At 33.9% G+C, this 72089-nt stretch overlaps 1 pseudogene; it reads left to right on the top strand.

Moving 5' to 3' along the window:
* Nucleotides 1–47719: 47719 nt before the first annotated feature.
* On the top strand, nucleotides 47720–47820 carry LOC114581148 (annotated as a pseudogene).
* Nucleotides 47821–72089: the final 24269 nt, after the last annotated feature.

The raw sequence follows: 72089 nt of genomic DNA, 5'->3' as shown, positions 1-72089 counted from the left end.
ATGAAATATCAGAAATCAGACTCCCGAACTGGTTGTCCAACTATGATTAGGTTTAAAGTAGATGAAGCTACATATTAGAAGGTCAAAAAATTTATTAAAAACCACAATCATGATTGTCCAAGGGCAGAAACCGGCATCTACTTTGATCATGTAGGAATGTGTGCGATGAAAAAGCTTCAGTTCTTAAATTAATGATAGAAGCCGAGATAAGAACTATTGATGCATTTTACTTCCTTGTTGATGAAGTTGGAGGTGTCAAGAATATTAGATTCTCTAAGAGGGATGAGTATAACATTATTCAAAAAATAAAAAGAACAAATATTGAATTTGAGCAAACTAATACTTTGATTTAGTTATTTAAAAAACATCAAGTTGATGATAACATGTTCGTTTGTGATGTCCAAATTGATGAATTTGATAGATTGTTAATTTTTTTTTGCTGATGGAATTGGTAGGATAGATTATAACTACTTTGGTGATGTGGTGATTTATAATACTAGTTATAAGCTTAATAAGTATAATTTGGTATGTGCACCTTTTGTCAGGATCAATAATTATTGGCAAAACATTTTGTTTGGAGTGATCTTCTTGTCAAAAGAGATGATTGAATCATTTACGTGGCTGTTTATAACTTTTATGTGAATAATATGTGATAAACAATCCAAAAATAATATTTATGGATCAAGACCAAGTAATGGTTAGGGCCATAGAAGTTGTATTACCTCACAGTCGCTATAAACTTTTCCAATGGCATATCCATAAAAAGGCTCCATCAAAAGTATCATGCTTCAATAGCAACAACAAAGTAAAAGGTCTCTTCCATAAGTGTTTGAGCAACTGTAACTCTGAGGATGAGTTTGAGAATACATGGGATGAAATGACCATAGAAGTGAACCTTCACGATCATGGTTAGCTGGAGGATCTTTATAGAATAAGTAATAAGTGGTCAACAACATTCAATAAGGATTATTTTAACAAAGGCATTCTATCCATAATATATTGAGTCTACTAATAATGTGAGTCGTGACATTTCATTATTTTCTAGGTTTAGAAAAGGTGATGAGGAATTGACATCAGAATGGATATGATGAGGATTACAAATGCAGCCAATCCAAAATAAAACCTGTAATAAAAGGTAGCATAATATTAAAGCAAGCTATTTAATTTTATTCAAGAAAATTATATTCATGTTTTGAAGAAGAATTTTTACAGGGTATGGGTGGATTGAGTATAGAGTTTGTTACCTATGATTCTTCAAAGTTTTTTGCTTGTTGCAAAGATAAAAAGGATCATTCTAATACTTATGTTATTAGTTTTGATGCACATAATAGAATCATTCAATGCACCTGCAAGAAGTTTGAAATGATAGATTTATGTGTTCTCACTATATGAGAATTTTGAGGAAGATGGATATTGTGAAAATGCCCAAGAAGTACCTACTATTGTAATGGTGAGCAAGAGCTTGAAAATATATATATATATATTCATGCCAAAATTTAAAACTCTTCTAAGAATAATTATGAAACTAACAGTGGATTTATATTCATAAATTATATCAGCAGATTTACATATCAAATTAGCACACGAGAACAACTAAATGAGGAGGTCTAATAATATATGTTAGCTGAGATGAAGGATATGTCTGAAAATACTAATTTGATTCTTTATGGGAAGAGCAAGAAACACAAGTTTACACAGGGTGACATTACAAAATTAAAAGATCCTCAAAAGCGTAGTATGAAATATATATCAAATACAAGGCTGAAAGCCACTGGAAAAAAAAAAAAGTGGAAGAGTATGATTTTACTTTCAAACTAATTATTTAATGTATATTATGACATATTATTACTTAATTTTCTTGATATTTTGTTTTTTTAAATAGGAAAATCACCCGTGAAGAAAAACACAACACAAATATCTACACCTTTAAAACAATGTAATTTTACAAGCATGTCTTAATGTTTAAGTGAGAAATTTATAAATGACGTACACTCCAGTCACCCATTAGCTAAGTAGTGTAATTTCACGATGAAGAATTTTTTTATACCTTAATGCAAAAATGAATTAAATTCATAAAAAAAAAGATAAATCAACATTTTCACCCACATAGTTATTCGTAAGAAAAATAAATATGAAAATAATAAAAGGAAAGAACACATTAGATTAATAGTGGTTCGGTCCATCCTGATCTATGTCCACTCCCCGTAGGTACCTATTGATCTCGATTTTTGCTCGAATACTCTCGAGCACCTTCGATCGGCTTATTTAGTCCTTGTCGAGTCCAATTCGAACTCGAATCAATCTAAATTGATTTTAATTAGACTCGACCCAATTCATTCAAGCCCGAACAATTTTTTTTGACTGTGATGAGCTCGATTTGATCCAAATCAATTTCAATTTGAGTTTAGTTCTATTTAATCAAATCAATTGAGCCCAGCCCAATTCTAAATCAAGAAAATATGAACTAAATTCATATCCAAACCCAACTCAATTTTATCATAGTTATGGTCTAATAAACCCAATATTATATTAATCAAACTCCATTTGACTTTCTAATGATTTTTGAATTTGTTCCCAAATCAGGGAATAATTTTGACAGTTTCAATCTCTCCAAAATTTGAATTCTTTCATAGCCCAGGCCTCTCAGTCGCATGAACCCTCGAATGAGAAGTTGAGTAGAGCGACTTTACAGAAAATAGAGTGTCATAGGGCCTTTTTCGGAGTTTTGAGCGAAGCATAATATCGAGAGACATTTAGAAGGCTTGGAGAAAGCCTTTGGCTCCCTCAGTCTCATGGGTTCCCTCTCTCTCTCTCTCAATCTCTCATTCGCACTCTCTCCCTCTTGCTCTCAGTCGCTGCCTCTCGGTTCCAAAGCTGAAGCTCGATCTCCCCCTCTCATGATTCAAAAATCCCAAGAAGAATCCGACCGAGATCCCCCTCCTGCTCCACATCTAGGTCTCTCAGTGTGGTCGCGAGTTCCAGGAGAAACTGAAGCTTAGCTCCAGTCCAAAGCCGCCTGGATTGCCGACTTCCCTGCTCCCGACGCTGGGACCGGTCCAAACTTTCCCTCGTTGCAAGGTGAGTATTATCCCATTCTATTTACTTCTTCTCCTTCTTCTTCTTCTTCTTCTTCTTCTTCTTCTTCTTTACTTCCTTTTTTCTCCTTTCTCTTGCTCTTCTTCCTCTCAATCATCTTCTTCCTTTTCCTTGGCTTTATTTGTACCTCATTCCCATCTAAAATCTTTTGGCTGATTTAGTTGGAAGAGGACCGTGTTAATGCAAGTTTCATGCTACTTAGTCAAAGGCTTTTTAACATAAAATATAAATGATGTTTTATGGTGTATATGTCATTACACCTCTTGCTCCATAGATTTCTAAGTGAATGCATTCATTCATTGAGCTAAATCCTTTAATGGCTTGTGATGATAGTAGTTGATTTCATCATAATTTGTTATTTTACACTTCTATCCAACTTGTTGATTTACTTTGTTTTGAAGTGGATAATTAGCATGTGAGCCTACATTTGTTTTATGCCACATGGTTTAGAGATTTTAAGTGTGAATGGTGGCAAAGTTTGAGAAGCCATGCTCTTTCTTCACTAAAACATACATATAGGGTGTTTGGTGAAATGCTTTAAAGAAATACTTTTGATATTTGGTTAGTAACTCATGAAGGTTGGGTTTGCATAGGAAGCTACTTAACTAAGTGTTGTGTGACCGTATTTAGATATAAAGGTTTCACATGTTTTCTTCTATGAGTTTGGGTATATTTATGTTAATGAAGTTCCTCCCAAATCTCCTAATTGAAGTGTCTAATGCTCTTTTGATTACAAATGTTGGTAATAAGTTTTTGATAAGTTTCAAATAACCCTTTTCAAATATCTATCTAAAGCTTTCATGAGGATATGCGATTGTGGAGGTTTTAGCTTCTATGGTAATTTGCCCCAAGTGATTTCATAAGTTTTCATATGGTTGACACTTTGCTAATGGTGAATTTTGGTGACCTTTGAGCATATTCTTTGGCGATGTTTCCAACCAAATGTATGTTTAGAGAATGGTGAGGCTTTGTTTTAAGATAAAACTTTGCATTAACTAAAACTCATGAATCTTATGATTGGAATTTTTTTTATGATGAATGTTGGTGAATCTTAAGCAAGGTTTTGTTGATGTGTTTCAATTAAATGTGCATATGAACTTTTCATAAATGAATGTAGATGCAAAGTACTAATTACTATGTTCACTCCAATGTTAGCACCTTTGTGAAGCCCTTCATTGCGTTCATGCCCTATGATGGCCATTGTTCATCTTGCCATAATATATGTTGGCTTGGCTTATTTTGAAATGGATAGTTGATGTATGAGCTTTACTTTTGAATCATGTTTTTGGCTTAGCAGTTTAAGTGTGGCATGGTAATACATCAAAAAGAGATTGTTCTACATCATCTCTTTGACCCTGCATGCTAGCTATTTGATTAATGCCTTAGAGAGATTGCTTTCTTCTATTACCTCTTCTATGTGGATGTCATTCATGAAAATTTCAATGCCAAATAGTTATCGGTACATATACATATACACACTCAAATGGTTATTATTTTAGTATCATGATGATTTGGTTAGCTCTTGTTTTATGCATGTGAAGGATCATGGAAACTTTGACATTTCTTCACAAAAAGAGGTGGGGACATACACTTGGAGTGTCTGTGCTAATGTTTATGAATATAATAATATAGATCCAAATTAAAGGGGGAAACCATTGGAAGTTGTATTCATGCATTTTTTCATCTACCTTTGCGAAGGAGAAAGTGGAACAAAATGAAATATTTTCTTTATACACTCATACATCTTATGAAATACAAAACTTGGATATGAATTTATAGCCTTTCTATCATGTTTCATGATCTTGCATATGTATACACATATAGAGCATTACATTGAGCTTTAATTCCAAAAATTTTACATGAATAGTATTTAAGGATCATGTAGAGTTTCATCAACAAATGCTTTTGGGATTGTTAGGATTAATACACGTGAGAATTTGTTTGAAGCAAAATTTACTTTATAAAAGTGATTGTTTAAACCATGACATCTTTTTTAAAAAAAAAAAAAACCTTTACATTATTGTTGCTTATGAGAAGGGTTTATGTTTCGTAGTTGCTAGACAATGGCATAAATGCAATATTGCTAAAATTTTCTTTTAAAATTATGGAGAATAAGCTTAGAGTTCTTTGCAAATAATGTGTTGAAATTCATTTCATTTCCAAGTAGTCTTTCGTTAATGACAAAGCATGTATATGAGCATATGGGTTCTTATGTTCAAGATCTTCATTATAGCATATTTTCTGGATTTGATATTGATCACATTTCATTTCCTTTAAGAGTTGGAGGCTTCTTTCTCTATTTGATTAAATGGTGTCAATCTGAAAGAGATTTTCTTTTGGTTGTTGAAGGGAAATTTGAAAGCTTCTATTAAATTTGTCATCTACATTAGTAGCCTACTGTGATGAAAATAAGTATAAAATGCTTTTCAATGTTTCATGTGGTAATTAGAAAAGGAGAGTTGCACTATCACTCTTATGTGTGGTATGAAATACTTCTCTCGAACTATTGGTGGGAGATGAGATGTTTTCCATGCTTTCTTAAATCTTCATTTCTCTCTATTTTCTCTCTACTTGTTTAAATTCTACATGAAAGTCAGGACATCAGGTGCATTAGAGGTACCATAAGTGTCTTTGTGCTGAGGTGTTCGCAATTTTATTTATAAAACATTTTTGAGAGGTTGCATGCTTTACACGAAAGTTTTATGAATTTGTTTAATGAGAGAGTTTTGTGGGAAGCCTTATGTTAAAAAAGTCTTGATTTGCTTATGTTTAGATGATTTATCATTGGTTTTAGATTTATATTGTATTAGAAGGCTTTTATGCTAAGTCTCATGAATGCTTTACAATGAGAGATTTTATAAAACTTTCTTGTTGGAAAGCTTTATGGATTTACCCCATACCAAATAAAATAAAAAGCACTTGGTTGATTTTGTGTCAAAGAGAGTTTTGATGTTTTGGCTTTCTTTTCGATAAGAGTTTTATGTGTAGTTTTATTTGAAATTTTTGTAAGTCTTTTTTGGGATTTATGGTCTTATTATTGGCTTTGGGTTGAAAGACTCTTTGATGTCTTTGTTTTAGAATGAATGATCTTTTTTATGTGGGTGATCTTTCTTATTTGAATTGATTTTTTTTACTAGTGTTTGCTTTAAATGTAGAATTTTAGATATATTTAAAAAAAAAAAGAGGACTTGTTTTGAGTTTAGTTTTTTTTTTTTTGGAGCTTGTTCCTTTTCGTCGCTTTGAGCTTTGTTTAGATAATAGTTTGGTCAATCATTTTAAATGTGTCAAGTGCTTTATTTGGAATGTGGGGACAGAAAAGGGCACTGAAAATACCATCTTCCTTATTCATATCATTTCGAATTAGGGAGAATGTTGTTTTAGAGGTACACTTGGCTTCAAAGAAGTGTGCCCAATAATAACAATGCCTACATTCCTCTACAGGAAAATCACTTATTACCGGTGGAATTTTCCGGCGGCTTTCCGGCGGTCAATTTTCCGACGGCTTTCCGGCGGCTTTCTGGCGGTTTTTGACGGCTAATTTCCAACAAAATTTTCCGGTGGCTTTCCGACGGCTTTCCGACGGTTTTCCGACGGCTAATTTCCCCGCAAAATTTTGCGACGGCTAATTTCCAGCAAAATTTTCCCGCGGATTTTTTCGGCGGCTTTCTGGCTGCTTTCCGACGGTTAATTTCCCCGCAAAATTTTGCGCCTTCTAATTTCCCGCAAAATTATCCGCGGAATTTTCCGGCGGCTTTCCGACGGATTACCGGCGGCTTTACTTAACTAATTTATTTTAATTATCAGTTAAAATAAAAATTTTAAATTAATAATGTTTAATTATAATATTCAGACTTTTTTAATATAAATAAAAAAATACTTAGTTTTAACTATTTTGCAGAAACGGCGCAGTGGTCAGGGAGCGGGGCAGCGGGTGAGGAGGTCCACGGTTCGAAACTCAGCGAAGGCAGCGCGGGAGCGGGCTCGTTGGCGCACTCGGGCTCGCCTGGCTCACGCGAGCCCGTTCCGACGTGACGCGGTCTGGTCCGGCGCGATCCAAGGCCTGGTGCGACCGCCCGCCGGAGCGGGTTGCTTGCGTGCCGCCAGAGCCGCCGGGGAGCGGTTTCAGCGGGAGCGGGTTCTTTTTTTTTTTATTTCAACCGACGGTTTTTGACCGCCGTCAAACCGCCGGATTTATTTGCCGCCGGAAAAAGCAGCCGGAAATTATTTTCCTACGCCGTTTTTTCCGGAGGCACGAAAGCCGCCGGAAAACCGCCGGAAAATTAAAAAATAGCCGGAAATTGGTCAAATTCCACCGAAAAAAGCCGCCGGAGGTGGGTGATTTTCCTGTAGTGTTCCTTTTATGTTTGATTTTCATTCTTTTCTTTCTACTCCATTCATTCGTCTTTCTCACTACTTCTCGTCTTTTTACTACTTTTCTACTTATTATTGTACTTTTATGTATAAATCCTTAAGCTTATTGATACATGTATGAAAGTCCTAAGGGTTAGAAAACAAAACTTCTTTTAATCCTACAACTTTAGTGCACCTAAGGACAAAAATTAAAGGATGAGTCTTAGATAATATAGACTTAGGGTACATGCTCCCTATAGATAAAGATATCAAAACAAAAACTTAGTGTTACATTTTCCTAGATTTTATTTTTTCTTTAATCTACTAATAATAAACTAATTAATCATAACCTAACTCTTAAAATGTATTAAAAAAAATACTTAGTTCTTAATCAAATTATAATTAACATTTATAATCATTAAATCGCAAACCTAAAACATAAAATCTAAATCAAATCTAACTAATCTAATAATTAACTTCTAACCCATTTAAAGTTTAAAAGAAGTTAGATTTAATTAGGAGATCAAAACATAAGCTAAAATTCATTAGGATAGAAGATTCCTAAATATCAAACTTTAGAATAATTTTTAAAATCAACCAACAAACTTAATTAATAAACTGCCGAAGTTACTTTTATTTTTCTAATTTATAACCAACTAATTTAATTTAACAAAGTTGATTATCACTGGGTAACCCAGGCCTACAAAGGTATTAAGTTAACCCCAAGGAGGGTGAAATAAGCCTCACGGCCTCGGTGTGAAACAAAGGTGGTAATCAATAAAATCCTAAAAAAATAAAAAATTCTAAAATCGTTATTAAAATACTAATATTTAAACTTCAATTAAAATCTCCCTTTTTCCCTTTAACAAATCAAAATACAAGCAACTTCAATTAAATTATCCTACATAAGATATACCCAAAACCACACAGCCTATCACATACACCTATATTTATTTGTTAGGACATGACTTCTAGCTCTAGATTATGCCAGTGCTTTATCTTGTTAGTTAATGTTTACTATACATGCCTGTTTCATAAATGCTAATCCTAAATTTCACGTTAGCCACATTTTTTTTATTTACCTGCATTTCTTTTTTGAATGGCATCTACTCTTATTTGTATAATTTTCTTTTATTTTATCTTGTGAGGTACATTGGGTCATGAAAATCAGTTAATAATTTTCTTGCTTGAATCTCTTAAGTGGCTGTGCCACAGGTCTTGCGTGATAAAAAATTAGTTGATAATTTGTTTGCCTGGAGCTTTTATGTGGCAGCGTCACAGTTAGGTATAATTTTTACAACTAGTATACTCTAAATTATATATCCAAATACTATATATCACGCACATCTTGTTAATAGGTATTCTTGCATGTTTAGGTAGCCGGCTTTAGATTAGTTCACTAACAAAGCTTTGGCCCTATAGGTCAAAGCTTACCCCCTTTCTGTGAGCCCTAGAGACCCTTATGGTCGCCTTAGGCCTTATTGTAGGCCCGCCCATATGTGTGTTATATGCATCGTTATTTTTTCACACAAAGTGGACACCGCTAGGATGTTCCATTTTCTCTTAGTTTTGGGTATGGCACCCCCCACCTTTTGTGAGCCTTAGAGACCATTAGGGTCATTTAGGCCTGTAGAGTAGGCCACCTATTTGTGCAAGGTCATCATCATTTTCCCACATGAAGTGGGCATCATTGTTTTCCCACACGATGTGGGCACCGTTAAGATATTTTTTTTCAATTGTGATGTCATGCGGGTACCTTGCTTGGAGGGTGCTCGTGGTTTTTTTTTTGTACTCTTGATGTCATGCATGCATTTTTATATACTTTTCTTCACAATGCATCTTACTTATATGCATGCATTATATTAATAGACCTAGGGATATTTTATATCTATTTCATGCATCATATACAACACTAGGTATATTCTTCGCATATTATAGAGTCCTTGATTTAAGCCTTTTGAACCACAAATCCTTAATTCATTAAGATAGAGCATTCCTATCTTGCATATATATAGGACGATTGCTTGTGTTTAGGATGTTAGCTGACTTTCTTTTTTAGGCAAGGTATAAGTCTAGATTATATTAGTTTGGTCATAGATGTTAATATCGTATGTACGATATTACATCTCTTATAGATTTAGAATCTAAGGCTAGTGGTATGAGTGTACCACTGTATGTCTTATCGGTGAGTAAGCTTTCTTTATTTTTAAAGGCTATAAATCTTACCCATTTGCATCACATTGATGATGCCACCTCCGTCTTTCCCTCATGCATGTTTGAGGTGCAGTATCTCTTCTTTTTCTCCAATTTCCTCTGCTTCAGAACGGCTGAATGATGATTGAACCACGTATAGATGATTAAGCCAAATTTAGCCTATCTTTCCCTTTGATTAGGAAAGCCTAGAAAATCCTTTGTGCTAAACCAATTTGAGAAGATTATCTAACATCCATAATCGAGAGTTTTCTTAGATCGAGGTCTAAATTATAATTAACTATAGGATCTTACGCCCATTGGAAGCTGATCCCCACATCAAATAAATCCCATTTGAGCTAATGTATTAAATAGGGGAAATCTAGTAAAATTTTGGGTTATATATATTATTATCTATCGAGGTGTGTAGGTGAAAGCCGCTATCCTTTATGGCTAATCATATATATAACTCGATCTGTTCTTCTATCGGCCTGCTTATGCGAGTGTAAAGGCCTACGATCATTTTGTCCTACGGGATAGTGCAATCGTACCATTTGCAATTGAATCCAAGGAGTGGCATCCTTTTGGAGACCAACAAATTTCTGGCGAACACGGTGGGACAGGTTTCTCTCTTCATCTTTGGATATTATATTATCCTCTCTTGTGTGCACTCTGGGTTTGGTACTCCTTAGATTAGGTTCATTCTACTCTTAGATAGGGTCCTTTTCTCAATTAGGTTCCTTTCTTAGTTAGGGTTTCCCCTAGCTTTGGTCCCTTTCCTTTCGACCTTTTAGGCTATTTCATACCTTATCAAAATTCTCTTCTTCTCGTCAGATTTTTGTGTTCGCTCGGCTCTCTCACCCTAAATTAGTTGTTGATAGTAGTTTAGATGAGGAAGGAGACTTTCCACATCAGATTACTAGCAAGCAACTTATTCTCCCAGATGTGTGGAACGAGAGTCGAGGATTCCCATAAAAAATCTTCTAATACTCCTTCCACTAGTGTTGGTTGTTCGCTACAGACTAGCAAACCTTCCTACCTCATATAAATATCCTTTTGTATTCATATTCCTTGAAAGGATCCTTTTTTACTTTTTGGCAGTCTGTGTGGCCACGACGATTTATCCTCTACCACACGATATTCACTTAGAAGAGTATAAGGCTATCTTTAAAGGGGATATGCTAAGTTGTTGTAGGGATACTTATCCTTATATTTGTGCACTCCAATCATATTGGTGCTAGCACATAAAACATTTTGATTTGTTCCCCCATTTCTTATGAGGGATTGTTCTACCCAATTTTGCTTGTTACCCCAAGCGTAGTCTGGGATACCAAAACTAATAACTCAAACTCCCTTTTAAGAGGTGATACTGGGTCCATAACCACCTAGTTTAATCAGGTGTGGTGATGTTGATCTAATATCTCTAATTCAAACCAATGTTTTGGAGGTAATACTGGGTCCATACTCATATAGATTAGTCAGATGTGGCGAGGTTGATTCAATATCCCTAATTCCAACCCACTTTTTTATAGGTGATACTAGGTCCATGCCTACATGTGTTAGTCAGGTATGGCGATGTTTTTCTAATGTCCCTATGTTTATTTAATCATTATATTGGTCGTGATATGTAGTTGTTCTTCCCCGACCACTTGTACATATCCCTCTATATAGATATAACTCCAAAGGATTTCTTCTACTTTTTAGCAGTCCATGGCCATGACGATTTGTCCTCTACCATGTGATGTTCATCATGCAAAGTATGAGATTATCCTTAGTAGTTATATGTAAATATGTCGTAGGGCTGTTTGTACTTGCACTCATGCCCACCAATTGCCCCGATGTTATAGCATAAAATCTCCTTTTCAGTCCCCTTTTCCCCAATTTCACTTGTCACATTCAAGTGTGGTCTAGGATACCAAAACTACTAACTCAAGTATCTGTGGAATGTGATTCTGGGTCCATCATGTGGAATGTGATATTGGGTCCATCATTGATTTATATTAGTCTAATATAGTGATGTTGCCTATTGTCATTATATGAATTTTTCTACAAATTTTGTTGTGATATTTGTGCTCCCCAGTTCATTTATATGAGTTGAATGTGACCTAGGTTACCAAAGCTAATGTCTCATTCCTTTGCAAATCTTGTATATAATTTCTTTCTCTCCCCAGTTTTATTCATGTGGCGAGTATAGCCTTGGTTATCAAAGTCAACAATTTTTTCCTTTTTATGTTCCAGTCATTAGAGGATATTTCATACTATGAGTTCTTTTTTATGATTGCTTAGGAGATGACCTGATATTCAATTCTCTTACTATAACTATTCCCTTAGAGAGGGAGTGGTGTTTTCCCTTACCATTGATGTGGTATATCTTACTCTAAGTGTTAACATCATTTCTTAGTGGATTTTGATCTTCTAGTAGAAAGTCAATCCTTTACCTCTTTTAGTGACTTAGTTTCCCATTGAGAGCTTGCTCTTAGCTAAAAGGGTTGCTCTTGGGATGCATAGATATTGCTTATACCTCTCACAGGGTCCCATCAGTAAGAATGGGTGTTACCACAATGGTTCTTTAGCAATTGTTGATCCTTAATATAGTTGTTGGTCCATAGTGGTAAGTGCGTCCTTTCGCCACATTTATTATCCCTTCTTTAGTATGAAATGGTTCATTCCACTTGGCTGTTTGTATGTTCCTCCTTGTTTAGAGAGATATACATCAGTCAATTATTTTTTTTCGTACATAATTTTATTTTACCTAAGGAAATTCTACTTATATTTGGGTTACTCATGGCCACGATAATTTGTCCTCTACCATATGGTAAATAAGATAGAAGCTTGAGATTTCTTAGATGATGAATTACTTACCTCTTTATTTTTCATACAGCACCACGCACATGTGTGTTAGGGGTTTGTTGAGCTTCTTGTCCTCTTATTATCACCTCGGCAACCGCGCTAGGCAATAGTAGAGTATTTTTTGTCCTTTCTTATCGCCTTGATAGATGCGCCAGATGATAGTAAAGTGTTTCTTATCCTCTTATTAGCCTCGGCAGATGCGCCAGGTGATAATAGAGTATTTCTTTTCCTCATCTTATCGCCTCGGCAGCTGCGCAAGGTGATAGTAGAGTGTTTCTTGTCCTCTTATTATTGCCTCAGCAGCTGTGCTAGGCGATAATAAAGTGTTTCTTGTCCTCTTCTTATCGCCTCGATAGATGCGCTAGGTGATAGTATAGTATTTCTTATCCTCTTCTTATACCTCGGCAGATGTGCCAGGTGATAGTAGAGTGTTTTTAATCCTCTTCTTATCGCCTCGGCAGTTACGCCATATGATAGTAGAGTGTTTCTTATCCTCTTCTTATCATCTCGGTAGCTATGCTGGGCGATGTAGAGTATTTCTTGTCCTCTTCTTATCGCCTCGGCAGATGCACCAGGTGAAAGTAGAGTGTTTCTTATCCTCTTCTTATCGCCTCGACAACTGTGCCAGGTGATAGTATAGTATTTCTTATCCTCTTTTTATTTCCTTGACAGCTATGCTGGGTGATAATAGAGTGTTTCTTGTCATCTTCTTTTCGCCTTGATAAATGTGCTAGTGATAGTAAAATGTTTCTTATCCTCTTCTTATCGCCTCAGTAGATATGCCAGGTGATAGAAGAGTATTTCTTATCCTCTTCTTATTGCATCGGTAGGTATGCTATGTGATAGTAGAGTATTTTTTGTCCTCTTCTTATCACCTCGGCAGATTTACTGGGCGATAGTAGAGTGTTTCTTGTCCTCTTCATATCACCTTGGCAGATGCGCCAAGTTATAGTAGAGGGTTTATTGTCCTCTTTTTATCACCTCAGCAGCTGTGCTAGGTGATAGTAGAGTATTTTTTATTCTCTTCTTATAGCCTTGGCAGCTGCTCTAGGCGATAGTAGAGTGTTTCTTGTCCTGTTCTTATTGCCTCAGCAGTTTTGCCAGGTGATAGCAGAGTATTTATTATCCTCTGTTTATCACCTCGGCAACTACACTGAATGATAGTAGAGTGTTTATTGTCTTCTTCTTATTGCCTGGACTGCTGCGCTAAGTGATAGTAGACTATTTCTTATCCACTTCTTATCGCCTCGATAGCTATGTTGGGTGATAGTAGAGTGTTTCTTGTCCTCTTCTTATCACATCGGCAGATGTACCAGGTGATAGTAGAGTGTGTTTGTTGTCCTCTTCTTATCAACTCGACAGTTATACCAGGTCATAATAGAGTGTTTCTTATCATCTTCTTATTACCTCGGCAGCTACGATGGGCGATAGTAGAGTGTTTCTTGTCTTCTTCTTATCACCTTGGTAGATGCGCTAGGTGATAATATAGTATTTCTTATCCTCTTCTTATCACCTCGATAGCTGCACTGTGTGATAGTATAATGTTTCTTATCCTCTTCATATCACCTCAGTAGATGCGCCAGTTGATAGTAGAGTGTTTCTTGTCCTCTTCTTATCACCTCGACAGCTGCGCTGTGAGATAGTAGAGTATTTTTTGTCCTCTTCTTATCACCTCGACAGATGCGCTAGGTGATAGTAGAGTGTTTCTTATCATCTTCTTATCGCCTCAGCAGCTCCGCTAGGTGATAGTATAGTGTTTCTTATCCTCTTCTTATTGCCTCGGTAGCTATACTAGGCGATACTAGAGTGTTTCTTGTCCTCTTCATATCGCCTCGGCAAATGCGATAGGTGATAGTAGAGTGTTTCTTATCCTCTTATTATCACCTCGGAGCTATGCCAGGTTATAGTAGAGTATTTCTTATCCTCTTTTTATTACCTCGAGAGTTACGTTGGGTGATAGTAGAGTGTTTCTTATCCTCTTCTTATCACCTCGACAGATGCGCCAAATAATAATAGAGTATTTCTTGTCCTCTTCTTATCGCCTCAGCAGCAGCGTTGGGTGATAGTAAAGTGTTTCTTATCCTCTTCTTATCACCTCAACAGATGCGCTAGGTGATAGTTGAATGTTTCTTGCCCTCTTCTTATTGCCTCAGCAGCTGTGCTGGGAGATAGTAGAGTATTTCTTGTCCTCTTCTTATAACCTTGGTAGATGTGCCAGGTGATAGTAGAGTGTTTCTTATCCTCTTCTTATCACCTCGGTAGATGCGCCCGGTGATAATAGAGTGTTTCTTATCCTTTTCTTATCGCCTCGATGAGTATACTAGGTGGTAGTTGAATGTTTCTTATTCTCCTTAAATCTTTATGGACTTCTTCTATAGTGTACTATTATGTTTGCCTTAAGTTCTTCGTGATATCATCTTGATTTCTTCTCGTGTTAGCATATAACCCCTTCTTTTATTTTTGTTGTTGCGATGTGGTCAAGCAGATAGATTAACTCCTTACTTTTGATTATTATTATTTCTTATGATTTTTACTTGCTATTTGATGTGATTTTCATGTCATTATTGAATTCCTTTCTCACATCATCTTAGACTTATGTTATAGATGACCGTCGAATTTCTTTTAGCTCTTTGTGATTTCATTTCGATTCTGCTCTTGTGAGCCTCAAACTTTTTTCTCCTATTCTGCCACTTTGAGTTAGCAGATAGTTGACCTACTCTCTTTGTTGGTCTAGTTCCATTGATTGACCCTAAGGTTGCTTCTTCCTAGACATGGGGAGGTCAACACCAACATATACAGTTCACTTGTTGTTCTTTGCATATGTTGGGGGTTCGTTTGTTGACCTCGATTTTTGCTTGAGTACTCTCGAGCACCTTCGATCGGCTTAGTTAGTCCTCATCGAGCCCAATTCAAACTTGAATCGATCCGAATTAATTTTAATTAGACTCAACCTAATTTATTCAAGCCCGAACAATTTGTTTTGACCGCGATGAGCTCAATTTGATCCAAATCGATTTCAATTTCAGTTTAGTTCTAATAAATCAAATCGATTGAACCCAGCCCAACTCTACATCAAACTAATTTGAATTAAATTCATATCCAAACCCAACTCAATTTGATCATAATTCTAGTTTAATAAACCCAATATGATATTAATCAAACTCCATTCAACTTTTTAATAATTTTTGAATTTGTTCCCAAATTAGGGAATAATTTAAATGGTTTCGAGCTCTCTAAAATTCTAATTCTTTCATAGCCCAGGCCTCTCAGTCGTGTGAACCCTAGAACGAGAAGTCTAGTAGAGCGACTTTATAGAAAATAGTGCCTCATGGCCTTTTTCGATGTTTCAAGCGAAGTAGAAAATTGAGAGACATTTAAAAGGCTTGGAGAAAGCCTTCAGTTCCCTCAGTCTCATCGGCCCCCTCTCTCACTCAATCTCTCATTTGTACTCTCTCCCTCTAGCTCTCGATCGCTCCCTCTCAGTTCCAAGGCCGAAGCCCGATCTCCCCCTCTCATGATTTGCTTCCCCTTTCTCTCTCTCAGAGATATGAAAATCCCAGGAAGAATTCGACTGAGTTCCCCCTCCCGCTCCATCTCTAGGTCTCTCAGTGTGGTCGCGAGTTCCAGGAGAAGCTGAAGCTTAGCTCCTGTCCGAAGCCGCCTAGATCGCCGACTTCCATGCTCCCGATACCTGGATCAGTCCAAACTATTTTCTCTCTATTTTCCATGCTTTCTTAAATCTTCATTTCTCTCTATTTTCTCTCTACTTGTTTAAATTCTATATGAAAGTCAGGACAGCATGTGCATTAGAGGTATCATAAGTGGCTTTGAGCTGAGGTGTTCGCAATTTTCTTTATAAAACATTTTGGAGAGGTTACATGCTTTACATTAAAGTTTTATGAATTTGTTTAATGTGAGAGTTTTGTGGGTGGCCTTATGTTAAAAAAATCTTGATTTGCTTATGTTGAGATGATTTATCATTGGTTTTAGATTTTGTTTTGTATTAGAAGGCTTTATGCTAAGTCTCATGAATGCTTTACAATGAGAGATCTTATAAAACTTTCTTATTGGAAAGCTTTATGGATTTACCCCATACCAAATAAAATAAAAAGCACTTGGTTGATTTTGTGTCAAAGAGAGTTTTGATGTTTTGGCTTTCTCTTTGATAAGAGTTTTATGTGTAGTTTCATTTGAAGGTTTTATAAGTCTTTTTTGTGATTTATGGTCTTATGATTGGCTTTGGGTTGCAAGACGCTTTGATGTATTTGTTTTAGAACGAATGATCTTGTTTATGTGGGGTGATCTTTCTTATTTGAATTGACTTTCTTTTACTAGTGTTTGTTTTAAAAGTGGGGTTTTGGTTAAATATAAAAAAAAGAGGACTTATTTTGAGTTTTTTTTTTTTTTTGGAGCTTGGTCCTTTTTGCTGCTTTTAGCTTTGTTTAGATAATAGTTTGGTTAGCCGTTTTAAATGTGTCAAGTGCATTATTTGAAATGTAGGGACAACAAAGGGCATTAAAAATATCTTCTTCCTTATTCATATCATATCGAATTAGGGAGAAGGTTAATTTAGAGGCACACGTGGCTTCAAAGAAGTTTGCCCAATAACAATAATGCCTACATTCCTATTTATGTTTGATTTTCTTTCTTTTCTTTCTTTTACATTCAGTCGTCTTTCTCTTTACTTCTCGTCTTTTTACTGCTTTTCTACTTATTATCGTACTTTTATGCATAAATCTTTAAGCTTATTGATACATATATGAAAGTCCTAATGGTTAGAAAACAAAACTTCTTTTAATCCTACAAACTTTAGTGACACCTAAGGACAAAAATTAAGGGCTGAGTTTTAGATAACATAGACTTAGGGTGCATGCTCCCTATAGGATGAGGACATCGAAACAAAAACTTAGTGAAACTTTTTTCTATATTTATTCTTTTTTCATTTGCTAATAATAAACCAATTAATCATATCCTAAGTCTTAAATTGTATTAAAAAATACTTAACTTTTAATCAAATTATAATTAACATTTATAATCATTAAATTGCAAACATAAAACATAATCCTACATCAAATCTAACTAATCTAATAATTAACTTCTAACTCATTTAAAGTTTAAAAGAAGTAGTTTTAATTAGGAGATTAAATCATAAGCTAAAATTCATTAGGATAAAAGACTCATAAATATCAAATTTTAGAATAATCTTTAAAATCAACCAATAAACTTGATTACTAAACTGCCGAAGTCACTTTTCTTTTTTTAATTTATAACCATCTAATTTAATTTAACAAAGTTGATTATCACTGGGTAACCCAAGCCTACGAGGTTATTAAGTTAGCCCGAAGGAGGGTGAAATAAACCTCTCGGTCTCGGTGTGAAACAAAGGTGGTAATCAATCAAATCTTAAAAATAAAAAAATTCCAAAATTGATCATAAAATATTAATGTTTAAACTTCAATTAAAATATCCCTTTTGCCCTTTAACAAATCAAAATACAAGCAACTTCAATTAAATCATCCTACATAAGATATACCCAAAATCATACAGCCTATCACATACACCTAGATTTGTTTGTTAGGACACGACTTCTAGCTCTAGGTTAGGCCAGTGTTTTGTCTTGTTATTTAATGTTTACTACACATACATGTTTTGTAAATGCTAATCCTAAATTTCACGTTAGTCATATTTTTTTATTTACCTGCATTTCTTTTCTGAATGGCATCTACTCTCATTTATATATTTTTCTTTTATTTTGTCTTACGAGGTGCATTGGGTCACGGAAATTTGTTGACAATTTACTTGCTTGAAACTCTTAAGTGGCTGCGACACAGGTCTTGCGTGATAAAAAATTAGTTGATAATTTGCTTGCATAGAGCTTTTAATTGGCAGTGCCACAGTTAGGTATAATTTTTACAGCTAGTAAATTCCAAATTATATATCGAACTACTACACATCACACACATCTTGTTAATAGGTATTCAAACATGTTTAGGAAGCTGGCATTATGTTAATTCACGAACAAATCATTGGCCCTATAGGTCAAAGCTTACCCCCTTTCTGTGAGCCCTAGAGACCTTTATGGTTGCCTTAGGCCTATAGTGTAGGCCTGCCCATTTGTGTTATATGCATCATTATTTTTCCCATACAGTGCTAGGTATATTCTTTCTCATATTATAAAGTCCTTGATTTAAGCCTTTTAAACTACAAATCCTTGATTCATTAAGATAGAGAATTCCTATCTTGCATACGTATAAGATGATTTCTTGTGTTTAAGATGTTAGTTGGCTTCCTTTTTTAGGTAAGGTATAAGTCCAGATTGCATTAGTTAGGTCATAGATGCTAATGTCATATGTACAATATTACATCTCTTATAGAATTTGGATCTAAGGCTAGTGGTACGAGTGTACCATTGTATGTCTTATTGGTGGGTAAGTTTTCTCTACTTTTGAATGCTATAAATCCTACCCATCTGAGTCATATAGATGACGCCACCTCCCTCTTGCCATCATGCATGTTTTAGGTGCAGCGTCTCTTCTTTTTCTCTAGTTTCCTTTGCTTCAGACTGGCCGAATGATGATTGAACCATGTATGGATGATTAAACCAAATTGTGCCTATCTTCCCCTTTGATTAGAAAAGCCTAGAAATTCTTTTGTGTTAAACCCATTTGAGAAGATAATCTACATCCTTAATTGATAGTTTTCTTAGACCGAGGTCTTAATTGTAATTAATAATGGGGCTTATGCCCGTAGGAAGTCGATCCCCACATCAAATAAACCCCATTCGAGCTGATGTATCAAATGGGGGAAATCTCATGAAATTTTGGGTTATATATATTATTATCCATCGAAGTGTATAGGTGAAAGCCACTATCCTCCATGGCTAATCATATATATAACTCAATCTGCTCTTCCATCAGTCTGCTTATATCGAGTGCAAAGGTCTACGATCATTTTGTCCTACGGGATAGTGTGATCGTACCCTTTGCATTTGAATCCCATGAGCGGCATCCTTTCGGAGACACACAGTACCTTCGGAGTATTGCACTAAAACTTCTTAGTGTGTCTCCTTTTGTCCCAACAGCAAGGCGGAGAATCCTTACAAAATCTTTCCACCAACCCGGTGCGATAGAGTTGTCGGGTCCTTTGAAACCAAAGAGATATTTTTCTTCTCAAAACTTCTCTCAAGACAAACCTTTAATTCGATGGTATTAAGGTGCAATCTTGCTAAAGAAACCGTATAAAATCCCCTTCATAGCTCCACTCTCCCTTGAAATTCCCTTTAAGGATCTTCTCCCTCTCAAACTCCATCCTATCCTACGAATTCTATATCAATTTTTGGCATCTTTTTTAAGCCAATATTTTCGGTGGATATTGCGTCGGTAAGTTATTCATTTGGTTTTTGACGTATTTAGCGATGTTCGTTCTGCCGGAATTATCCACAAATTTTTACATTGATAATTCTAGCGTATGTAACGCTAGAATAAGAAAAAATAAAGCAATGTAACTTGCACCCAATTTTTAGTCGGTTCAGCATCGAAAAGATTTCTAGTGTATTATTTATGTCAAAAAAATTTATAACATGTAAATTAATATCGTAGAAAAATACGCAAGAAATTCAACAGAAACATGCTCTTTCCATCAATTTTTTTTTGGTTACCAGCGTATTCTGTTTGCCGGTAATAGCAGGTTTTCCTGTAGTGTTGTGGTTGGAGGGGCCGTAGTTGGCGGGTGATGCTGATTAGTGAGATCGTTGACAACAAGTAATAATGGTCAAAGGGATCATGGTCAATGAGGGATGATTATTAGCAGGACCATAGTTAGTAGGTGTCATTGATCATTGAGAGCATAATCGACGAGTGACAGTTGTCAAATGGTGTTCAACGGACCAGTGGAGGTTTGATGCTAATTAGCGGATGGGCGATTTCCTATTAATGGTCGGCATATGGGTGGTGATTGTTTGATAGTTAGTATAAAGGTAGTGGTTTTACTAGGTCGAAGGACAAGTGGAGGTTTGAGGATGGTCAGCAGCCAGGCAATGGTCTTGCAATAGTCGGCTAGGCGATGGTCTAGTAATAGTCAACGAAAGTTCAACGGTAGTGGTTCCTGGGTAGAACTCTAAGATGCTTGAAACCTCAAAGCTCTTTCCAATCTCCAGCTAAAAGGTCACACTCACAAAGAGAGTTATGTTCTATTCATAATTTTTTTTAAGAGCACACCATGTAAATATAAAAGAATCAAGGCATATTTGAAGTGCTCCATCGGATGACCATATTGATTCTCTCGATCATAAATCATTCATTCAATATTTAATTTCCTTAATGATGTCCAAATTAATTGATATTAGGATTGTAAGATTCACCTCATCGAGTTGGTCAATTGGAATATAAGTATGTCATATTTGAATACCATTTCATCATCTAATTAATGCTTTGAACCTTTCATATATGCTTCTTAAAGTTAGCTTGGTTTGCTTCTTTATCTGCCGGCCTATTTATAGCAGTGGAAAGCATTTGATTGATACTATTGAATCTATTATATAACTAAAAATCAAAAGAATTGTTGAGATTAAAACACAGTAAACAAACAATAATAAGCTGAAATTGTTGGCAACACCATCCAAAATGCTGCGCAATATCTATTTTGGGAGAGATTATTACGTACGGTGTCCGGATAATTTGGATGCATATTTGAATGCATCATATCACCCAAATACAACGAGCCCGACTGATGTGACTTGTCTAAATTCATGAATCTGGACAGCTCACGTAATAATTTTCCCTACTTTGGGAGAAATTATTCTGTGCGGAATCCGGCTATAGAGCTGTGTTTGGATGCCAGTAAAATCATTACACGTGGCGTGCTTATTTGGAAAGTTAGGATATTAATTTGACTTCTTACCCGACCCGTTTGTCTTTTCAGACTTATTGCAGACGAAGAGAAATCCGCAACAAATAAGCAGTAATTAAGCAGAAAATGTGCAACAAATTCTCAATAAATACACAACAAATATGCAATAAAATACTCAATCAATACGCACATTTTACTCAACGAATACATAATAAATACTCAATCAATACGCAAGTCAAATAAATATCGTGGACTTTTAACTTTCCACGTAAGCATCCGAATACAGCTCTATAACCGGATTCCACACAGAATAATTTCTCCTGTTTGGAGATTCGAATGCATTTGGAGATGAATTCGGATGTGCCACATCATCAGATGCACTGGACCCCGGAGTGTATTTGATGATGTGGCATTCACTGAATGGAATCCGAATACGCACACAATAATCTCTCAGTGCTTTGGATCCGAAAATCCACACGAAATAACACATGCCACATGAAATTTCATGGGCCGGAACAGTACGGATGCAATGCGTGAAACAGTTCCACATATCTAATAATAGATGTAGCTCATACTTTTCCTTGTGCGAAAAATTCTTCCACGACCGTTCACTTCTTTATACAATTCTAGTTTCCAAGCCACGGTCAACTCCCATTTCATCATCCCTTTCAATGGAATATCCATTGTTCTTCTTCCTCCTCCTCCTCCTCCTCCTCCTTCATCGCAGTAGCAGGTCATCCCCACAACAACATAACCTTAAGTTCCTACCTCACCACCGCCATCGCCGGAGTCACAGACCTTGGAACCCCGGTGCTCCGGAAGCCGCCTATGCCGCCATGCTCGATACTAGCGACTTTATTCTTGCAGCTTCTAACGGCTCTGTTCTCTGGAATTGCTTTTCCGATCCGACGGACACAATTCTCCCCACTCAAACCCTAAGCCCCGGTACTGAAATTGTGGCGAAGCTGAGCAAGGTGATTAATGTAATTTGATTATTATTTTAGATCATGTGATCTAAATTCATATAAATCATGGCCTGTAAATGAAACATTTTCTCTTTTTTTCATCTTCTCAGTGTGGCCGGCTTGTGGGAACTATTCTGATTATTGAGTACCTTTCTTCAAATTCGAGAAATGTGAAAGAAATTAAATAAAATAAAAGAAAAATACTTTAATTCAACTGTTATATTTTGAACATTCAATAACAAGTAAATGTTCTTCTGTCTAAAGTGCTAATGTTTTGAGATATTTTACTTTCCCACTAATTTGTTTGATTTCTTTGAGATATTCAATATTTTGGCCATTAAAATTTACTTGATAAATTTTATTTCAAATTTATTATAATTACTTACCCTTCTTATACGGACAATGATGGAGCTAAATAATTTTTTAGATGAGAGTTCAAATTGGTTTTTTTCAAATATGTGCTCTCTTTATTGTTTTTAATGGAGTTTGAGATCGAAAACATTATTCTGTGTGGACATATAATGTCATTCAAAGACCAATAAAAATGCAGAAGAAAAAGAGAAGCTCTCTTTTTTATTATTACAAGCAAAAAGAAGCTCTTTTTTATTATTAAAACCCACAAAGAAAAAAAAAACAAAATAGCCAAAAAACTGTAATAGAACTCCATAAAATAAAGAAAATAAACCAGTAGCTATTTACAAAACTATTATAACCCAATACTGACAATGACAATCAGTAAAAAGATTAATCAAGATCACACAAATATATTTAAAATACAACTATATGTCATCTGACTTTTGCTGATTTCATATCTGCACTTGAGATGATATTTTTATTTTCCTTACGACAAAATTTCATATCATGAAACATACATTGATGATGCCAATTCTGCTTAAGTAGCCCCCCTTCCTACAATTGGAGTGTATGTCATTATTGATTGAAATTATCCATACATGCTTGCAGCAATCTACCTTACTCATAGGATTGAACTTTTCATAATCCTCTTCCCATAAGTCTAGATTCTCCACTCTTCCCATCTAAAACCCATCACACAGTAGTCCCGTGACACAACTAGACACGATGAAGGTGGGCTTGCATCGCTTCTAGGTTATATTTTTGTCGAGCCATGGATAACCCAATTTTCATTAACATGTAACATCTGCAACCACCAGTGACTTGAAAGGTTGAATTGATGTTTGAGGCAACAATATTACCAGATTGATCAATATAATCATATTCTATATTAAACTAACAATCTCTCACTTGGAAACAGATTGCAATCAATCCTTCTGCCAATTTGTAACACCAATCATAGTACGTGCAGTGTGGCTCACTCCTGCTCTAATCTTTCATTAAGACAAACTAAAGTTATGCATAGCTTCAGTTTATCAACTATCTATATCTTCGTCAGCATGTCTGCAAGATTTTTGGCCGTGTAAATCTTCTTCAAAAATAAATGGTTAACTTCCAAAAGCGATATGATTAAATGATATTGCAGCTAGATGTGATTCATCATGGCATGGAATACGACATTTTTTGCTAGATGAATAGCACTCATGTTATCACTATACAACTTTCCATTCCCTTACCCTTTCTCAAGGTTTGCCAAGAAACCTTGCAACTATATCAACTCCTTGTTAGCATCAATGATAACAAGTACTTAGCTTATATAGTTGAACTTCTATAACTTAAAAATCTAACTCATTATAGTGTTTTCCAAAGTGAAGATATAACCATTTCTTCTTCCCCTACCATAAAGATCTCAAATAATATTAGAATCTTCATACCCTTATAGATCAATGCCTACATCTTCAAAGCAAAGAGCTTAAACAACTGATCTTCTCAAGTACCTATGAATCCACTTATCCATATCCCAATAAAGTTTTCCTAGGTTACTTAGAAATCGACTAACTTCTCCCACTACATATGTTGTATCTAGTCTCATACAGATCATAGCATACATCAAACTTCTAACTGCTAAAGCATATGGGTACTTCTCCATTTGTTCTTGCTTTACTTCAAATTTTGGTGATTGTTTCTTACATAACTAAAAAAAGAATATCTAAGGGAGTGCAAAGTAGCTTTACCTCACTTATGTTGAATCTTTGAAACACCTTTTCAACATACTAAGCTTGAGACAACTTCAATATATATGCACTTATATTCCTATTAATTCTCATACTGAGAATTTTCATTATTGAACTCAAAATTTTCATTTCAAACTCATTTAATAACCATTATTTTAGATATCTTATATTTTTCATATTTGATCATGCAATTAACATGTCTTTCACAAATAAAAGTAGAATGATATATAATAATTATTAAAATATTTGAAAAAATAGTTGTGATCTACATGGCACTTTGTGTACCAATTATATTTCATAAACTTATAAAATCTCTTATACCACTATCTTGGTATCTACTTCTTCCCATATAAATTATTTTTAGCCTACACACTAGATCTTCTTTACCTATGACCACACATCCCTAAGATTACACCATGTATAACTCTTATTCATGGTCACAAGAGAGATCCATTTGCTCTAGATGTAAATTCTACCTTGTTGTCATGCTCAATAAAACTCTAATTGTAGTCATATATACCAATAGAGAGAAGATTTTAGTGAGTCCACTCCTTCCTTTTGCTGAAAATTTTTAACTGCAAACCTAGTAGTATAGTGTTTGCTACAATCACTTTCTTCTTTCATCCTATAAACTCATTTATTCTACAATACATTTTTTCCATCTAGTAGTTCTGTCAACTTCCAAGTCTAATTCAACTTAAATAAATACATGTTATCATCCATAACTTACTCCCACTTTTTTGAAACATCAAATTGAATGACCTCATCATAACACTCTGGTTCACCACCATTTATCAACAATAAATAGTATAAGAAAGGAGAATATACTTATGCTAGTTTTGACATTATGTTGGTTCTCTTAATTTTAATAGCAAGTGTTAGAGGAACTCTTTATACTTTATTAGCTTGAGCACACCTTCTGTCTTTATCTTATTAATCATCATCATCATCTATCAAAAGATATTTAGAAATATCTCCATGAATGTCATTTCTATTCTTGTGCATTTTATTTTCATTGAATGCAACATATATGCTCCTAATAATTATTTATATTCCAATCATCTCAAAATATATAACCAAATTCATTTGAGTCATATCTAATGAATGCACACTTGATAGATTTTGGATCAAGCTTTCTCTTAGCTCCTACATCAACATAAACATAAGAAGAACAACCAATTACTTTGAGGTTAGATAAACTTACCTCCTTGTCACTCTAAACTTCCTCATGTTTCACCTCATTCAAAGGAATTAATGGTCTATAGTTGATCAGATAAAAAACAATATCCACTACCTCTTCCTAGAACTGTTTGGGTAGAACAACATATAGCCCCATGCTCCTAGCACACTTAATGGTAGTTCTATTTAGAACTTTGCAACACTATTATGCTATGGTATTCTTAGAGTATTGAGTTCATGTCTGATCTCATTCAAAGTATAATATTCCTTAAACTTTTAATCACGATACTCACCACTATTATCTGATCTGAGATACTTAAACTTTGAATTTGTCTTAATCTCAATCACAGCTTTCCATATCAAGAAAACATCAAACACATTTGACTTATATTTTAAGAAGTACACATATACCTTTCTACTTTGATCATAAATAAAGTGACAAAATATAAATACCCTCATACAAAATAAACTTGAGTAGGATCTCATACATCAATACGTACTAATTCCAACTTATTTGACTTCACCTTTGAACCAGTCCTTGAGAAACTGATGGGGATGGTGGAGTAACCTAAAGAATTGTGAAAATAATTTTTTGCTCTATTAATCCCTAAACAATACTTTAGTTTTCTTTAATAATAAAAATTACAAAAACATTACTTAATAAATGCAAATATATGTGTCGATCAAGTAATATAGTGATAGAGTTCAGTACCGATCTCACGAGGAAGATTGTTTACTTGTAAATACTAGTATTGTCTATTATAATTATAATAATTATCCTATTCAATAAAAAAATTTTGATATATATTCAATCACTTAGTTTAAAATTAATAAAAAATTTAAATAAAACAGTATCTGGATAAAATATTTTGGATTGATAGAATTGAAATATAATATATATTTTTAATGATTCTCTTTTATATTGATGTTATTTAAAGCATATATATCATTGAAAGCTTAGTCAAGCATAAAGAGATAAAGGATAAATTAAATCCTTCCAACCTCAATACCACTCCAAACTCATATAGTCTGCTATCACATGAAAATTGTAGAATGGTAAATAAAGAATGTACTGTTAAAACACCCTAATTATAATTCATCTATATAAATTTGGTATATATCAAGAACTATGTCTGTCTTTGCATCATACTAATCCAATATACTTGGTTGTGCTTAATTTCCTATTCTTAGGCTCCATATTTCACCTAATATTAATTACACATATGACCACTATATATATTAAATGAAGATCTGAAACATTGAAAACATCATTAAATTATTTATGAATAGAATTTATTAGTACTCTACATTATATTTACACCATCAATTCAAAACTAAAGAATTTGGCCATTTATGAAGAATAAGTGAAGCAAACTAATTTTCACTAATTAAATAAAAGAAAGAAAGTATAGAAGAAATATATCACCGGATGGGTTCAATGATCTCTTTTACACTCCTTTAAATACATAAATGCTTCCATAAACATTGACCAAATAATCTTTTGAAGTGGATCAAGTGCTTGCTGAATTAGTTCTCACTCCTAAGAAAATTATAAAGAAGCACTGTGAATACTGAAATTAAACATTATAAATGGACTATTTATAAAAGAAAATATAAAATGGATTCTTGCATCTTGGCATTCAAGACACTTGCATCACAGATCCCATAAAAAGAATTAACATGACAGCACTGAAAAATTTCCTCCATGGCGGTGCTTGACAATGTGGACCACTGTTTAATAAATAGACATGTTACATTATCTGCTTATCATGTCCTAAACTATTATAACTATAATATTGTGATGCTTCTTTAAGTTTAGCACTACGACATCCATATAACACTACCCTTGGATTGGCGGTGCTGGAAATTGGCACTATAGTGCTATGTAGACAGAGACTAGACTTTATAGCACTGAGTCCTCTGATGTCGCGATGCTATCAAACAGAGACTTGGCACCACCATGTCCATACTGGGGGCTCTGGCTTCATTTATGGCGTCATGATGGTGTTCGATGCCATGGCGTTGTACCATACTAAAAAAATTTGCATATTTCCTGCATTTTCTTGCACAAATACAACTAAAATAAAATGGTTTCACTAGCAATTTAACATATATAATATAACATTATTTACACTCATCAAATCCTTCCTAGTTTAAACTCTTGCTTGTCCTCAAGAAAATAAAGCTTTTATAATTATGAATAAATGATTAACCAAAATAAAAAATGGCATTTTAATATTACTAAAATATAATCATCACTATCTATAATTAGTAAAAATGAATAAGGGTATATTTCTAGTTTGAAAAAATACTAATAGTTAAACTAATTAAGCATTCTTGTTACAACCCAATTTGAAATTATAATTTATAATTTAATCATTAACTTTAATTTTTGAAGAGAATAATTGAGTTTTAATAATTAGATATGATAATAGTAAAATTATACTTTTACTAAGTGTTCACTATCCCTTATATTAGCTCTCCCATCTTATCCTTTTTAGTTTATATATAAGATTATATTTTCAATCTTAAAATTTCATTGATACAAATTTTTAATATACTCATCTTTTAAGTTTGATTCTTTTCTTTTTATTTTTCTTTTCTTTTGAAAACAATTTTATAAAGTTTTTTCTTTTTCTTTTGTATAGTATATAATTAATGATTTTGAATATCAGCTTTTGCTTTAAACCTTCATACAATTATAATAATTTTAATGTAAGAAGTTGATGAGATTACTAATTTTATTTTTTAGGAAAGCTATAATTTTAAATTTTAATTTACTCATATCTAAATTTAAATACTAATTATTCATCTTTTAATTTTAAAAGATAATTTCATAAAGGTATAACTTATAAATTCAAATCATGATAATAACTTAAATGATTGAATAAGTTAAATATTAGTTTTTCTAACTTATGAAATATAAATAAAGTTCATTCAAACAAGGATAAAGGATTTTATTATTATTCTAATTTTATATAATTTTTTATTATCATTTTTATAAGGCTTAATTAAAAAATCAGAATATAAAAGTAAATGAAGGACAATAACAATTTAATCATGAAGAGAATTTGTTAATATATAAATAAACATATAAATAAATAATATAAATATATGCTTTCATAAGAATGATAAAATGTGCATAAAATATATTTTAAACATAAAATAATATATTATAAAATGTTAAACATAACACATAGAAGATAACCTGTGCCCAAGGCAACCAAAGTTCAACAATGGCTCTAACAACCAAAATTTTCAATTAAGTACAAAATACAAGCCAATATCTCCCATCACTTTCTTCTCTTCTATAAACAAAACACACATTCACATCTTTAAGAATTCTTCACTCCTCTAAATCACATGGTTTCAATCTATATGCATTGACTTTTATGGTTTGTAAAGTTTTCTTATCATGTATTGTGATGGCACTGTTAAGAAAAATTATAGTTATGGTATAAGGGCCATTCCATCCAAATTTTATTTTTTTCATGGCTATACTTCTCCCTATAATCAAATAGCATGACATCTTTCTCAAGAAAGAAATCATATAAGAAAACTCTACCATTATGTATCTTCCTCCCTTCTACTAAATATTTCTTCTTATCTTCATGCAACCCCTCTTTGAATTCGTTCAACTTAATAATAATAATAATAATAAAGATTTACATGTGGAGAAGTGAAAAAGAATCCTCCTTCTTGGTATGATCTTCATTTTAGCTCTTTGAAGAAGAGGGTTTATGTGTGATCCTTCCCATCACTTAGAATTTAATTTCTAATAGAAGAAAGTAAGCTTCTTATTAAAGGGTAAGTAAGGACTGAGAAGTGAACTTCCTCCTAATAGGTTTTATAGATTTCAGCGGTAGAGAAGTTTAAAATTTTCAAATTTTCAATAATTATGGCTCGTCGAGGCACTGCGGCGTTAGAAAACATGGCACCGTGTCACTCCCTTGTTCTCTCTCAAAGATTTTATTAAGCAAATTAAGCAAAACCTAATCTAGAGGATAAGGTTATCTCTCTAAAAGCGCTAAGTTTATAGTCTTCAACCATATTGCATAACTAACTAGAACTAAGGTTGGATAGCCTCCCAAGAAGCACTAAGTTTATGGTCTTCAGCTAGACTTGCCTAGATTTTCCATTTGGCTAAGATGGATGATTGCTACTCTTCAATTGGGTCCCATTGGTATCTCTTTCCTTCTCATTAGGATTAACTTTAGTGTTATTAGGTAAATATCCTATGGGCCTATTACTCAGAAATTGTAAGCTAACTTAATTGAGTTTCTAAGTGGTTAACTGAATAAGCTTGATTTATAATTCTGTTCCCAATTGCATGACTTCATCTTTTAATGGTGTATTTCTAGTTCCATGCTAATTTCTATGTTTAAATCCAAGAAGATAAGCTTCTCTTGGATTGTTATTAGCTGGATTTTGATTATTCTAATTTGATCATTAGTTATTTTGATTATAATTTTGTGGGTCTCCGAAAGGATACTACTCATGGGGTTCGAATGTAAAGAGTACGATCGCATTAACCCGTAGGACAAAATGATTGTAGGCCTTTACAATCGGCACAAGCAGGACAATGGAAGAGTAGATGGAGTTATACATACAATTAGCCATGAAAGATAGCGGCTTTTGCCTATGGACATCAATGGATAATAATATATATAACCCAAAATTTTACGAGATTTCCCCCAATCAATACATCGGCTCGAATGGGATTTATTTGATTATGGGGATCCATTTTCTATGGGTGTAAGCCCCCATAGTTAATTATGTCTTAGACCTCAGTCTAAGAAAACTCTCGATTAAGGATGATATTTTATTCTCTCCTTAATTTGGTGCACAGAGAAAATTCCTAACTTCTATTCCAAGAGGATAAACTCTTCTCTTTATCCTTAGTGATGATCAAATATTTTTTAAATGAATGAAGATATGATTAAAATTTTGAGTTTAAAAGATCAGAGATCAGATTACTATTCTAGGAGGAATGACATATTGAGAATTCTTAAGAAGTTGACACCATGAGGGGACTTATAGCTTAAATCCCACAAGGGATCTATGTAGCCCCATCTTGGATTTACCACCCTGCTCGGAAAGGGGTACCAGCTAAACTCCACCTAGCGTATCAAATTCATGTTGTCTAATCTTATGCAAAAAAGAAAATGGGTATCAAACCCGACTATGAATGGTACTATGCAATGCAAAGTTAACTATCCCTCTATATTGCAAAAGAAAAATCTATATGCTAACTCGAGGCTATGCATGTGAGGGTAGGGCCAATTAGGATTGGTCAATAGTCACTGTGAAGTGAGCAAGGCTTAATTATTATAATTTTAAAAAGTGCCCCTTAGAAGGAGTCATGCATTAATTTTTTAGAAAAGTTGTTTGATTTTTTTAGTCCTATATTCACTTTTATCTTGCTTAAATAAATTTTAACTTTATAAAAAATTTAACATCCTAAAGAGCCTAACGTTGACTCCGTCTGAGCCACACCCAAACAAAGCAATTTAAGAAACCTAGGAAAAAGCATGCAGTTCTAATGCTCAAATAAAGTAAATAAATATCATAATAAATCACAGAAAAGTATCCAAAGTCCATGGCAACTGCCATATAATATTACATCACAGAGTACAAAAAATATAGTGGAGGCCAAGCTCCACTGACAAAAACCTAGGAACGACGCAAATCTTAAAACAAGGCATTTTTATATCTTGCTCTTCACCTTCACTTCATTGATTCTTCTATGGATCATCTTCATTCCTTTGGGCTCCTCGTAATGAATCCTCCAAAAGGATGTCCAAGTGGAAAAGGAAACTCCTTGTAGGGGGTTTTGTTTTCCCTTTGGAACCCTTTACATTTAAAATGTCTTATTTCAGATTTTTTTTACAACTCTTACCATCAAATACAATAAATCAGTAAAAATGAAAATCTATACTCTCCTGCAGGGGTTACCCTAAGCAGTTATAATCAAAATCATCCAAGCAGCTATATATATTAAATGAAATTAATCAACATCAATCACACTTAGCCGTTATTGCATTTGATTTGTTAAAGGGCAAAAGAGATATTTTAATTCAAGTTTAAATATTAGTATTTTAAAATTGATTTTAAAGATTTTTTTTTTAATTTTAGTATTTGATTGATTATCACCTTTGTTTCACACCAAGGCCGTGAGGTTTATTTTAGTCTCCTTGGGGCTACCTTAATAGCTTCGTAGGCTTGGGTTACCCAGTGGCAACCAATTTTGTTGAATTATTTTTAATTGGATATGAAAATAAAAAGAAAAGGTGAATTAAACAGTTTATTAATCAAGTTTGTTAGTTAAAAAATTAGTTATGATTTAATTAAGAATTAAGAATTTTTAATACATTTTAAAAATTAGATTATGATCGATTGGTTGATTATTAATGGATTAAGGGAAACTAAACCTAGGAAAACATATCACTAAGTTTTTTTTTTTTTTTTCATGTTTCTATCCTATAAGAAGCGTGCACCCTAAGTCTATGTTATCTAAGACTTGATCCTTAATTTTTTTCCTTAGATGTCACTAAAGTTTTGGGACTAAAAGAAATTTTGTTTTCTAACCTTTAGGACGTTCGTACGTATGTCAATAGGTTAAGGGATCTAAAATAAAAGAAAAGCAATCTAATTATAAAATGAAGTTTCTACAGGGTCCTAAAGGATAGGGAGCGTACAATCATTGTGGCCCCTAAAGGTTTTCTAATTTTAAGAGAACTTACTACACCAGGAGCTACGACCTAGTGGTTCCGCCCGTTGCACCCCCACCAAAATGAATGAGGGCGACTGATTTGTTTATGTAGGCTCCTTCATCTAATACACCAAAGATCATTCTCCTTTTCTTTCCCAAAAGTACCTCACAAAATAATAGCAAGAGAGCAAACATGGAATCGGAGTAGGCACAATTCAAAGAGAAACACTACTAAGAAATAATTAATTCAAAATAATTGAGATTTACAATTTTAGGATGCATATCAAGTACATGAAAAGAAAGCATAAGAATGACACGTGTAAACAAGAGATGTGCATGATCAATTATGAACAATCATTAAAGTAAATATATACATTATAAAATTCAAGATTAAAAAAAAATGCAATCATCATATAGCTTTAAATTGGATATCCCTATACTTGTGATTAAGCATGAAACTAAAACTATCACATAGCCTAGTTATAAATATTCGCACTTACACGACATCAAATGTATATATATGTGTTATTGCAATGTACTTAACCCATTCATGAATTATGCTTGCAAGATATATGTTGTAGTTAAAACATTACACAACTTTAGCCTGACTAAATGTTTGAGTTAAATACATTAACCTTACTAATGTCTACGAATGAATATACATCGCACATAATCATGTTGTCCATCAAGATTAAACCTACGCATAATTTGGAGCTTGAATACATAAAGTTAAACTACACATCGGCATGAGTAACTTGGAGCATAGAAAGATATATCTACTAAATCAATTGGTGAAGGAGCTACTACAAGCATCATTAATTATAATATCATTCATATCATTGTGGCTTTTCACGCATAAAAGTTCCAGTTATTTCACGACATAGAGAAATACATACAAGGTAAGTGACGAAAAAATTGTGCAAGGTAAGCGACGAAAGAATTTAAGAGGGAATCTCTATTCCAATTCTATGAAGTTGTCAACCTTTACCATTCTTATTGAGATTCATTATACATATGATGCTTGATATTCATGGACTAATCTTTTGAAATATATAATCATGGTCAAAATGTAGAGGATCCATCAAAGAACTTTTTGCTTAGTTTGGAAACACATGACATCAACTAATTTAGAAGCAAGAGTACCTACTATAAAAGTACCGCTATATTCCTCTACAATTAAAGTTTAGATGAGCTAACCATAATTCAATTATATGTTTTCCTCCATTTCTTTGAATATGAATAAAATTTACATCATGGTTAATCCTTGAGTTTGGATACAAAGAATTTCTTACAAACATAGAATGATTAAGCTTGACTGAATATTAACAATGGCAATTAAACGTTCACAGAATATTGAGCACAAGTAAATGAAATAAGAGCAGATTTCAAGAATTAGTATTATGATCATGTTTACATCTTCAAATAAATTATGAAAAATTATCTAAGTTCTATCTCGATATTAATAAAATTGTTTTTGATAATATCTCTCTTATAAATTACATAAGTTCCATCTTAATCGGCAGCAACATACTTTATAAATTTGTGGTGTCTCTCTCCAACGATCTATTAATTTCTTTCAAATTTTTTAACATTATCTTAAAAATAAATAAATAAATAAATAAATAATTTTTTTCAAAGTATTTGCTTCAAGAAAACTCACATCATTTCTTAACAAACAATAACACAAAACACCTTGCTTACACATTTCTTTTTTTTTTTTTTTTTTAATAACACAAACACCTTGCTTACCCATTCCTTTTCTTTTTTTTTTTTAAGATAAAGAACACCATGACTCCTTATTTCCCACAACCTGTACATAAAACCTTGAGTCTCATGACATGAATCATAGACAAATGGGTACAATAATTATTCATTTCCAAAAATTCTATATTAACACATAAATCACTTATACAAGAATCGTTTATTTTGTTTACACATGAATCAACCACTTGAAGAAACACACATTGTTGATATAGCTTCTTATACCATGAAGAAGAAATAAGAAAAAAGAAAAAAAAAAAAGAATGGAGTTGATGGAAAGAAGAAAAAGAAAAAGAAGAGAAGTAAGAACGAGAAAGTGAAATAAAGAAGAAGAAGAAATTACATTGCCAAAGGGGAAGGGGTCGTCGGCTGGAGCTGGATGACCACTACAGGAAAAATGCCAAAATCCGGCGGTTTTTTCCAGCGGTTACTATAGATTAACCGGTTGTTTTATGTATTACCGGCGGCTTTGCGGCGGTATTCAAGCCGTCGGAAAAAATCGTGTAGGAAACATGTACCGGCGGTTTTGTACCGGCGGTTTTGTACAGGCGGTTTATGTTGGCGGCGGTTTTCCGGCGGCTCATACTGCCAGTTAGAACCACCGGTAATTGGCATTTTTCCTGTAGTGGACGTCCGATGTTCTCCACATGAGATAAGTGCAGTTCGACTCCTCTTGCTTGCTCGAACAGAAGAGGCGACGAAGAGAGGGTAGACGAGCTGCCTAGTCTCTTGAGAACCAAAGAGAGGGAACTCGGGATAGAGCTTCGGCCTGGCCTCATACGAATAGAGAAGAGAAGGATAGAGGGGGACTTCCGCCCCTCTTGCTTGTGCAGACCAAGAACTGGGGAGAGAAGGCGGCATCAGCTTCCTGGCTTGGTCTGAAAAGAGGAGAGGCGGAGGAAGAATGGGCGTCTTCGGGTCCCTTGAGAACCGAGAGAAAAAAAAAATAGAGAGTGAACCGGAGCCCTGGAGTTGTACGAATGGGAGAGACGGAGAGAAGAAAAACCGTTGCTGCCCGAATCCCTTTTTTTTTTGTTCGTTTTTGAGAGATATCTCTCATGGAGAGAGTTGCTTTCATGTCCAAGGCTTGCGGCTGAGATTTTGTCTGAGGTTTGAACCGGCCACTTGAATCAAAATCTGTCAAAAAGAAACATCCATATGAAGCACTGGTTCAAATCAAATGGCACATATCAAATGCCATCTTTGATTTTTAATCTAAACCATTAAATGAGATAACCCTTTATTCGAGAATGTATAAAAAGATAGATCTAAATTAGTTGCATTTAAACTTAATTAGAATAAATTATATTTTTTTTATTTTAATATATCTAAACATATATGTGTATTTTAATTTAGCTAATGATATATCTATTTAACAAACTTTGAATTAATCAAATGCACATATATTTAATTTATATTTTGAATTTAAATATATATAATATATAATATTTCATCATTTTTATTTAAATAATAATAATAAATAACAGTATTTATCTCACTTTCTCTCATCTTGACACACGTCAAACAATGCCCGACTTGAGTGTGAATGGGCTTGTTCGGAAGATCTCGATGATCTAGACGCACCCATGCAATCCATTTCACAAAATGAGGTCTCAATAAAAAAACATTATGTACGAAACAAACATGCGTGATAAAGGACCAAATGTGTGAAATCACATCAAATTATTATCGACCCGACCACATGTATTTTGAAACATGATGAGAGGACAACATGTGATCAAAAGGACTAAATCCTAAGGTCGACGACGAGCCGACATAGCATACGCAAGGTGACCCTTCATCAACACAACTGTGCAACATATGGGAAGGTGGATCAATCTATAAAATGCAAGATAAGACAATGTAAGTGACCGATGCCAAAAAGGAGATCAACAAACACAACCCGAACATGTGCGGCGAATGATAAGTGAACCGTATGTGTTGGTGTTGACCTCCCTAACTCTAGGAAGATACAACCCAACAACCAACGAGTGAGACTAACCAAGAAGATGCAATCCTACGATCAACTACTAAGAATCAAGAAACATACAATCATTCAACAATCATGCAATAAGTGTCCCGCCATGCTATTCTCACACAATCATATAATGGCCATCCAAGCATGCAATCATGCAATTGTATAATAACAATCAAATCAATAAATAATTATATAATTATATAATTTTTGAATACTCATGACATAACCAACAATCCACATAAAATCATATAATCAAACAATACTCATATATCATGTAACAATCATCCAAAACATGCAATAATCGACCAATTTTACGGTGATCACCCAAAAATGTAGACTTCACCAATAATGCACATATAATGATGCAATAATCATTCAACCACGCAATGTTCATGCAATAAATGCAGTAATTGTTCAATTATATAATGAGTAATCCAACATGCAATGGTCATCTCATAATCACACAATCACATAAGCATATAACAATCAATTAATTATATAGTGATCACACAATAATGATATAATCGCACAAGCATATAAGAAATCAATCAATCATGCAATGATCACACAATGCTCATATAATTACATAAGCATACAAAACTCAATTAGTCATATAGTGATCACACAATAAAGATATAATCAAACATGCATACAAAATTCAATCAATTATGCACTGATCACACCACCAAGCATACAAAAAAAATCAATTATGCAGTGATCACACCACAATTATATACTAATGCCATAACCACACACTTATACAATAACCAATCAACATGTAATGATCACTCGATGATATGCTTACACAATCATGCAAAATTCATCAAATCATGCAATGATCATTCAACAATCATTCAATCATACCGTGCTCACTCAATCATGCAAAAATGGTGGGACAAAAGAGAGAAATAAACACAATATTTGCCTGACCAAATTGAAACAGCGAATGAAGGAGACTCAATACTCACTTGACTAAACCAGAAAAGTGAGAGAGACCTAAGAAGCTCACTATCTGCCTACTAATAGCATAATAGAATAAGGAAGGGATTCTATGCTTGCATGAGCAAAATCAAAATAATGACATACAGAACTAAAGTACACTCAACGATCACCTGGAGCTCATGTCAATGGTGATGCGAGGAGAAAGGAATTCAACCATCACTTGAAAGTCACAGCATATAGCCAGGAGTAACAATTAAAGGGAAGTAATGAGGAAGAATAATCAAAGAAAAGGAAATCATCTATCTGCCTGATCACATTACAACAGCAAAAAAGAGAAAGGAAAAAGGGTCCCACATTCAGTTGACTATATCGAAATAGTGAATGGAGAAAACTCGAGGCTCATTTGACCATATTCAAAACAACAAGTAAAGAGCTAAAGGAGACTCAACAACCAGTAGAAAAAGTCAACTGCCACTAGGGAGGTGAACAACCACTCAAAAAGTCAACAATCACTCGACTGGAGGTTGAGGGTGAGAAAAGACAAGGGACACTCGATGATCACTCAGCGCATATACCGAGGTGATATAAAGAGCATAAGGAAACACTTGATGATCACCCGATGCATCTATTGAGGTGATATGACGAGGACAAGAAAACACTCAATGATCACCCTGCGCATCTGTCGAGGTGATACGAAGAGAACAAAGAAATACTCAATAATCACCTAACGCATTTGTCGAGGTGATACGAAGAGGACAAGGAAACACTCAATGATCATTGGCACATATACCGACGTGATATGAAGAGGATAAGGAAACACTCAACAACCGCCTGATGCATCCACCGAGGTGATACGGAGAGGATAAGGAAACACTCAACGATCACTTGACGCACATGCCGAGGTGTACGAAGAGGACAAGGAAACACTCAATAACCACCTAATGCATCCATCGAGGTGATATGAAGAGGATATGAAAACACTTAACAATCACCCGGCACAACTCCCGAAGTGATACGAAGAGGAAAAAGAAATACTTGACGATCATCGGCGTATCTGTCGAGGTGATACGAAGAGGATTAAGAAACACTCAACGATCACCCGGCACACTTGCCGATGTGATACGAAGAGAATAAGGAAACACTCAACGATCACCAGGCACATCTATCGAGGTGATACGAAGAGGAAAAAAATACTCAAGGATCACCCGGCGCATCTATCGAGGTGATACAAAGAGGACAAGGAAACACTCAATGATCACCTAGCACATCTGCCAATATGATACTAAGAGGAAAAGGAAACACTCGACGATCACCCGGCGCATCTGTCGATGTGATATGAAGAGGACAAGAAAATACTTGATGATCACCTGGCGCATCAGTAGAGGTGATATGAAGAGGAAAAAGAAACACTCAACGATCACCCGGTGTATTTGTCGAGGTAATACGAAGAGGACAAGGAAATACTTAACGATCACCTGGCACATCTGCCAATGTCATACGAAGAGGACAAGGAATACTCAACTAACACCCGACGCATATGTCGAGGTGATGAGGTAAGGGCAGGAACACTCAACTATCACCCAACACATATGTCACAGTGATAAGAAGAGGACAAGAACACTCAACTATCACCCAACATATATGCCAAAGTGATGAGGTGAGGACAGGAACACTTAACTATCACCTGACGAATATGCTGAGATGATGAGGTGAGAACAAGAAACTCAACAACCCCCTAACAGGAAAAAGAAATCAAGGGGAATAAAGAGGTGGTGAAGTATGCCTCCCAGGGACTCTATCGGGCACCCAACCAGAAAAGGGAAAGTCAACATTCACCTTACCATATTCGCAATGGAAAATGAGAACAACTCAATACTTGCCTGACCATATTCATAACAGGGAGTAAAAAGCTTCCCAAAGTCTAGTGTCTGTCAGACCATATTCGCAACAATGGGACAAAAGAAGAAATGACACTCAACAATCACCCAATGTATATGCCGAGATGATATGAAAAGGACAAAGAACACTCAATGACCACCTAATATATAAGCATAAGGTGATCAGAAGAGGACAAGAAATACTCAATGAAAACCTAATGTATAAGCACGAGGTGATCAGAAGAGGACAAGGAACACTCAATGACCACCTAATGTATAAGCACAAAGTGATCATAAGAGGATAGTAGAACACTTAACTTTCACCCGACGCATATGCCGAAGTGATAAGAAGAGGACAGGAACACTCAATGACCACCTAGTACATAAGCACGAGGTGATCAGAAGAGGAGAAAAGACACTCAACGACTACTCGACTGTGGGTCTAAAGGTGGTATGAAGAGGAAAGGGAGTGGTGAAAAGGAACTCTTGAATATGGGAATCCACAAGTAACACCAAAGGGAAACTTCTCCCCCGGGTCTATCTGTGGAGGAGCAACGACATGGAAGGAACATAAATACTATCATACCAAAATCAAGGTAAAGATATCATGACATCAATATGAGAAGGAACATGATAGAACAATCACACATAGAAAGATCCAAGGGAAGGGACCTAACAGGGAAATGGAATAAGAACTTGATTGGAAGAGTGACTTCAAAAATAAGTGAGAAAAATCAACTAGAACAGGATAGTGGCTCTCAAAAAAGTGAACAAAAACCATAACTTGAATGGGATAGTGGCTCCCAAACAAGTGAACAAAATATACCACTTGAATGGGAGAGTGGCTCCCAAACAAGTGAGCAAAACAACAAATTGAATGAGAGAATGACTTCCAAATAAGTGATGACAGCATAAAGATATCAAGATGAAAAATGCACACCAAATGATTATTTCTAAGTAAAACAACCATAACTCAAAATAACTAGGATTCAAAAGACAAAGAGTGTAATCAAAGAAAAGATCACATCAGTCCTTAAGAATAAGATATAATCAAATGTTGGGGTCCAAAAATTTCCATGCATGAAGTTTTCAAAAGAACAAGGTGAGTATTTAAACAAACTCAAAAGTGGAGATACTAAGAGATGCTAAACAATCATCAATTAATTGAGATAAGTTTGATTCACATAATTTTTTCAAAGAGTGGAATTTTTATCAAAGAGTAAGAGGATTATTTTTAAGGATGAAAGATTTACCTCTTGATTATTTTGACCCGGTCAAAATAACATATGGGACAAAATTTGAAAAATCAGTAAGAAGTGGGTTTGACTCCATCTAAACCCAAAAAGGTTAGGAATTTAAAATTTGTTAACCCAGTCAAGCTCCCTACAAGCTAAACTGGGCTCTCCCCCTTAGATATGTATTTTTTAAAAAATTAAAATCTAATTAAAAAAGATTTAAATTAGGTAAAGAAATTAAGCCTTCTCTATCTTCTTACATGAAGAAAACTTTTATATCTAATAGAATATCATCGTATAATAATAAATTCAAAAATCATAATTTTCAAACTCAAGTATCAAGCAAATTAAAGGACACATGAGTTTTCTGAGATTTAAAAATTTATAATAAAGGAAAATTATTTACACTTTCATTTGAGGCTCATTTTATGCCTCTTTTATAATTTTGGCGCACTTTGTGCTTCTTTCACTTTTGATACACTTCGTGCATCTTTTATTTTTGGTGTTTTGCACATCTTTTCACTTTTGATGCACTTTGTGCATCTTTCACTTTTGGCGCTTTGCACATCTTTTTCATTTTTTGTAATTGACTTCCTTTCTAAATCTCTAAAAGAATACTTTCTTAGTTGTAAAATTATCTTCCAAACATAAGGCAAGAAAATTCACTCTCTTATACAAGGAAGAAAAAATTCATAAAATAAACTCGATCCTATGATAAGATTGAACAACCTGATTGAGAAGATTATTAAGTAAATTCATAAGAACGCAAATGAAGTGTATGAGATAGAAAATTGTAAGATAAATGAGAAAATTTTCATTTCTAGATCCAATTCCAATTTGTCATAGATCTTAGTTCAAAAGAATAAAATCACTCACATAAAGGATGGAAGGTAGGGGAATGCTCTTTTTTTATCATCATGAATTTTCTTCTTTAAGTGTTTAGATGAGTCAACCAACCCTTACTCTATATTTTAAATAAAAAAGAGGTAAATTTTTATTAAGAAAGATAAGTCACATACCCTCTAAAGAAAATTCACTCAAAAGTTTGTCTTATATTTTAAACTCTCATTTTTTTTCTCAAGTTAACTTTTATTTTGAAAAAAAAAAATTGCATATGTCAAATTTAAGGACCCTTTTATTAAAGATCAAATTTGGATTCTCATTTGGACTTATATAAATCAAGATCAAGTTTAAGGAGCTTAGATTAGGGATATGAAGGAAAGTAGAGTTTCTACTAAATGAATGAATCATATCATCAAAGATAGAATAAAGATTTATGTTTAAAATGATAGAGATCAGGATTTAATCTAAAACCATTCTGACTAAAAATTGATTGGAATTGAAATTTTGACTTGAACAAAATGACTTGAAATAGATTGATCTGGATTTAAACTTGAGAATTAAAAACAAAGATCTAATAAACTCAAAATCTTAATTAAATCATTATTTATTAAAAAGATATAATTTTTACTAAGAATTGAGAGAAGAGAGTGGAGTAGAAAATGAAAATTAAAACTAGGCACCAAATTAGGATTACCTACAAAAGTGAATAATACAACATCCAAAGATGGAGAGAGAACCCAATCCCACCATGATCGCCTGAAATCTGTGGGTCTCTGAAAGGATGATGCTCATGGGGTTCAAATGTAAACAGTATGATCGCACTATCCCGCAGGATAAAATGATCGTAGGCCTTTACAATCAGCATAAGAAGGCAATGGAAAAGCAGATGGAGTTATACATATGATTAGCCATGGAAGATAGTAGCTTTCACCTATGCACTTTGATGGATAGTAATATATATAATCCAAAATTTCAAGAGATATCCTTCAGTTGATACATCAGCTCGAACGGGGTTTATTTTATTGTGTGGATCAGTTTCCTACGGGCACAAGCCCCTGTAGTTAATTACATCTTAGACCTTGGTATAAGAAAACTCTTGATTAAGAATGATGTTTTATTCTCTTCTTAATTTGGTGCACAGAGAAAATTCCTAACTTCTATTCCAAGAGGAAAAACTATTCGCTTTATCCTTAGTGATGATCAAATCTTTTTTAAATGAATGAAGATATGATTAAAATTATGAGTTTAAAAGATCAGAGATCAGATTACTATTCTAGGAGGAATGACAGATTGAGAATTATTAAGAAGTTGACACCATGAGGGGACTTATAGTTTAAATCCCACAAGGGATCTATGTAGCCCCGACTTGGATTTACCACCCTGCTCGAAAAGGGGTATTATCTAAACTCCAACTAGCGTATCAAATTTATATTGTCCGATCTTATGCAAATGCAAGAGTGGTAGGGGACAGAAAAGGAAATGGCTATCATACCTGACTAGGAATGGTACTATGCAATGCAAAATTAACTATCCCTCTATATTGCAAAAGAAAAATCTATATGCTAACTCGAAGCTATGCATTTGAGGGTAGGGCCAATTAGGATTGGTCAATAGTTACTATGAAGTTAGCAAGGCTTTTTTATTATAATTTTAGAAGTGCCCCTTTAAAGGAGTCATGCATTAATTTTTTAGAAAAATTATTTAATTTTTTTTAGTCCTATATTCACTTTTATCTTGGTTAAATAAATTTTAACTTTATAGAAAATTTAACATCCTAAAGAGCCTAACGTTCACTCCATCCGAGCCACACCCAAACAAAGCAATTTAAGAAACTTAAGAAAAAGTAGGAAGTTCTAATGCACAAATAAATTAATAAATATCATAACAAATCATAGAAATATATCCAAAGTCTATGGCAAGTGCTATACAATATTACATCATAAAGTATAAAAAAAGTAGTGGTGGCCAGGCTCCACCGATAATAACCCAGGAATGACGCAAATCTTAAAAAAGGGCATTTTTATATCTTGATCTTCACCTTCACTTCCTTCATCTATAGATCATCTTCGTTCCTTCGGGCTCCTCATAATGAATCCTCCAAAAAGATGTCCAAGTGGAAAAGGAAACTCCCTATAAGGGCTTTTATTTTCCCTTTGGACCCCTTTACATTTAAAATGCCTTATTTCATATTTTTTTATAACTCTTACCATCAAATACATTACATAAGTAAAAATAAAATTCTAGACTCTCCTACAGGGGTTATCCTAAGAAGTTATAATCAAAATCATCCAAGCAGTTATATATATGAAATAAAATCACTCAACATCAATCACACTTGGTCGTGCTCTTATTATTTGGGGGCTAAGCAGTTGAAGCACCTAAAGCAATTATATATATATATTTTATTATGAATTTTAGCCCCATTTAGAGCTGTGTGAGCACGACCATCTGTAGGAAAACATTGTCAGTATAAAAGCGTTCCTAACATATGGATATTCTATCGCTCACAACACAGTATAGAAAAAAGAACCAGAAATCATCACAGAAAACATCACAGAAAATTAAAGCAAGTAGCAAAGCAAATAACACACGGGTCACATGCAAGTCACCACAACACAAAGATAGAAAGAAAAAGCAGAACATCGGCTTAACCTAAAACTTGTATTCGTGTCCTGACAAATAAGTCTAAGTGTGAGTAGGCTGTGTGGTTTTGGATTGGTCCAATGTATTCTAGTTTAATTATATTTGCTTGCATTTGATTGGTTGAAGGGAAAAATAGATATTTTAATTCAAATTTAAAAATTAGTATTTTAGGATTGATTTGTGAGATTTTTTTTTATTTTAGTAATTAATTTATTACCACCTTTATTTCACACCAAGGTCATGAGGATTATTTCACCCTCCTTGGGGCTAACTTAATAGCCTCGTAGGCCTGGGTTACCTAGTGGCAACCAATTCTGTTGAATTATTTTTAATTGGTTATGAAAAAAAAAAGAAAAGGGTGAATTAAACAGTTTATTAATCAAGTTTGTTGGTTGATTTTAGAGATTAATCTAAGGTTTGATCTTTAAGAGTCTTTTATCCTGATGAATTTTAGTTTTATGTTTGATCTCCTAATTTTAGTCTACATCTTTTAAACTTTAGGTTGATTAGGAGTTTATTATCAGTCTTATAATGAAGTTTCTACAAGGTCCTAAAGGGTAGGGAGCGTACAATCATTGGTGCCCCTAAAGGTTTTCTAAGTTTAAGAGAACTTACTACACCGGGGGCTACGACCCGGTGGTTTCGCCCGCAGCACCCCCACAGAAATGAATGGGGGCAACTGATTTGTTTATGTAGGCTCCTTCATCTAATACTCCAAAGATCATTCTCCTTTCCTTTCCCAAAAGTACCTCGCAAAATAATAGCAAGAGAGAAAACATGGAATGAGAGTAGGCACCATTCAAAGAGAAACACTACTAAGCAAGAATTAATTCAAAATAATTGAGATTTACAATTTTAGGATTCATATCAAGTACATGAAAATAAAGCATAAGAATGACACGTGTAAACAAGAGACGTGCATGAGCAATTACGAGCAATCATTAAAATAAATATATACATGATAAAATTCAAAATTAAAACAAAAAATGCAATCATCATATAGCTTTGAATTGGATATCCCTATACTTGTGATTAGGCATAAAACTAAAGCTATCACATAGCCTAGTTATAAATATTCGCACTTACACGACATCAAATGTATACATATGTGTTATTGCAATGTATTTAACCTATTCATGAATTATTCTTGTAAGATATATGTTGTAGTTAAAACATTACACAACTTTAGCCTGACTAAATGTTTGAGTTAAATACATTAAAATTATTAAAGTCTGCGAATGAATATACATCTCACATAATCAGGTTGTTCATCAAGATTGAGCCTATGCATAACCTGACTAAATGTTTGAGTTAAATACATTAACATTATTAAAGTCTACGAATGAATATACATCGCACATAATCATGTTGTTCATCAAGATTGAATCTATGAATAATTTGGACTAATCTCTTGAAATATATAATCATGGTCAAAATGTAGAGGATCCATCAAAGAACGTTTTGCTTAGTTTGGAAACACATGACATCAACTAATTCAGAAGAAAGAGTACCTACTTACTACAAGTACCGCTATATTCCTCTACAATCAAAGTTTAGACGAGCTAACCATAATTCAATTATATGTTTTCCTCCATTTCTTTGAATATGAATAAAATTTACATCATGGTTATTCCTTGAGTTTGGATACAAAGAATTTCTTACAAACATAGAATGATTAAGCTTGACTGAATAGTAACGATGGCAATTAAACGTTCACAGAATATTGAGCACAAGTAAATGGAATAAGAGAAGATTTCAAGAATTAGTATTATGATCATGTTTATATCTTCAAATAAATTATGAAAAATTATCTAAGTTCTGTCTCGATATTAATAAAATTATTTTTGATAATATCTCTCTTATAAATTACATAAGTTCCATCTTAATCGGCAGCAATATACTTTATAAATTTGAGGTGTCTCTCTCCAATGATCTATTTATTTCTTTCAATTTTTTTAACATTATCTTTAAAACAAATAAATAATTAAATAAATAATTTTTTTTTAAGTATTTGTTTCAAGAAAACTCACATCATTTCTTAACAAACAATAACACAAACACCTTGCTTACCCATTCCTTTTCTTTTTTTTTTTTAAGATAAAGAACACCATGACTCCTTATTTCCCACAACCTATATATAAAACCTTGAGTCTCATGACATGAATCATAGAAAAATGGGTACAATAATTATTCATTTCCAAAAATTCTATATTAACACATAAATCACTTACACATGAATCATTTATTTTGTTTACACATGAATCAACCACTTGAAGAAACAAACATTATTGATATAGCTTCTTATACCATGAAGAAGAAATAAGAAAAAGAAAAAAAAAAGAATGGAGTTGAAGGAAAGAAGAAAAAGAAAAAGAAGAGAAGTAAGAACGAGAAAGTGAAAAAAAAGAAGAAGAAGAAATTACATTGCCAAAGGGGAAGGGGTCGTCGGCTAGAGCTGGATGACGTCCGACGTTCTCCACGCGAGATAAGTGCAGTTTGACTCCTCTTGCTTTCTCGAATAAAAGAGGTGACGAAGAGAGGGCAGATGAGCTGTCTGGTCTCTTGCGAACCAAAGAGAGTGAGCTCAGGATAGAGCTTCGGCCTGGCCTCGTGCGAACAGAGAAGAAAAGGAGAGAGGGGGACTGCCGCCCCTCTTGCTTGTACTGATCGAGAACTGGGGAGAGAGGGTGGTGTCAGTTTCCTAGCTTGGTTTGAAAAGAGGAGAGGTGGAGGAAGAATGGGCGGCTTTGGGTCCCTTGCGAACCGAGAGAAAAAAAAATAGAGAGGGAGCCGGAGCCCTGGAGTTGTGCGAATGGGGGAGACGGAGAGAAGAAAAACCATTGCTGCCCAAATCCACTTTTTTTGTCCTTTTTGAGAGATATCTCCCCTAGAGAGAGTTGCTTTCACGTGAGGTATCCTTCCCAATAACTTTTATTACGTCCTTTGACCGGACGTAGCTCTACGTTCGGTCAGAGGATTGTTACTCGATTTTTGCTCGGTATTTGGTCGGTATTGTTAGGTATTGTTTGGAAATAATGAGGAATACCACTCTATGAAGACCAATACCGAGTTATACCGAGCAATACCGAGTAATACCAAAAAATACCAAATTTTTCTAGAAAAAACTCGATATTTTTTGTTATCACTCGGTATTGCTCGGTATTTTATCTTCACATAACGATATTTCTTGTTATTGTTGGTATTGCTCGGTATTTCTCATTTTGTGCCTGTGATCTTAGTGCCGGCCAAACGTAGCTCTACGTATGTTCACCGGACCAAAATCTGTCAAAAAGAAACATCCATATGAAGCCCTAGATCAAATCAAACGGCACATATCAAATGCCATCTTTGATTTTTAATCTAAACCATTAAATGAGATAACCCTTTATTCGAGAATGTATAAAAAGATAGATCTAAATTAGTTGCATTTAAACTTAATTAGAATAAATTATATATTTTTTTCTTTTAATATATATAAAAATATATGTGTATTTTAATTTAGCTAATGATATATCTATTTAACAAACTTTGAATTAATCAAATGCACATATATTTAATTTATATTTTGAATTTAAATATATATAAGATGACGAGCCGAGGTAGCATATGCAAGGTGACCCTTCATCAACACAATGGTGCAACATACGGGAAGGTGGATCAATCTACAAAATGCAAGATAAGACAATGTAAGTGACCGATGCCGAAGAGGTGGTCAACACATTCTATTAATTTTCACTATTATTATTTGACCAACTAAAATTGGGGTGATCCTTCAACTTGGATTATATGTATTTGAATAGGAGTTTTTTTTTTTTCAATCAAATTTATATTTTTAATTTCTTAGATATCATTCTCTTCCAATGAGCTCTTTTAAATATAAAGATGAATTAGAATTTAATCTTGAAGTGCTTAACTTCTTTAATATTGTTGCAACTTGCACAGTCAAAATTGATAAAGAATTATTTTCATTCACTCCTACCACTCTCTCTGGATTCAGCCTATTACTAGGCAACTATAAATTTTTTGTTACAATTTCTTTTAATTAATTCATAAGCATCATTAAAAGGCTTTTATATTAAGGAACCTCTAGATGTAACATTAATTATTACTCTAAGGGATTCTACCAATCCATTATAAAAAGTTTTAGTTATCAACCAATCCGGTAAGACATGATAAGGGTACTTTCTAAGCATCTCTTTGAATATCTCCCAACTCTCATAAATAAATTCATTCTGAGTAAAGGAAGTAATATCATTTATAAGTTTGATAGTCTTAGAAGGTGGAAACACTTTCCCAGAAATTTGTAGGCCAACTCATTCTATATGATAATAAAGCCTAAGGGTAAAAAATTTAACCACACTTTAGTCTTGTCTCTTAGAGAAATGAGAACAATCTAAGTCTAATGGCATCATCACTGACACCATTGATCTTAAATATTGTACAGTTTTCTAAGAAATTTGCTAAATGTATTTTAGGATCTTCAATGAGAGTTGCCTCAAATTGAGAATTTTGTACCATTTGAATGATTAAATATTTTCATTCAAAATTATTAACACGGATGGAAGGTCTATTTATTCTTTGATTTATTCTGTCTATCATAGGGGTTACAAAATCCTTAAGAGTTCATTAATGATCTAAGTCTTGAATAGAGTCATCTATTTTCAAAATCTTTTTGGTGGTTCTAATTTTGGAAAGGATTCTCTCCAATTTTGAATCAAAATCTAGCAATTAATGGTTTCCTTAAATAACTTTTAAGCATACAACTATAATTATGCAATAACTAAAAAAAATAAAAGAATAAAAGAATATAATATGACTAATTATACAATTGATTCAACAATATAGTTATTGACCTCAATTTTTGCACTTAAGCCCTCAAACGTACTGGTTATCATTCGATTGAGTAAGATTTGGGCCTGAGTGGGCTCGAGTATGTTTAATCGACTCAATCGAGCAACGATGGGCTGAGTTCAAGTTAAGTTAGTGCCAATTTGAACTTATTTTCAAATTGACTCGGTTTTGTCGAATTTGACTCATATGCACTCGATTGATCTCGATCAACACATATCAACCGCATCGGACCTGATTTACTTTCAAATGATGTCAATTTATGGTTTAATTTCATGTAATTAGATTGATTGAACTAAATTGAACTCAAATTGGCTTAATTTGAATTAAATTTTGACTCGAGTCTAACCTAGGCCAGCCTAATTTAACCCTATTAAAACTCAATCGAATTTATTAGCAATTCAAATCAGCTCCCTAAATTGATACATTTCATAGATGACCATGATTAAACATGATCTATGATTCAGCCAAAATCTCACTATGCAGAAGATTTATATGACTCGGTCAGGTATAGAGCAACAAACATGCCTTATTCAAGTATTTTCGAAAGACGGAAGCAAGAACTTAAAATGGCAGGCTTCCTCTTTCTTTTTTGGTGTGAATTTCTTCCAGAAAAAAGCCTCGACATGGGAGATTTTATTTTCATTCAATTGATACGACAGGACTTTGGCTCGTTGCTCTCGCTCCCGTCATCTCTCAGTTTGCAAGATATATGACCTCTATGGCACATAGAGATCAATGAAGTAAATCTATGTTGTTTGAAATCACCTCTATATGTGTAAAACTTGTTTTCATAAAAAATATACACACGAGGTGTTTGTGGTAATGCCTATTGAGAAATTACACAAGCCTAAATTAAATAAAATGAGGAGCTGATACATTTGGATGAAACTTTTCTTATGCTTCTAAATCATTTATGAATTTGAGGAAAGTAAGGAGATTGTTTATTTATATAAATGGTATTTATGTATTAAGCTATCACATAGCTCAATTTTTGTGGATTTTATGAATGGTTGGAGAAAGTAGTGAACTCTCAAAAGAATCTTTATATTTCAAATGCAAAGTCTATGTTATTGAGCCAAAACTTTAAAAAAAAAATGCAAATGAAGTTTTATGGTATATGTGTTGTTATTTCTCTGACCATGCCATTCTTATTAAATACATTCATCCTTCACGTTGGATTCTATAGTGGCTTGTTGGTAATCATGCTACAAATGACTAAGTAATCATGTTACAAATGGCTGGCTTTATGCATAACACCAAAATGTTAAAGTTATTTATTATTGAAGTGAACTGTAATGGGTTGATTTAATATGCTTGAGTCTTTGTGCTCATATCCACATTTTATTGCTAATATGAAGCTTTGAATAATTCTTGCATGGTAGTATGTGTAGGTCATTTGTATGCACACATTATTATGCATTTCATTATCGTTTTGGAGAAACCTTCATGTGAATTCATGTTTGGGCTACCTTATTTGTTAATTGATTCACAAAAGCATTGATGTAAGTATATGACCCAATGGTGTATAATTGTAAAATGGTGAACATACATAAGTCTTTTATAAAGCATCTTTAGAGAAGTGTTAGATAATGTTCATGTGCTTTAAATATGAGTTTTGCATGCACCGAAATATGACATTGCTTTATGTTAGTTGGAGTGCTTTCTTGAACTTTTGAAAGAATGAAATGGCATCAAATTACCTTGCTACTTTTAACTTCATTTGGATGATGATGTTAGGTTAGAACATGAGCATTTTTATAATCTTCTTTGCTTGTTGAAGCTTTATGTGAAAGACACATTGGTAATTACATTGGAATGTCTCCTGGACTTCGGAGAAAAAAATGGTTTCAAATCCTCCTTGTGATTGCATGTTTATGTAGGAATGTTGAGTTTCAAACTTCTATTAGATTTGTCATTTTATTGCTTGGCATGAAAAGTACTAATGACTAGGATGCATGCACAATTTAGAAGAGAAATATTAAACATAGAAAACTCAATGACATCTCACCCTAGGATTAGCATGCAACCATGCACTATTAATATAATCATAATCAATAATTGAAACTCTAATAGAACAAGTGATAATCCAAACCAAATGCATTAAAATATTTAACTTTTATCAATCAACCATAAAAGGCAGAATTTGATCATGAATTTGAACTAAATTTAATTAACATATTAATCACCTCTTAATTGAACATTAACTGAATAAAATTCATTTAAAAAATTAAATTCAAGAGTTAAAAAAATGAATTAAAAATAAAAGAGACCAAATCCAAATCAAAATATATTAAAATGAAAAGACTTATAAGACAAAAATTATAATTCATTAAGTAATTAACTCCCTCATAAGTAATTACAAATCTAATTCAAAACACAACCAAAATTAAATAAGGATTAGTAATTTGGAATTAGATTAAAAATCTTTGAAACAAAGTAAAATTGATAATCCACTAATAATTAAAGTGAACAAAATAAAAGATTAACTAAAAGTTCAACACAACTCAAAATTTAATAATTAACCTTAATTTTCAACCAACTAAACAAATCTAAATCAATTGGTCACCATTGGGTAAAATGAGCCTAAGAGGATATTAAGTTAGCCTCAAGGAGGGTAAAATAAATCTCACGCCCCGGTGAATAATAAATGTAGTAATCACTAAACGCTTAAAATGAACTATTAAAACTAAAATTAAGATATTAATATTTAAACTTGAATTAAAATTTTTCCTTTGACTTTCAACAAATCAGAATAGAAAGTAACTTTAACTGAATAATCTTATATAGGACATATCTAAAATATGTAGCCTACTACACACACTTAAATTTATTTTTTAGGATATTACTTCAAGTCTTAGCTTATATTGCTATTTTTATTTCTATTTATGTGATGTGTTGATATGCATGTGAAACATGTACTAGTTGATTTTTTGTTTGTTGTGTTAGATTTTTATGATGATTACTATTTTCTCTTTGTGAAGTTATGTGCGATAGATTACCCCTAGGTTAGGAATGATCTGGATGCTAATAATATTTTTTACAGGTAGCCATGCTTATGCAGGGCTATAAAAAGGGGGCTAAATTAATAATAATTTAAACTAATAAAGTTTTCTACACATGATTCAAAATGTTTAGCCCCTTAATAATAAGAAAAGCGTGGTTAAGCTTATACGTTGTTCAAAAAATGAGCAAATGCTTATTCTGTGATTTTTGTGATTATGATTTTTATATATAAACTACTTATAAGATATAGAAGTATAGAGTTTTTTTTTTAAATGTTATTTGCTTTATGAGTTGTGAAAATTCAAAAATAAGATATTTTAAAATACTAGGGATTCAAAGAGAAATGAAAGTTCCTTATAGGAAATTTTTTCTCATTTGGATATCCTATTGAATGATGAACTGCGAGGAGATTGAAGGAATGAATTCGATAGAAGAGCATTAAGATGAAGATCAAGACTAAAATGCTTTATTTTTTAGATTTGTGTCATTCTATAGGAAGAGAACTCAGGTTGTTTTTGGTGGAGCTTGACCATCATTATTTTTCTGCACTTTTGGTTATATAATAAGTGGAACTTGCCTCATGCACTTTGGACACTTTTACTATGGTTGATGTTTTATTTTGATGATTGTTTACTCTATTTGCATAGTGAAAATGACATAGTTTTATATGTTTCTTTCTTACTGTACATGTGCTTGAATTTTGCTTGGCTCATAGGGATAAAATTCTTCTAATCATAATTAAAAAAAATAAATTATAGGAATTAATTAACATAGAAAGATAAATGATCTAAGAAAATAAGTCTCAGGTTGTTCAAGGTCACATGCATTTTAATGCATTCTTCTTTCCTTACTTTAGACACTTTCCCGTATGAGGGTAAAGTTTAGATAATCTGACTTATGAGATAAGGTGCTGAACTTGGGGAATCCTAGTCTTCTAAAAAAATATTTTTATTTGTCTTTTTAAAATTTCATGCATTTATGATTTGGATACTTTAATTAGCATGCATTGCATAAGAAATAAACTAAACTAAAATTTATTTGCATAAGACTTAGATGCATATTATCCTCCATCAGTACAAGACCACTTGGGGATTTCTCTTGACATTGACCTTAAATTTTAAAAACTTAATCACTATCTGTCTTTCATAATAATTGGACAACATAGCCTTTATGCATTTAGGTAGCTTTAGCTAGCTTTCTTTCAGGTAAGATGTAAGCCCATATTACATTATATTAGTTAGGTCATAGGCATTAGAATCGGGTGCATAATACTATTTTCTTTGTAAATATAGGATCAATAACTGGATTTATTGGTGTAACGTTGTATGCCTTAGCAGTGTGTAAGCTCTCTATACATTAGAGGCTATAAATCCCATTCATTCGCATCTCATGGATGATGCCACATCCATCCTTCTATCATGCATGTCTAAGTCTAATGTTTTTTTCACAAAATTTTCTTCTTTAGATTGGTTGAGTGGTTGTATGACCTGCGCATGTTGATTAACCTAATTGAGCCTATCTTTTTTGGATTAGGAGAGCCTAGAAATTCTCTTATGCACCAAACCCTCTGAGAGAATAATATAGTGTCTTTAATCAAGACTTTTCTTAGGCTGAGGCCTAAAATATAATTAACCATGGGGTTTGCACTCGTAAGAAATTGATATCCATATCAAATAAACATCATTCGAGCTGATGTATTAGATGAGAGAAATTTCATGATTATTTGCTTACACATATTATTACTCAGCCAGATATGTAAGCAAAAGCTGCTATCTTCCATGATTAATTGTTTGTATAATCCCATATGTCCTCCCATTTTCTTGCTTATATAGAGTGAAAAGGTCAACGACCATTTTGTACAATGAGATAGTACGATCATACTCTTTGCATTCTGACTCCATGAGTAGAATCCTTTCAGAGATCCATAATAATAAAATTACAAATAAAATAAATTCTTTCTTGATAACAGTGCCAATAACTTAATGGGTGCGATAGAGTAACTTAAAGAAATATGAAAATGATTCAGGCTTTTATCAATACTTAAACAATGCTTAGGGTGAGTTAAGGAGAAAAGAACTTTAATTTTTATTTAAATAATAATTATTTTTGTCATCATAAAAAGGGGGAGATTGTTGCAAATTAATAATCAAGATTGAGATTGTGATTTTTTATGATAACAAAATATTATTGTTATTATTTTTATACTAATATATATTAGATATTTCTGGTTGTTTCTGTGAGTACTAGCATTTCAGAGAAATTATATATAATACTTCAGATTGCTAAAGATTTTAAGACAAGGTAGAAAAGGATTTCATATAAAAGAGTTTGTATATATTTATTTTTATTTCCTAAGTTTGAGCAAGTATAATCATAATTGGGTAACCATGCACATAAACATAGGAGGAGATTAATATTTTTTTAAAAAAAATTAATCGTATTGTATGATATATAATTGCATTGTATGATTTGATTTAGTTTTTTTCTCTAGAATCTGGTTACTCAAACCATGACTTGATTTTCTTAAATGATCATACTGTACGATATCCAGTCCTATATACAACTGATAGAGTATGAAATTTAGGTCATCCGAGATTGTATCATACGAGCACTGTTATTTTTGAACTGTTTGTACATTAAGATATTAATTCATACAGACGACTTACTGAATACAAAATTTAGGTCACCCCAAATCGTACCATACAAACACAATTATTTTTAAATTGTTCGTACTTTATGATATCAAGTTGTACAAACGACTGATAGTGTATGAAATTTGATTCGTACTAGATCATACCAATTGATAGATAATTATATTAAAATGTTTATACTATATGATGTCAAGTCGTATAAACGACCAACTATGTACAAAATCAGATTCATACTAGATCATATGATACGAACTTGTTCATTTTTGAACTATTCATACTATGCAATCGAAAGTGTACTAAACTAAGTTCATCCTAGTTCGTACCAAAGAAAATCATGATATTTGAACTATTCGTAAAGGATGATCCAAAATCGTACAATACAAATTGTTAACAATTCTCTTGAAAAATTTAGTTTTTGGACAATTTTTCATGTCTTTTCTATAAATAGAGTCCTAAAACTATCATCCATGTCTTCTGCTTTGAATTTTCTCTTGAAAATGACTCTTAGGAGTGTGTTTGAGAGAGATTTTGAGATTAGAGAGTGAGAGATATAGAGAAAGAGAACTGTCAGAGATTCACAAGGGTTGTCCAAACTAAGGATCTCTTATTGTTCTTCTAATTTCTTCCCAACTTTTTTGGAGTCTTTTGAGAGAAGATCTTCAAGATTGATCAAGGTTCTCTACCTTCAACAAGAGAATGAAAATATCGTGAAGGTTCTCTACCTTCAGCAGAAGAGTGAAAAAAGATGTTTGGTTCTCTACCTTTACAAGGAGAGTGAAAAATGATTCTTGGTTCTCTGCCTTCACCAGGTGTGTGAAAAAGGATGAGAAGATACAATGTCATCGCTTGGAGAGTGTAAAAGACGATGGTTCTTTGCCACGCAGGGTTGATGGAAGTGAATTTGTAAGGGCTTCTCCACCTTGCTGTGGGGGCGAAAGGAGAGTAACTATTATTTAGTGCAATACATGGAGAAGGAGTCTCCAGGGAGTGGATGAAGTTCTAATTGGACCGAACCACTATAAAATTTGGTGTTTTTGTGTTACTTTTTATTTTTTTTTGTATTTTATTTCATTGCTCTTTATATTTGTGGTTGAAATATTATCCGTGAAAGTCATTTCAATAAACAACTGCATATTTCAAGATTAGTGTTTTTAATATTCTAAAAAGATTTAAAAACCTAAAAGGTTTTCCAAAATCTAAGATTTTTTTTATAACCAATTCACGCCCTTCTTGATTAGCATTGGAACATTTATATATGGTCTAACAACCTACATGAATTTTCACATTAAACAATTCAATCTTATATCTTACTTTGTAGCCATTACACCCACTCAAATTGAAAAACATGGTTTTAATACCAGTTGTTATGGGAAGTAAAGCACAGTAAAAACAAACAAGAAAGAAAAAGTATAATGGAAATAAAGAACATTAGGTTTACCTAAAATCATAAAAGGCACGAAGCCGTGGAAATCAAAAAAATTCATTATAAAAATATGGGAAAAATAATATAGATCTTTATTCTCTCTCTCTCTCTCTCTCTATATATATATATATATATATATCTCTCCCTCTCTCTCTCTCTCTCTCTTAATCTCTCTTCATCCTTGCACCATTCTCATTCAAGAAAAAAATAAACAAATACACTTAGAAACTAACAAGAGGGCAATCCTTAATGAAAATTGAGAAAGAAAATCATCCATCCTACCTCACATCATTGTAGCACCCAGTTTGGAGCATTGTAAATCTCAACACTCTAATTATAGTCTTCCTCACTAGCATTGAGGTATGGAGAGTTGAATTGCTCTTTAGCTACACCACAGTCTGAGGATGGGAGTGTTGCAACGATCTGTTCTTTGTCAATATTCTAAGAAAACTATAGAATGCCAAGGCACACAAGGACACAACATCGCAATGTTGTACTTTATATAGGAACCCAAGCATATAGAGGACCCCCTGCATGCAACCCCTACAGCGAGCTCAAAAAATTAAGTGGAGGTCCAAGGCAACGGTATAACTTGATTGATCAAGACAATCAGATTCTACATAGAACTATGCCAACGATTGAGCGTTCCTTGGTGGTAGACAGTAGTTATTAATGCCCTTGCCAATGAGACCATGTTGATCCTTTCATAGTTATTACAGACTAGGCTAGAGTTAGAACGAGTAAATAAAAGAATTTCTTTTATTTTTTTATAAAAATATATTTTAATTTAAAATTTAATCATTAATTTTGAAAATAAGATAATTAATATATAAGATTAATAATGAAATAATTACTGTTATATATTCTAAGTTAATTTAAATTATTGCATTTTTTTAATCCCAAGCATGTCTTAATTTTATTTTTTCAAACAGAAAACTAGTGTTCAGACAAACAAGCTAAAGATACAAAATAAATAAGGGAGATTTACATACATACCATTTTATTACATGCTATTTACAATATATATATATATATATATTGAAGAAAGCCGTAACTTATGAATTGCTAAAAAAGAGATAAAGCAACTACAGACTAGATTCCTCCTTCAACATATTAAAAAAGGAAGGAGGAATTTTATTCTCAGAACAATTCACCCAATCAGAGATACTAAATAGTGCATAGTTAGCACATAAATTTGCCAACTTATTGCAATCTCTACTAATGCAATTAAAAATAACAAAATTAAAATTTGAAAGAATTTCCATACCCTCATCCTTGAACTTCCTTGTTTTCCAAGCCTTTTTAAAGTAAGAGATGATGTTTGAATTGTCTCCTTCTATGATGATGCCCTTGTATTTGAACATCCAAACCTTTATCTCCTCCTTTAGAGACTGAATAGCAAGCAACTCCAATTGAGCTATATCCCAATGAAAAGAGATTTTACATAAGCAAAAAGGAACCTTCCTTTACTTTCTAAGAAGATAGCAGCAACTCCTACTTTGTAGGAAGAAAGTAGTGAAGCATCTACATTAACCTTTAGCCAATTGGGTGGAGGAGGATGCCAAGCTTTAGACAGTTTTAACGACTGATTAACATCCCAAAAGCCCAAGTTATATTGACTAAAGTTTTGAGAAACTGAAGTTTGACAGATAGCATTTGAAGCTAAAAAACTGGAATTGTCTTCAACACCTTCATGGATCATTTTGTTTCTACTTTTCCAAGATAGAAACACTGTATTACAATACAGATTTACCAACATTCCTTTCTTCATAATGTTGGATTCAATCCAATTAATAAAATGCTCACTTCTATCAAACGTATGAATATTGAATCCCCAATTGTTTAAATGCTAGATTATCTCTCTCAGTTTCTTGCAGCTACATATTATATGTTCCACATCTTCTATTGCTTCACATCTCCTAGGACATTTAGAACTCTGTATTAGTCTTCTATAGCATACAAATTGGAGTGAGGGAATAACATTTCTATTCAGTCTCCACCATAATACCTCCACCCGTGCATTCAATTTCGCCTTTCTGATCTAATTTCAGTATAGATCATTCTCCATCTCATAAGAAGCAGATTTGCTGATTAGGCCCGGGATTGTCTTTCCAGAATTTTGATTTGTCAGTTTCATGGAATCTTCATTACTCTCCTGATTTATATGAATTTTAGTGATCAAATTAATAAGGTCCCTACCGAAGTATTTACTCAGTTCTTATTCATTCCATTGAGCATCCTGAATGAACTCTTTTACCCGAACCGGGCTGCCTTCATACGAGATGACAAATGTGGGCCATTTGTTAATACATTTGTCCATAATCCATGTATCTTCAAAAGCATCCACCGATTCTCCATTATATATCCTCCATCTTACAATTGGCTTGAGCATTTTGTAACCTTCTCTCAGTAATTTAAAGGCTGTAGAAAAATAGCCTCTACTATTGCCTTTCTCCAGATTTACACCATATTTTGAGGTCATAACCATGTGTAATAATGATTTCTTATCATTTATAAATCTCCAAGATAATCTAGCTCTTAATCAGGAGTCTTAGTAATGTTTGAGTGTAATCCATGTCCCCCATATTCCATTGGTTTGCACATATCATACCAGCTTACATAATGCATCCCCATTGAGCCATTATTTTTATTCCAAATGAAGTTTCTGCATAATCTGTCAAGTTCTTCCAGCACCTTTTGGGCACTAAAGAATGAGTTGCATGAAAGGTAGACAGAGCTAGCAATACTGACTTTACCAATATAATTTTCCCGGACAATGAGAAGGATTTGCTACCCCATTGATTAAACTTTCTCAAAGCATTATCAATGATGAATTGAAAATCATCTCTCCTGAGTCTTCTCAATGCCATCTTCAAATTGAGATAATTAAATTCTTTGACATGTTTAAAGCCCATAATTCTTGAGACACTTCTCTTCTTTCTTCTCTTCACATGTTTCCCGAACATACACATTGATTTATTATAGTTAATTCTTTGCCCAGTCCATTCACAAAAATAGTGAAGGATTTGCTTCACTCCCAAAACCTCTTACCTATTAGCTTTGGAAAACATAATCACATTGTCAGCGTATAATAAATGGGTAATTCTTAGACCTTCAGGATTTACCATGATACCACAGTAGCTTCGATGAACGGCATTTGAGAGTAGTTGTGAGCATAATATAAAAAGGATGGGAGATAATGGACATCCTTATTGAAATTTGCTTCTAGCCTGGATCCAACTCGAACAATTTCCATTGATGATTATAGAGAACTTGGGATCTTCTACACACTCAATGATTAGCTTAGATGTTTTGGGAGGAAAGTTAAAGTACTCCAACACTTTCTTTAGAGAAGACCAAGCCATGGAATTATAAGCTTGCTCCATATCTACTTTGAAGGAAACAAGACCTTTAGAAGCTTTTGAGAGCCGTAGCTTGTGAAATACTTCTTGTGCCACCAATTAATATATGATCGGATAAGGATCCCCCCTTAATGAATGTCGCTGGCTCCATAGAAATGAGTTTAGGAATGACCAAATTTAGTCTATTTAAAATTATCCTTGCCGTCACCTTATAAACTGCGTTGCACAGACTTATAGGTCTATAATTGGATGGAAGAATGGGATTAGAAACCTTGCAGATAAGAATTATAAGCATTTCTTTCCATTCCTTATCAAGCTCTCCATGGCTAAAGAAGTAGCTAATAGCCTTCCAAAAATCTCCTTTAATAATTTCCCAATAAACTTTAATAAAAGTGTGAGAAATCCCATCATTACCCAGTGAAGTGTTTCCTCCCAACTGCTGAACCACTTCTCCAACTTCAGCCATAGATTGTTCAGCATCCAACAAATTTATGTCCCAAGGATTCAAGCTGTGGGTGTTTGTTGGCCATCCTTCCAGGTTGCTCCTTCTAGCTTCCCATTTCTTTTGAAAAAATCGGACAAAAACTCCCTCTATCTGACATTGATCTTCCACCAACAACCATCTTCATCTTTGACTTTAATTATCTTGTTGGAGTTCTTTCTAGCACTAGCATAAGAATGAAATAACTTAGAATTTCCATCTCCTTCATTTAACCATTTTACTTTGGCCATTTTCTTCCACCACGTATTGAGTCTTGCCATGGTAGCATTTAGTTCCATCACTTTAGCTTTGAGATTCTAGTAATCTTCTTCCGATAGTCTCCCTAAGGAAGACTCTTTACATTGAAGATCCACGATCTCATTCATGAGATCATCTTTTAGTTTATTAAGTTCCTTGTGTTTTGCCTTGCTCCAATAGAACAATGATTTTAGGGACCTTTTATTTTTTTTTTTGAGAATTTGAGAGAAGCTACCTTAATAATTCCTGCACCATTCCTTCCTTACCACCCCATATGAAGCTTGATAAGATGCCCAACAATTCTCATATTTGATGATTCTTCTAGGGTATTGTGTTGTAGATTTTGAATTGTAATAAGATTGGACAATGGTCCAAGGCTATTCTAGCCAAATGCCTTTTTACCAATTGATATGTAGAGCTTAAGAAAATAGTGTTAACAAAACACCTATCCAATCTTTCAAGGATCCTAGCACCTCCCACTTTATTGTTGCACCATGTAAATTTAGGACCAATGCACCCAACTTCATGCAAATGATTATTGAGCAAGCATTCCTCCATTTCCCTTGTTCCTTGAGAATAGATGAATCTTCTACCTCCCAATTTGTCTTCTTTGCTCATTAAATAATTAAATTCTCCACCAATTGCCATTGGTAGATCACTATTGAAATACTTATCAAATATATTCCACAATTCCCTTCTTTTGTACACTTCTGCACTTCAATAAATCATGGATACCTTCCACTTTTCATTATTGAGCACTTTTAGTTCTCCTATCACCATCTGTGAAGAGCAATCTTCCACCGTGAACATTGTTGTATTAGAATTCCAAAGAAGAATAATACCACCAGAAAGCCCCGAGGATGGAACATAGAAGAAGTCCCAATTGCTCCCAATCATGCCATCAATTACACTTCTATCAATTTCAGTTAATTTAGTTTCAATTAAACCAACAAAACAAACTCCATTGTTCTTAACAAACTCCTTAAGGTATTAGGAAGCATTCCTCTTTCTTGCTCCCCTACATTTCCAAAAAGCAATAGAATACATTAAAAAGGACTGTGTGGATTACTCCCCAAAATACCTTTCCCTTCAAGCTCCAATCTCCGGCTTCTAGGAGATGAATTGATTGGTCCTAATTCCTTTAGTTGTTTAGGTCTCTTCTTCTTAGTAGGAAGTGTAGATTCCACTTTCCCACTACTATCAGTAGCAAATTTTTCAGTTAAAATTGAAACAGTTCCTTCCTTATCAGCTTTGCTTGCTTCCATCTCTATATCTTTGTTGACTTCATCTGTCGCCTTTCCTTCATTCAGAACGACGTCTGCAGATGTTTCAAGCAGTTCTCCTTCTTCCAAGTCTGCAAGTGCATGAAAGCTATTTTTATCAACCATGATAACAGATTTCTCCTTTGAGATTCCTCCTTGTGCCTTAGTATCTATACCATCAGAAATATTTTGTTCCACTATTCTCTGCTCTTCTATATCTTTGTTATATGTTACTTTTTTTCCAATGGCAACATATTGTTTTGATAGAGTTACTCTACTACTTCTATCAATATGAGCAAATGGTCTTTTATTCCAAATTTTATTAACATACTTCTTCCCATAACTCACCAACATCCAAGGACCATATTTTTTATTATCAACCAATGCTTCTCCTGCCACAGCATTCTTCTCCACCAGGTTTTTTGAATGATCATTGTCTGGTTGATTTGCTATCTCCTTATTCATAATGAAAGTGTTGGTACAGTCATTTTTGTTATGGCCAATTTTCTCATAATCAAAAGCATAAATTGGGAAGCCTCTCATACTCAATCTTCTGAAAAAATTCGTCTTCTTCTCCCTCTACCCACACTCCTATAGATAGTTTAGCATCTAGATCAATTCAGACACAAACACATCCAAATTCCCTTCTTGACCATTGGAACATATTACCATCAATAAGGTAACGCTTCCCCACCATGGAAGCTAGTTGACAGATATTTACTTCATCCTAATAGAATAATGGTAAATTTGGCAATCTAATCCAAATAGGAGCAGAGAGCCCTTTAAGAGAATTAGGATCAAACCTTTGAGTCCATCTATCAATCCCAACAATGTTTCCATTGACGAACCAGGGGCCATTGGTAAAAACTGCTTCCATGTGCTCTTCTTCAAAGAAAGAACACAAGATCTATCCTTTTCCTAGGACAATGAGGTGTAATTTACCATATTGTTCCCATTGTTTTCTCAATTCATAGCTAATTGAAGAAAATGGGACTTCTCCTCCAAAAATCTTAACCACCAGTGACTTGTTTAGCTTTTTGGAATTCTCACAAACTTTATCTGCATGAAGTTTAACAGTTTTACCATCATCAGCTACACAATACCCGAAATCTTGGTCAGTAACTTTAATATTTTTGCTTTTAGACCACTCATTCTGAAAGGATCCAGAATTTGGCCTTTTGGGCATTTCCTCAATCACCTCATCAGAGCTCCCAAGCTCTCCAGTAATGCATACACAAACTTCTTCCAGATTAGATTTCCTCTTACTTTCTTCTTCTGTATTACTCTCCTTCAATTCAGAATGTACCGGTTCATTAACTTCAGTAGATTTCCTTAACAGAGAATCCAATATCACATCATCCTCATTACCCATAATAGCAACCATATGGTTGTTTTCAGATATGGCTTTAGGCACCATAACATTAACCTTCTCATCCAGAATCTTTCTTGGCCACCTAGTCTTCTATCAATTTGCCTTTCCCCTTACTAGGCACTTCCAACAATTATTTCTTCATCATTTGACCTCCTTCATTAATGATTAACGATTTATTACCCATAGCAGTTAAACATGGAAAAACCATTGATCTGTCATCTCCAAATGCTGGTGGAGAAGACGAAACATTTCGAGCTCCTCCGATGATTGCACGTCCCGAAGAACGTCGATCCTCCATCGGTCCGCCGGACGCTGGTGGCCGGTCGTGGCCGACGACCGTTCGTCATCATTGATCTAACGACGAAGCCGCAAATTTAGAGATTCAAAATAACATAATTTTGAAATCTCAGAGTTTCTCTCTCTATTTTCTCTCTCTACTTTTTCTTCTAGTTTTATTTCATATTTGCTGTCGTAAAAAAAGTTAAATTTTAGCTAATTTTTTCAATACATTTAATCAATAGCTTGGATAAATAATAATAATAATAATAACTAGCCCAATAAGAACTTTTTATAGAAAAAAATAAGAAATCCTTTTCAAGTTTAGTTGCAAAATGTCCATGCTGAATGAGGTTGGAATGCAAACGTTCATTATGGGGCTATTTGGTTGCCCTTATTTATAATGTATTATAAAATACATGCAAAGTAAATATGTGAAGTATTTGAAACTCTTTGGATAATATTTTTGTGATGTATTTGAAACTCATTAAAATTGGATAAATTCTAAATACTGAGTGGTTTCCTCTCTCAAGCTGAAGAAATTATTCTGTGCGGAGTTTGGGCCGTAGTTATGCCCGGAATCCAATAAAATCCCAACACCTAGTTTATATCTATTTCACATTAAATTTTTTCTTGTCTGTCAAGATCGACTCGGCCCAGATTGCCTTTTCAAATATTAGGGTTTAAAATTGCCTGTTCAAATATTTCTTAAAAAGTAAGCTGTAGCGAGGTAAGGCAATCAACTTTCCAAAGAAAAAAAAAAAGCAGGAACTTATAAAGTCTTCGATGACATTTCTCTTCTTTATAAGATTCCAACATCCAAGCCACGGCCAACTCCCATTTCCTCAACCCTTTCGATGGAATATCGGGCAAATTTTTAAATTATCAATAATAATAAAATTATATGACTAAATACATTATAAAATTTAAATATAATCATAGTCGTCCGTTCAACGGTAACTTACTTGTTCAAATAACATTTAAAATTTTTTAAAAATTCTTTAATAAAAATTTAAAAGTACTCAGTTGCCCGTTCTACTTGCTATAGTACGTTATTATATTTTTATTATTTTTAAAATAAAATTTATATTTTTCAAAGAATTAACGTAGAAATAAAAAGTTATATATATATATATATATATATATATATATATATTGTCAATCAAAATTTTATATGTTCTAAATGTTAAAAGGGAAAAATTATTACATGCATGTCCGAATTTGTCTGGATATCAATAAAAATATGCCACGTCATCCTCAAAAATATATTACGCTTGGTACCGAGCGCCCGGTACCACTCGGTACCGAGCGCGAAATCGGATGGGAGAACCGTCCAATTTCTGCCGAGAATAATAGCTCGTTAAAAGGTAATACTTGAATGGGAATGACTTTATACGACTTATAATATATATGATGAAATTGATTCAATAAAAATTTGAAATTAAGCATTTGTTCAAATTTGAAGATATGATATTTTAATGATTAAAATATTTAATTTTAAAATATGAAAGTAAAAATAAAAAGAATGCTAAATATTTTTACACTTCAATGTTTGTTTTAAAAAATAAGAGATAAAATTAAACACATAAACAAATCAACATGTCTCCTCGCTTTACATTCTTAGGCTTCGTTTGGGACGGCTTTTTTACTGTTTTCTAAAACGGAGTTTTAATAAAAAATAAAAAAATTTGTACTAAAACTCCGTTTTCGAAAGCAGTAAAAAAGCCGTCCCAAACGAAGCCTTAATTCATAGGTTGAAGCCCCCAAATTTCCCATTCCACCCGTTACACTCTCTCTCCTACTTTTTTGCTCTGCTTTGGCGATCTTTTCCATCCCTCTTCGGCTCGTTCGTTTCGAGGATCTTTTTAGGGTTTGATCTGTGATCATTTTGCTCTCTCCGGGTGTTCGGCCTCCTAAGGTCTTTTGGCCTTAGGTACGTTTGCGCTTTGGTCGGCGATGACTGCGTCGGCTAACCCCTGGGGTTCTCCTCCAGCTGGTCCTTCGTAGTCAAAACAAGGTTTTTTGTTCTTCCCGATGGTGAAAAAACAACTTATTCGAGATCTTCTAAAGAAGTTCTTATTGGTTCTTCGGATGTCAAAAGTGATGGTTTTGAGTTTAAAAAATCTTTTATTAAAGGCGTTCCAACGATTTTGGTATATGATGAAGATGTTTTCCGTCTAGCTACTCCATATCAGTTTACTCTTGTGGGAAAATTTTCTTTACGTGGACCTAACGTGGATTTTATCCGTGATTTTTTTTGAAATCTGAAGCTTTCTGGAAATTTCTCTGTTGGTCTTTTAGATCCTCGACATGTAGCGATTCAACTCTCGAATGATCTCGATTATAGTCATATTTTTTCTCGTATATCCTATTATATTGCTAATTGTTAGATGTGATTGTTGAAATGGACACCTTACTTTGATATTAAGCAGGAATTGCCTATTATCCCGATTTGGCTGTCTTTCCCGAACATTCGTCTTCATTTCTTTAACCAACATGTTTTGCATGCTTTGGGTTCGGTGTTTGGGAGACCTTTACAAACTGATCTTGCTACCGCTAGTAAATCTAGGCCTTCGGTTGCCAGGATTTTAGTTGAAATCGATATCACTAAGAAACATCCCAAAGAAGTGTGGCTTGGTTCAGAAACGCAGGGGTATTTGCAAAAAGTCGATTTTGAAAAGGTACCAGATTACTGTAATCATTGTAGGATTCATGATCATTCTATTTCTGAATGTTTCATTGCTAATCCTCATTTAAAAACTAAACAAGTTATTCCTACGAGTAATCTGGGAGAATCAGAGAATGAGGAAATGAAAAATTCTGCTGTGGATCAAAAGGAGAACTTAGGGAATAGTGGTCTTAAAGAGGGGTTGGTTCCGTTGGTGAAGGAAGTTCTCTTAGGTCAGGAGATTGATGGGGTGACCAATGAGCATTTTATTAATGTTCAAATTGAAATTGTTGCGCTTCATGTTGAGGGTTTAACTGAAGTTGTTGGTGATTCTCTTATTCAGAGAAGGTTTTGAGAGAGGAGGGTACGGATTTGGGAAGGGAGAAGGTGGTGAAAGACTTAGTTCTTGTGGATCATGTGGTGGTTAATCGTGAGGAAGGACAGGTGAAGGAAAATAAACTTGGGGACAGTCACTTTGTGGCCGACGATATAAGGGATGAGGCTAATACTAATATTATGACGGAGGGGGATGTAGAAGAAGGTGAAGTTGTTGTGGTTACTTCAAATAGTTTGGTGTCAACTGATGGGGAGTGTCATTCCAAGTTGTTAACTCAAACATCTGATTCTATCCTTGATCCTAAAGTGGTGAATAATGGTTTTAATATAGTCAATTCAAAAAGAAAGAGCAAAAACATGAAAGCTATTATGGCTTTTGCCCCTAGAATAGCTGGATCTCCAAATTTATCTAAAAAGGTTTCTAATGTTTAGCACCCTTATTTGGAATATTAGGGGTGTGGGTGGTTCCTCCTCTAGAGATAGAGTTAGGAATCTGTGCAGGATTAATAATATTTCGTTGTTGATTCTTATTGAACCTTTGATTGTTGCCAATAAGTTGGATGCTACTCGTAAGCTCTTAGGGTTTAATATGGCTTTTGGTAACATACTAATAAAATTTGGATTTTTTGGCGTAGTGACATGAAAATTGACATCATCCAGGATAATTCGCAATCGATTCATACTCTTATTGAGTATCAAAATCTTATTTGTTATGGTTCTTTTGTGTATGCGGCTTGTAATCAGCAAGGTAGATTCCCTCTTTGGGATAATCTGAAATCTTTTGCGAATTTGATTGATAAACCTTGGTTCATTGGTGGTGATTTTAATACCATAACTAATGCGACCGAGAGAATTGGTGGCTGTATTCCCAATGCTCTTTCTATGGGAGATTTCAATAATATGATATTGGATTGTAATCTACATGATATTGGTTTTTTTGGTAATGCTTTTACGTGGAATGGAGGCATTATGTGGCAAAGATTAGATAGAATTCTTTTTAATGATGATTGGTTGAGTAAATTTCCTTTATCGCACATTGAGCATCTTACTAAAACTTTGTCCGACCATTCTCCTTTGCTTTTGAATATTAATTTATCTTCTGAATTTAGATATGGCAACTTTCGGTTTCAAAATATGTGGCTTATGCATAATGATTTTTTTAAAGTTGTGGAGACTAATTGGTCCACCCCTTTGCATCCTAATGATAGCATTAGTGGGATGCATAGACTTTGCATGAAACTTAAGAGACTTAAACATATGCTAAGATGGTGGAACAAAATGGTTTTTAAAAATATTTTTGATAATATTTTTGAGGCTGAAAAAGAGATAAATGGCTTAGAGACGGAGTTTATGAATGATCATTCTAATGATAATCTTTTGAAGCTTAATGATGTTGCAACCCATGACCCCGAGTTTGAGATTTTGATGATGACAAATAATGTTGTTTGAATTATCTTGAGATTCATTGAATATTATTTTATTTGCTATTGTCCGTGAGTACTAACATTTCAGGAAGATCAAAAGCTATTCAGGACGACAGGAAGACTCAAGAATGGATAGATTAGGAGTATGAGTCTGAGAATGTATCTTATTATTTATTTTATTTTTATTTTCTTGAGTCTAGCCACAAAATGCATAGAAGTCTGAGCAACCATGCACACACACAGGGGGAGAGGGTTTTTTAAATGTAAAATGTAGAGATTTTCTTTCTATGTAGATCATGCTGTACGATAATAATTCGTACCGTACGATCAGAGCTTTGTAGGACGATTCTGTGAATAAATCGTACCGTACGAAAATATATCGTACTGCACGATATGTACAAATCCAAAACCCTAGCCATCGTGTTAACTTAAGTAAGTTATTTTACATCGTTCGTACTATACGATTCATTTTAAATACTTACTTAATTTAACCCATGATTGGTGCAAGTAATCCGGGCTTAATTATAATTTGAATATCGTACTGTACGAACCTATTTATACAATATGATGAACAGAGATGAATTATAATCATCCCGGATATCGTCCTGGATGATCTACTATTTTTTTTCTCACTGTACTGTATGATGTTAATCGTACCATACGATGAACAGAGACGATTTTTTATCGTCCCGTCTATCGTCCTGTACGAACTGTATGGTTGTGGATCGTACTGTATGATTTATTATCGTACTGTACGAACCTGTTTGAAATGTTCGTACAACTTTGTACCAGGACGAAGTCTGTTTATACATATCGTACTGTATGATGATAAACCATACTGTATGATAGTAACGGCTACTTTGAGATTTTCAGGGATTTTGGAGCCCATTTTTAGGTTTCAAAATTGTAATATTTTTATAAAGGTGAATTAGAAAGGAGAACGTGGTTAGAGAGGGATTCCAAGGGAGAGAGCTCTTGAAAAGTTCTTTAGGGTTTGAGAGGAAGGAGAAGGTGAGCGTTGTGAGGGAGAAGAAGGTGTGAGGGTGATCACACGGTTGCTCTGAACTTGCTGCATCTTGTTCCTCCTGTGTCCTTAGAAGAATTTGTGGGAGGATCTCCAAGGGAAAAGGCTCTTCTACATCCGTGACCTCAAGGTACTTTGCTTTCTCCAGGAGGGAAAAAAATGAGAAGGTTCTCTATCGTCGCCAGCAGGGTGAAAACAGAGTTTGACACTCTACAGAAAGGCTCTTCTACATCCATGCGAAAGGTGCATTGAAGTCTGAGGATTATATGAGAGTATCTACCTGTGCCACTGGTAAGGAGATTTGGGATAGACTGTGCATTACATACAAAGGAGCAAGTGAAGTAAAACAGTCTAGGCTTAATATTTTACTGCACGATTATGAACTCTTCCGCATGAAACCTAGCGAAACAATGTCTGACATGTACATTAGGTTCACCCAAATCGTGACATCCTTGCATGCATTAGGTCGAGAGATTTCAAATTATGAGAAAGTAAATAAAATTCTTAGATGCTTACCTAGTTCCTATGATGCAAAGATAACTGCTATCACTGAATCTAAAGACCTTAACGTTTACTCTATTGATAATCTCCTTGGGTCACTCATTGCATACGAGTAAGGAGTGAGTAAGAGACAAAGTGTTGCAGGTGAAAAAAAGGAGAAAACGATGGCATTGAAAGAAAACAACTCAGAAAGTGAAAGCTCTACAGGGGAGGAAGAGGATGATATAGCACTAATGAGCCGACAGTTCAAAAAATTCCTGAAGAGAAAATAAAAGAGTCATCAGAACAGCTGGAATAAAGGTAAGAGCTCAATGTTCAATAAGGTTTCATCTGATACAATTTATTTTGAGTGCAGGAAGCCAGGTCACCTTTGAGCCGATTGCTCCAATCTAAAGAGCCAACCAGCTAAGGAGAAAAGTGATGAGAAAGCCAAAAACAAGAAAGGAAATAAGACACAAAAAACTTTTGGGTCGACTCTGCCTCATAATCGTTAGAGGAAGAAGTAGAGGAGGAGGTAACAAATTTGTGTCTTATGGCTAATGATAACCTTGATCAATCCGATCAAGAAGAGGTATGTCAACTTTCATATGAAGAATTATTACTTATTTCTGAAAATATCCATGACTCGTATAGGAAGCTGAAAAAGATGCATGCTAAGCCTAATGTTGAATTTAGTTCTTTACAATCTGAGCATGCTAACTTGTTTAAGGAGAATTCTGATTTAGATAGAGATCATATGCTTCTTCTTGTTGAGTATGATGCATTAAATAAGAAGCATATTGAACTAAAAGAAGCGCATGAATCCTTGAAAACATCGCATATTGAACTAAAAGTGAAGTTTGAAAAACTAGAGGCAATTGCATGGGAGATAGATCGTAGTGAGCATAAGTTACTTTGAAAAGTTGATAGATTGACATTCAAAAATAACAGACTTAATCAAAAACTCAAAGAATTAGAAAAAGGAAATGCATCACTCACATTCGGTCATCCTAGCAAACCCCCAACACAGCATGCATCACACAACATTAGGAAGAGGCACTATCACCCACATAGGTTAGTAAATCCATTTCTTGGTGTTAAGTGTTTATGTTGTGGCATGTTAGGTCACATAGCCCGTACATGCACAATTCACCGTAGGATGAACTTAGTATGGAAACCTAAACTGCATCCATCACAGCATAGCATGCATACATCTCATTCATGCAAGCATAAGGAGGAACCCAAACTCACTTGGGTTCCCAAAACTAATCTTTGAATGAAATTGTAGGAGTGCTATCACAAAAGACCTAGTGAGAGCATGTGATACCTGATAGTGGTTGCTCGTGACACATGATTGGAGATATGAAGAAGTTTATTCTACTGGAGACCAGAACTAGAGGCAAAGTAACTTTGGGAGACAACACTACCAGGAAGGTGATAGGCTTAGGTATTATTGGTAATGCAAAGAATTTTTTAATTGAAAATGTCTTACTAGTTGATGGTTTGAAGCATAATTTACTTAGCATTATTCAACTATGTGATAAAGATTTTGATATTAAGTTTCTATCTGATAAATGCATGATTAGTTTAAATAATAAACTAGTTTTAGAAGAAAAATGAATGAACAATGTTTACATGTTAGACCTTGATTGCATTGATAGTACAAATTCATTTTGTTTAAAAACTATAGTTGATGACTCGTGGCTATGGCATAGGAGACTATGTCATGCTAGTATGAAAACTCTTAGAAACATCACTCAGAAAAACCTAGTTAGAGGCGTACCTAAGTTAGATTTCACAAAGGATCATTTATGTGATGCTTGTCAACTAGGAAAACAAGTCAAATCATCCTTTCACTCAATTAGAGATGTGATCACCGCTAGGCCACTAGAAATCCTACACATTGACTTATTTGGACCCGTTAGTACAACTAGCGTAGGTGGGAAAAATTATGGATTTGTGATTGTAGATGACTTCACTAGATTCACTTGGGTAAGATTCTTAGCACATAAAAATGAGTCTTTTGAAGAATTTAAGATTTTCTCCATATGGATTTAACAGAAGTTAGGATGTGAAATCTCAACAATTCATAGCGATCATGGTGGAGAATTTCAAAATAATAGATTTGAATCTTTCTGTCAAGAACTAGGAATAGAACACAATTTCTCAGCCCCTAGAACACCACAACAAAATGTTATAGCAGAAAGGAAGAATAGAACCTTGGTAGAATCCGCTAGGGCAATGTTAGCGGAGTACACCCTTCCTAGATACTTTTGGGCAGAAGCATTCAACATAGCATGTTATGTTTTAAACTGGGTGAACATTAGATCTAAGCTGAACAAAACTCTATATGAACTCCTTAAGGGTAGAACACCAAATCTTTTACATTTATATGTCTTTGGGTGCAAGTGCTTCATCTTCAATAATGGTAAACATCCCTTAGAAAAATTTGATCTCAAGTCTGATGAGGGTGTCTTCTTAGGTTATTCATCTGTAGGTAAGGCCTACAGAATCTTTAATAAGAGAACCATTAGAGTAGAAGAGTCCACCCATGTAGTATTTGATGAATCAGATAAGTCCTCTGAATCAAAAATTGAAGATGATGAAATAGAGGAAATTCAAGAAGTAGAGACTATGTCCTTTGGAGAAAGGGTAGAACCTCAGGAAGATTTACCTAGAGAATGGAGATATTCTTCTAGTCAACCTAAAGAGTTAATTTTAAGAGACCCTTCAGAAGGTGTAAGAACTAGGCATGGACTTAGGAAGGATGTTAGTCATTCAGCATTCATCTCTATGATAGAACCCACAAGTATATATCAAGCCTTAGGAGATGAATTTTGGATTCTAGCAATGCAAGAAGAGCTGAACCAATTCACCAGGAATGATGTTTGGGAGTTAGTCAAGAGACCTAAAGAACAAAGTGTTGTTGGAACGAAATGGGTCTTCAAGAATAAAGTGAATGATTCAGGAATAATAATAATGAATAAAGTTAGACTAGTACCTAAGGGGTACAACCAAATTGAGGGAATAGACTTTGAAGAAACATTTGCCTCTGTTGCTAGACTAGAATCCATAAGAGTGCTCTTAGCTTTTGCTTGCTTCAAGAACTTTAAGTTATATCAAATGGATGTAAAGAGTGTGTTTCTGAACGGGGTAATTAAGGAAGATGTCTATGTTGAGCAACCCCCCAAATTTGAAAGTTCATAATTTCCAAACCATCTATTCAAATTAAAGAAGGCACTTTATGGATTAAAGCAAGCACCTAGAGCATGGTTTGAAAGACTTAGCTCATTCCTATTGGATAGAGGATTTGAAAAGGGTAGTGTCGATACTACACTTTTTTTACAAAAGGTCAAAGAAAAAATTCTCATTGTTCAGATATATGTGCATGACATTCTTTTTGGATCTTCAGATAAAATGTTATATGATGAATTTTTAAAAATAATGAGTAATGAGTTTGAAATGAGCATGATGGGAGAACTTAATTACTTTCTTGGCTTTAGTGTAAAAAAAATAGATAATGGAACTTTTCTTAGCCAATCAAAGCACATTAAAGATATTTTGAAAAAACACGAAATGGATAGTGCTAAATCCATGAACACTCCAATGAGCTCAACAATTCAATTAGATAAAGATCCTAGTGGAAAATCAGTAGACTAGAAA

Source organism: Dendrobium catenatum, unplaced genomic scaffold, assembly GCF_001605985.2.
Source record: "Dendrobium catenatum unplaced genomic scaffold, ASM160598v2 fragScaff_scaffold_1557, whole genome shotgun sequence".
NCBI classification, from domain to species: domain Eukaryota; kingdom Viridiplantae; phylum Streptophyta; class Magnoliopsida; order Asparagales; family Orchidaceae; genus Dendrobium; species Dendrobium catenatum.
Note: the sequence above shows the minus strand (reverse complement) of the source record. Positions and strands in the feature narration are given on the sequence as shown.